Here is a 72,089-nt window from a genome sequence, read left to right on the forward strand (position 1 = left end):
CGCGCCTATATTTCCTTAAACGTTTAAATACCGGTTACAAGAAATCGGAACTTTATTCGGACTAAAAAGGACTAAAAAGGGGTTCATATATTATCTGAATTGATTTTACATTTATCGAATAGATCGTGTTAAATTTTTTAATCGAAAATGAACAATATGAAAGAGTACAACAATTTAATATTAATTATTAATATATATTAATATATATAAATTAATATATATATATTATATTATATATATTATTTATATATATATATATATATATATATATATTAGTATATTTATATATATTATTATATATATAAATATATATAATAGTATATTTATATATATTATTTATTATATATATTATTATTATAATATATATATTAATATATATTATTTAATAGTACAACAATTCATATTCGATAAATATGAAAGTAATTATGCCAGGAAACGAATAGAGGGCACAGGAATTGGTCACGCCACAGTAATCGGCTCCGCCGACCCTAATCTATCGATGTAAATCCAGAGGGCAGCCGCCTCGTTTGCGTAGCCGGGCAAAGTCCGTCGAGTTTTAAAATGATCGCGGAAGCGACGGCGATCGGTGGCAAAGCTGTCGTTCCGTCGTCGACGGTCCCTCTGCCGCAAAGAGAATTTCATCGTGGACGGTCGCGCGCGAGAGGCGGCGGGCAAAGCGGGAAACAAAACGAGCTCGCCGCGCAATCTGAGGCAGAGTGAAAAACTAATTATCTCAGTTTCGACGTTACAATACGCTTTACTCGTCCGTAACGCGCCGCGCCGAGAAACGAAGCCCCCGTAAACACACCTCCGCGATAATTTGAAGAGACCCGGGGTTACCGGGAAGGGAAATGCTCGGGGATAACGATGGTTTACATAAAACTGCCCCGTCCTGAAAGAGAGTTTATGACTCTCAATACGAAGCCCGTGTTGTTTGCCCGCGTACTCCCACCCCCGCCTCATCCCGCCATTCTCGCCGCTCTTTCTCTCTCTCGCTCTCTCTCTCTCTCTTTCTTTCTTCCTCTCTCTTCTTTGCTCTTCTCTCTTCGCCGCCGCGCCGCGCCTTTTTCCTTTTCCACCGGTTCGCCTCGCGTCGCAGGGAAAAGATCCGGACAAAGAAGAAGGGTGGGCTGCTCATTAGGTGGCGGAAACAACGGGCGAATAAAACAACGGCGACGAGAAACAACGCTCATCGCTCTCTTCTTCACGCGCGACTTCCTCCTACGTCATCTCGTTACGTGCGAACAGTCGAGTAACGGTCCCGCAAAGCGAACCCGGAGGAAAAAGACAGTCCTCCCTTTTTGCAAATACGGATCGCGAGCAGCCGGGTCCTTTAGAGCGGCTTCGCGACCCCTGCTCGTCCGCCACCCCCCTCGCCCCCGGCCGCTCCGTTTTCTTTCTATCTGGATTCGTCGACCGGCCAGACAAAGGGGAACCAGCGATCGTTACAGGGAACGCGGGTGGCCAAAAAGGAAAACGATGATCTTTGAAGTCCCACCGAACAGACCGAAAAAGTCCCGGCGTCTTGCGAAACGTCGTGCTCCTCCACGTTCTTCTAATGGTCGCGCCAAAATGGCTCCCTTTGTCGACTGCTCGCGATGGCAGCTGATAGACGTTTTCTTCTTTCTACAACCCTTTGCAGTCGCACGACGGTTCTCCGAAGGTATTTTTACGTTACTAACGCGTTCTGCGCCACGTCGGTCGCCCGAGCGAGTATCGTTAATCTTTGATTAGGTTTAGAAGTTCGTTTTGCGATGCGACAAATGAACGGTGAATTTCATGCGTTTATAGCAATACAAAGCGAATACGTTTAAAGAATTAAAAAATGCATCGATTCGAATCCGTTTAAATAACTACGAGAAGAAATAAATGCGTGCATGTGGCTCCTGGAGCTGACCAACGGCTCTAGCCGATAAGATTTAGATCCGCGAAAATATTCAATGTGTAAACACGTGTTCCTGTATTATACGATTAATGTAATCCACAATACAAATTTTGTACATACAAATTTCATGATCAAATAGTAACATCCCTTAAAATAAAACATCTCGGAAGAAACGTCTTCGTTTTGACATCGAAATACCTTGCGACACAGATACTCGATATTTCGAGCACATTAAATAAAAACTTGTACGCTATTGCAATTATCTATTCCAGAATCACGATAAATTGCACCTACTCGTTTTCGTCGCGAATGCCACAAAATCCTCGATCTAACTCGACCATCGTTTACGAATTCCAACGTTCCGTTCCGTCTGCTCTTTACGTAAGCAGAAAAATAAGCTGGAAATTTTTAAGTCGAGAGAGTCGCGGCCGCGAAAATAAGAGAAATATTCTTCCGGTTCCCAGCGTTCTGTAATATTGCTGCGCCCGGTTACATGAATGTAATATATAAACTAGCGGTTGTTACGTGATCGACATGTATCGCGGGCTGCGCCGTGTTCTGCAACGGGGAAAATGTGTGTATACCGGAATATGCGCAGTCGTATCTCGATTCTTGGCCTCACAATGTCGGAACAATTGAAACACGCGGCATTCCGGGTATACGCGACTGTTTTATTGCCCTCCGAGGGACTCGATATAAGCAACGCCGACTGTCAAACAACCCCCAGCTACAAGTTTCCGCGTCGCGTTTCCCTGCCGATACTTTTATTCGCAGTTCGTCGAACGACCCGCGAGAAGGTTGATTCGATTCTCTTACATGATTTTCAAATCAGCGGCACAGACGGTGTTCATCGTTCCATATTGATCCCGTCGATGTTACCATAAACGTTGGAATTAGTTCCAGTGACACGTTCTCGTCGGATGACGTTGAACGAAATCAGATATATCACGGCAGTAACTTAGCCGTCATTCTATCCCTAAGTCGCTAGAAGTGTTCTCGCTATTTGATCACTATTTATTCAGTATTTATTCATTGTTCATTCAGTATTTATTCAATATGTATTCAATATTTATTCAGTATTTATTCATTGTTCATTCAGTATTTATTCAATATTTATTCAATATTTATTCAGTATTTATTCAGCATTTATTCAGTATTTATTAAGTATTTATTCAGTATTTATTCAATATTTGTTCACTATTTAGTCACTATTTATTTACTATTTCTTCAGTGTTTATTCAATATTTATTCAATATTTATTCAGTATTTATTCAATATTTATTCAATATTTATTCAATATTTATTCAATATTTATTCAGTATTTATTCAATATTTATTCAATATTTATTCAATATTTATTCAGTATTCATTCAGTATTCATTCAGTATTCATTCAGTATTCATTCAGTATTTATTCAGTATTTATTCAATATTTATTCAATATTTATTCAATATTTATTCAGTATTTATTCAGTATTTATTCAGTATTTATTCAATATTTATTCAGTATTTATTCAGTATTTATTCAGTATTTATTCAACATTTATTCAACATTTATTCAATATTTGTTCACTATTCAAAGATCATTATTTGTTTTTTTTCACATAGTCGAATAGTCCCTGCGCGCAACAAGCAATTTAAAATAAATACTACATCTCAACTCGTACTTACATTTGTTTACTACTGTTTAGACGACCTCGTGCTCCCTTTAGAATCGAAGATCAACAGTTGAACGCTTCCTAAAAACTATTTCTTTGAAAATCACAGCGACTTCATCCCCCCCGAAAAATATTCTTTGGCACCGCCTTGTACAACGATGATTCCATGGAACATCATCGAGCGTCATCCCTGAGAAATCCCAGTGTTAAAAAAGCCTATTGGATCTCTCCGGTAAATACGATGTCAAGTGCTGCTCCTTCTCTTCTCGCACCTGCTCTCCGCGGAGATCCAACCGGGTTTGTAATTCTGCGGCGGGGTGGAGGTTTGTCACGCAGAATACGGGAACGCGGTCCCGCCACCCTGCCGAACCGGAAACCATTTGTCCAGGCACGGCCGCGTAGTGAGTAAACACGTGGACGAGGGTTTGGTTTCGCGTATGAGGTTACGAGGGTGCACGGAGATGGCGAGGCGGAGAACGAGGGCTCGGCGGCCCGGGGGAGGGAGGCCGTTGATTTTCGTTCTGGGTTGTAGGCGCAGAGACCGGGTGCAGAAATCGTGTGGGTTTCTATCCCCGCGGGCTATATCCCCGGAATCAGCTGCCAGATTATTCTATTACCGCGTATCAACATGGGCTTTGTTTGGTCTGAAAACACGGGCCCGCCACATTGTTTCAGCCAGATAAAGAATTTAACGTCGGGTAATTAAAAGGACCGGCCTCGGGGACAGGTCCGTCGCGGGGGCCGCTCCGGGACAGTACTCTCTCCTTACCTTTTTAAATCCGGACGGGAACGTCCGCCGGCTCGTCTTCTCGCCCCCAAATCCCTCCTCAGGGACATTTTCTGCCTCCGTTTAGGCCCGTCGACCTAACGCGCGTGCTTCGCATTCTAACCGCCGTTGGAGAACCGGCAGGACTGCTGAAAACAGGGCGCTTCTTAGACACCCTTTCCGGGTGACCACATTTTTACTTGCTACCAAAAAAAAGTATGAAAAAGAAAACGCTACCAAGACGGTTCAAAATGACTTGTTCGGCATTTCTTATAATTAGACCGCGATAATTTCTGCAAAATAAAGATTACCTGTGTCTCGATCGGGAAACATAGAAGCTAAGTGCTATCGTATTTCTTTCGTAAATATTTTCAGATAGTTGTAATCACTGTATCGACATTTTTAACGTCGTTTAAATTTTTTCACTATTTTATGCTTCTCAGTTCTCCCATAAATGCATAAAATCCGCAGTCTACTTATAATCATGACTAAATTTACGCACATTTTTTAAACATAATAAAACACGTATATCAGCGAACATTAATGACGCTTCTACCATAATTTTATCATAAACAATTTTCTAGTTGTTAACCCGTGTTTGTTCTCCATTCCGATTTTTATGAAATGGTCAATGAAATGCGAGATTTGCATGAAGAACCGGAATCTAATTATTACTAATTTTCAGTAAATTTTGCACGACTTTTTCTAAAATATGTAAATAATCAATTATTTACATTTAATTAATTATTTATACTTCTCTTATCTTTTTGTTGTAAGATTTTATACGGTATGCTTACATATACCAAGTAATCGGAATACGCTTTTTGTAAAGATGGCGAAAAATGAATATATCGAGAGTTTTCTGCAAATTCTGGTTTCAATACCGTTTCGTATAAAAGTAGTTCGAATAAAACGGAGCGATCGAAAATTTGTCTATTAGCCGAGGGTATTATTGGATGCATCGACCAGTCAGTGAAATAATAAATGGAGCACTAAAATCGATGGTCGCTCGCACAGAGTGCCGGTGAATGGAGAATCGAAATGGTCGATTGAAAATAGGGTACAAATTGGATATGGTAGTTTCGTTTCGGGCGAAATGGGCTTATGGTAATTTTGTTTTCTCACGACGAACGCTCCGCACATTACGCCCCGCGTGTGTACCGTTCGAAGTGTGGGGCGGTTTTCCAACCCTCTGTAATTTGTAACTGGATAAAGGGATGAACCTTAATCGCGGTATTAAAAAAAAAAAAGAAAAAAGAAAAACGAAAATTAGAATCATCGCTACGGTAACACGAAACACGTCTGCTTCCTCAGAAACGACCGATCGCTTGTTATTTTGTTTATAGTAGATTCTGTACGCCGTGGCACGAGCGTAATAAAAGTACATTAAATAATTAAAATTACATTGTAAATTATAAAAGTACATGATACAATGAAAAATACATTGTACAATAGTGTATCAACCGGAGAAAAATGGCAATTGGCGCGGTTCAATGTGTGCGTGGGATGAACAATGACGGGTAAGGTGTGAATAAAAATGAATTGAAATTGGTACCTCGAGTACAAACAGCTGGCATGAACGAAATTATTGGAAGAGGGTGTTTAACGCATTTTGTGCGGATCAGAGATCGAGACTTTGCTTAACACGTTGAATGCCACAGGGGTCACCGGTGACTGGCACTTAACCTGGCGGTGACCGGCGCGCCCAAATTGATAGGAATATATATAATTTAAAACAAATGTCAATATCTAAAATTTTGTATTATTACCATCGTCGATTCAAACAGTGACCCCTGTCGTAATTGACATGTCAAACATGGTTATACACTGTAACTTATCTATTGCAGATAATATTTCAACATTATATGTATCACATAAAAGAATATTCATCGTGGCGCCACGGACAATTTCTGTAAAACCGGCGTGGCATTCAACGTGTTAAACGTCTAGCGGGAGAAAACCAGTGAAGTTTGAAAACATTCACATTTTAGAGAATATTTAATATTTTTCGATTCCAACAGGTTCGATAACAAGTATCTAAACGAGGCTTTTTAGGATTTCGAAGAGGTCTCCTTCAAATATACATATAACTAAATTTATTAAAGTAAATTTTTAGAAAGGTATTAATACATATTCCGCGTACAATGCGTTAATGTAGCCAACAAGTAAAGCGCGGAATTGATCGCAAATTGTCATTTTTCAACGTTATCGAAGTTGGAATTAGAGGAGAATTAGAATCAAATTTGTATTCGCTCGAAGAATCGTTTCTGTAAAACGATCGATCGCTTGTTATTTTGTTTACAGTGAATTCTGGTCGTCGGACGTATGCGTGCGACGGGAGGGTGGGGGTTGTCGGAGTGCGCGGAACAATAATTAAAAGTACATTGGCAATCGAATTAAATTTCGAAAGGTTGTCGGCGTCGCGTCTGCGTAAACGTTTTGGTCAATTTAATTATCGAAGATTGAAATTTTAGAAATGTTCAGAGGCCGGCGTGGATTTCGTCGGCGGTGTTTTCGTGCGTGTAAATGATTGGGGGCGAGCGAAAAACGAGCGAATTATAACGATTTCAAAGAAAAATAAGATGAGCGTTTCGTGATCGTTCGTTGCGCGTTCGCGTATACAGGCGAAAATGATTAATAGATGTTTATGAGAAAAATGAATAGGTTGAATCAAAAAAATTGCGAAGACGAGTTGTTGGAAGAATTTGAGGATATCGTTACTAATTATGTACAACTTATTACAATTATAAAAAGAGAAAAAACATTTTCAACAGTTTAATTTATGTTTCTTTTATAATCGACACTGACAATCTTTATTTTGCTTTAAGATCCGCAGTCTAACGGATAAAAACGCCGCGGCGCGGCGGCGCGGTTAACAAATAAACGCGGAAATGATTTTCGACGATGGCCAACGGATTCCGCGCTCCCGTTAAATCAAACAGTTCCCGGCGCACTAATACATGTAATCACGATTTAAAACATAGTGCAAGTTTAATTCCCGATGAAAGTTGCATAACGTTACAGCGACCGCGTTCATTTACGGTTATTGTTGTATAATATATCGCGCGACCGGCGTAATGATTGTTTGACCGTCATTACACGTTAGATCGTGTCACGAATGGACATTGTGTTCGGCCGCTTTTCCAATATTCGGCCGAGTTACAATATTGTCGAATCATACGTAATCACACCGCCACCGATTGCTTGCAAATATTTGCGTTGCTACAACGCCGGCATAAATAACTCGGGGTCGCCCGCGAAATCGTTGCCTTACAGATCGCCGATGGAATTGCTTTTAATTCATAGAATCGATTTCACGGTAACACCGTCGCGATTCGAGCACCAATTGCTCGTGACTCGATTGTTTAACCCTTATTACGATTCGTGTCCTCTCTTTCAATTTTTCAGTCTGTTTATTCAATACGTCGCTTATTTAACTATCACCGAACTTTTGACGCTTCAAGATTCGATACCTTTTTTTAAATTTCCCGAAAACAATGACAAATGTTATATCGAATCGTTCCAGATTTCTCGAATACGATAGAGCTATCGTGCCGTCATCGGTTTCATACTGTTCCAGCATAATTTTTTTATCCGTTTCTGCGCCGACCCATCGAAACTGGATATTGCTATTCCTTCGGTTCGCACAGCTAGCCCTTTCACGTTCTTCCGCATATTGGAAAAGTGGGTTTTCACCGGAATCCATTTTCTGCGCGCAAAACGTTATTTTACACCGGCCGAAATATGTAACGGGAAGCATCGACGGCCAAAAACGAACGGCACCGTAATGTCTTACAAATTGATTTCATATAAATTCATAACGGTATTCGTTTCGCCAAAGTCCGCCCCGCGAAATGAACGCAACCAATTTATTTAATAATTAACCGTGAAAGAGCAACTTTATGATTTCATTAATTATATTCGATCGTAACATAAATAAGTCCCGTCCAGTTCCCGTGTTTTTACGTTTGTTAATAAAGTGCAGAATTACATCCAATCAATTGTATAATCTCCGGTTACAGGAGGCGCCTGATTAATCAGAATTCCGTGTGTGTTCGCGAGGCGATGTAAATTTTTCGAACGTGGTTGTACATCCGTGCTACGGTCGAAGTTCATAAATGGACTTCGGAATGTTTTCGCAGATGAAGGATCGATAAGCTGAATAAATTTCAAATAATTTCACGGGGGTTTTTCAATTCTTCGGATGTCGCGGTTTTGTTTCGTGCTTCGCTTATCTAATTCGCTTCGTTCGAAGTTTCTCCTGTTATTTCCGCGGTCGGAATTATGTACACATTTTGCAACTTCGTCGTTCCAATCGGTCGGTGTTAATCCTTTTGCGGACACGTTTTCGCAGACAAATAGTTCCAGAAAATACGACCAAAAAATTCTTCGATTTAACACGTTGAATGCCACGCCGGAAAATTTACAGAAATTGTCCGTGGCGCCACGATGAATTTTCTTTTATCTGATACATATGTTGAAATACTATCTTCAATAGATAAGTTACAGTGTATAACCATGTTTGACATGTTAATTGCGACAGGGGTCACTATTTGTATCGACGATGGTAATAATACAAAATTTTAGATATTGACATTTGTTTGAAATTATATATATTACTATCAATTTGGGCGCGCCGGTCACACTGTCCGACAAAATCAAACTGTTTTTCTGGGTTCCTATAGCCACTATGAAATTCTTGTAGAGCTTCGCTCTCTGAACAAGAATCCGAAAACCGAATTGCTCCATCACCCTCAGTTTTTTAAATAAACGAACTTTTGTAAAAACCCAAAATTTTCGACAAAAATGAGGTATCGCGTGAAAAGTACAAAGTTAGAAAGTTCTAATTAGCGTTAAAAGATAGAGGAGAGTTTCCCGAATATAGTGGCATGTAATTTATTAATTGTTTTTGGTCCTAAATAGCAATAAATTAATGTCAAAGTTTAAAAAAGTGTCGACGTGAGCAGTTTCTGCGCAATATTTTTGTATTTTTACGAAAAGTGTTTTGTTCGGCACGAAAACTCTACCCAGGATCGGATTCTGTAGACATTTCTGAAGAAGAAACGGCCCGATAGAAGTGTCAGAACGATGTACATTTCGAGTAGTTCGAGAAAATGTTCGTCGGCAACATGTACACGATATTTTGCCGCCATGTGCTTCGCTGCTCGCTTCTCTCTGTCCAACAGGGCCGAAGCTATGGGTAATCAACACCGATGGAGGGAAACTTTCTAACGTTTTTACTTTTCATGCAATACCTCATTTTTGTCGAAAATTTTGGGTTTTTACAAAAGTTCGTTTATTTAAAAAACTGAGGGTGATGGAGCAATTCGGTTTTCGGATTCCTGTTCAGGGAGTGAAGCTCTACAAGAATTTCATAGTGGCTATAGGAACCCAAAAATCGTGTCGAACAGTGTCACCGGTGGCCCCCATGACGTCACCGCCAAGTTAAGTGCCGGTCACCGGCGACCCCCGTGCCATTCAACGTGTTAAGGATCTACAGCAAGATACTGTGCTTCGATGAGCGAGCTACTTGCTTCCTATTCTTATTATTTAGTGTTCTATGTTCTTTATCGAATCGTTCGACATCTCGAAAAAAATGAAGAAAATAAAAATGCGAACAACCATGCAACAACAACAACAAATAATCGTGCAAATAGCTGATAAACGTCTGCAGAAATTATTGTATATCTGCAGCTGCGGCGGAAGTATTTGAAAGTCGGCGCTCGATAAACGCAACAATTATTTCGCAATAAACGCGAAAAACAATTATTTTGCAACAATCGAACGGAACCGGAGCCAGAATCGGCAGCAATTTCTTCGCTGGCGCATGGAACCCGGCGCGCCGACAATTTCCAATCTCTTGCGAATATAGGAACGGGCGAAACAAAACAAAAAACAGTGCGACGATTCATGAATGGTAACACCGTGGGCACTTTGAAAAAAATGCAGGCGCCCGATGGAACGCCGGTGTCGCGGCGGCAGCCGGTCCGCGGTGCGAACAGACAGAAATTGTCGGCGGGGAAATAACGAACCGTCAGTCGATTCGTCGCCGTCGAAACAATAACAATCGGCGTGTGTTCGACGATGCGGTAATTAAAATAAAATTAATTGGATTGGTCGTGTGCGCGTTCCCGTGCCGGGAACTTTCGAAGGAGATGGCTGCACAGCCGTAGGGGCGTTTTGTGCGTTATTGCATATAATGCACTGTTTATTCTGCATCCTCCCTCCACGACCGTCGGCCACCCTCGCACCACCGTCCCCCTTTCCCGCGTGCATGCGTGCACGTACCTACGTGCACCGCGTCAATCCGCTTCTTCTCTCCTTTTCCCTCTTTAGGAATCTTTCCGTGCCGGACGCGGACACGGACCCGGTGTCCGTTCGATTTAATGGATACGTTTTCCATTCCTGGGCCACGATTTTGCAATCACTGACTTCCCTGCGCCCGCCATTCTCGATCATGGCGGTCTAAGGTCCGTGAACGGACCTTTTCGAGCATTTTCATTTATTTATCCGTGACTGCAGAAATCTTTTCGCGTAAATACGATAACAAGTTTTTAACACGTTGAATGCCACGCCGGTTTTACAGAAATTGTCCGTGACGCCACGATGAATTTTCTTTTACGTGATACACATAATGTTGAAATATTATCTGCAATAGATAAGTTACAGTGTATAACCATGTTTGACGTGTTAATTGCGACAAGGGTCACTGTTTGAATCGACGATGGCAATAATACAAAATTTTAGATATTGATATTTGTTTTAAATTATATATATATTTCTATCAATTTGGGCGCGCCGGTCACCGGTGGCCCCCATGGCGTCACCGCCAAGTTAACCTTTTAGGCACGACGCGCCACTATAGAGGCTTTCGCGGATGTCATCTTTCAGAACGACACGCCACTATAGTGGCTTTCGCGGATGTCATCTCTCTGGACGACGCGCCACTATAGTGGCTTGCTCTAGGAGCTCACTCGCTCATCGTTTGAATCAAATAATCGTCTTCGTATGCATTGTTTCACACTTCTTTTGTCTTCACATCGATTTACAACAATCTACAGGGTGTCCCAAAAATGTCTCGCAATCCGGAAATGGCGGGTTCCTTGGATCATTTGAAGCAACTTCTTCCTTTACAAAAATTTTCTCCGAGGCACCGTTAATGAGTTATTAACGAAAAACAGTGACCAATAAGAATCGAGTACGGCTGACGCGAGGCGGCCCAGTCAACCAGCGCGCGAAGCCCAGTTCCGCTCATTGGCTTGGTCGCCTCGCGCCAGCTGAGCTGTGATTCGACCGCTCGACCGCTGGCGCCGTTGGCTCGGCCGGCTCGCGTCAACCGTACTCGATTCTTATTGGTCACTGTTTTTCGTTAATAACTCGTTAACGGTGCCTCGGAGAAAATTTTTGTAAAGGAAAAAGTTGCTTCGAATGGCCTAAGGAACCCGCCACTTTCGGATTGCGTGACATTTTTCGGACACCCCCTGTATATACAGTATCAGACTCTGTACAATACACGTCAGACTCTGCCGTCCAGAGAAATAGCCTCGCGTAGAATTCAGCCGTACCTAAAACGTTAAGGGCCGGTCACCGGTGACCCCCGTGGCATTCAACGTGTTAATAGCTTACTATTCTCGGTTTGGCTAATACCTAGAGTAGCGGAGCCGGTTACTATGGGGTAGCCAATTACCGTGCATTTTGTTTATTTTCGAGCATAATTAACTTTATATTTAACGAATAAGACATGTCGAATTATTTTATTTAAATTCAATCAATCGTTTATTCGTTAAAATTAAACGTGCAAAAGACGGAAGTTCTTGAAAAGCAACAAAAACTGTTTTAAATTGAAATAAGTGTGTTCGAAAATATGTTTCGAAAAATTGACGAAGATAGCTGCGAATGGTTGTGAACATCGTTAATTATACAGTTGCGAATATAGTCCGTAAATAGGGTTAATCTATTACCATTACTGTTATTATTGTTGTTATGTTGAATTATTGTGAAAAAATAGAAAGGGCATTTGGCCCGTCGACGCTAAATAAATAAACGAGTAAATAGATAAATTGATACTTGAATGCAAGTTGTATGTAGTAGTAACATTTAAGGAATTTAAAGACAAGCGTTTAGAACTAAAGCTGTGAAAAATGGCAATAAAAAAGAATTGAAATTGGTACCTCGAGTACAAACAGCTGACATCAACGAAATTAATAGGAAAGAAAATAGCCAATAAGCGAAGCGCGGAATTTTTCACAAATTGCCGTTCTTCTTTTGTTAGGCATTACAATTAAAATTAGAAGAGGCTTATACGATAAAATTTCAATAAAATTTGAATAAAATCTGGATAAAGTTTGAATAGAAATAAATGCTTCGATGACATTGGCGATGGCAAACGTGTACCGTTCACGAGCACGTTGCGCGAACAATTGTTTCTGCAATTTAAGCTGAAAGAAATGATTATTTCTATAAACACGGCCCGTGTCGAATTATTAACTATATTTCGACACCTGATACACGACGGTATATTCGCGAATATGCAGAAACCGGAATCGAATAAAAATTCGCTCGCCCCGCTGCACTGGAGAGTTCGTGGGGGACGAAATGAGAACATTATTGTCGAACCCCATTAATGTGGCGCGCGGTGCGAAAGAATCGACGGTGTTGTAAAAATCGATTGCGTCGTAAATAGACGAAATTCGCAGTGTTCGGCGATCGGTAGGCTTCGTGCGAAATCTGCACTTCTTGAAACAATACGAGTAAGCAGAATTTGAACTACAGTACGCTCCTTCTCATTTCTTAAAGAACAATTGTACAAACCTATTGTCCATAATTTCGTTCACTATTATATACGTATATATATATCTATTTCCGTACTTAATTTAAATACAAGGTAACTATTGAATCGAGGGTTAGAAAAATTGTCCTTCGTTTTTTCGTTATTCTGTTTTGCTCCTTTTTTTCCGTGTTACCGCATAATTTAATCTTTGATAGAAATTGACGCTGCGAAGTGAACCTTATTTGAAGTTTCCAAAGTTCAATAAAAATAAAGATAATAAGAAAAATACATGTAGCAGTATTAAAAATTTCCGATTTAGCTTTCGCGATATCGTGGCTTAAATATTCTTCTAAATTGCATTATTTTGTTGAGCCTATCAAAATTATATATGTATTTTACAGTTGAATTAATTCATAAAAATTTTTGAAATTGGATGTACTCATGTTATTCCCGTATGCATAAAATCCGCAGTGCAGTGATAATTTATTGGTTCGCGAAGCAGCAGCGGCCGTCTCACCCGGTAATAATTAATTTCGACGAGCTTTCGAGATTTAGCCGTTCCGCGGAACCGATCGATACGTATCTTTTCTCGATGGAGCCGCTTGGCTGGCTCATTAAAATTTCACAGACAGAGAAAGAAAGTGGGAGAGAGATGGAGAGAGAGAGAGAGAGAGAGAGAGAGAGAGAGAGAACGAGAGAGAGAGAGAGAGAGAGAGAGAGAACGAGAGAGAGAGAGAGAGACAGAGAGAGAGAGAGAGAGAGAACGAGAGAGAGAGAGAGACAGAGAGAGAGAGAGAGAGAGAGAGAGAGACAGAGTTGTCTTGATCTTTGATTTGCTTGGGAGAAACTTCACTCCACCGTGGAACCTTGCGGGGATCAGACCGATTTCAGCTTCAAATTCACTTTGACTTCGACCGGTGCTCCGATTCCCACGGGATACATCGAGCTGGCTGGTCTCGTACCACTTCTTCCCGTTTCCGCGGAAAAATCGAGGGAAACCTGTACCCGCTCCATTTTCGTTATCTCGCCGGATACACCTGTTACGGAACGACTGCACTTAAACTTCCCGGAAACCCGTTACTACGGCCGGGATCGTTTCCAGGGATAAATGTTTCGTTTTTGTTTAAAAACGTTCCAGGTTGTAACTTAAAGAGCGTAAGTCCGAGACAGTTCGATCGGTCTTCTGGAGAAAGCCATAGCTTCGTTACTTTTCCGGGTTTTTGCGAACTGAAGAATCGCTGAAACACAATCCAGAATGTACGTCGAGTATATCGTTTGCGACGAATTAGGATGATTTTTAGAATTTTTAATAAAATACGCGAATATATTGCAACTGGTTGATTGAATTATTTAGTTGATAAATAAGTATTATATAGTTAGTTGATATTATATAATTAATTAAGTTATAATATTATATATATTAATATTAGTTATAATATTATATAGTTAGCTATATTATATAGTTAACTGTTATGTATATTAGTTACATAGGTAGTTGCAGTTAGTTATATAATATTATATATGTTAATATTAGTTATAATATTATATAGTTAGCTATATTATATAGTTAACTGTTATGTATATTAGTTACATAGGTAGTTGCAGTTAGTTATATAATATCATATATGTTAATATTAGTTATAATATTATATAGTTAGCTATATTATATAGTTAACTGTTGTGTATATTAGTTACATAGGTAGTTGTAGTTAGTTATAATATTATATATATTAATATTAGTTATAATATTATATAGTTAACTATATTATACAGTTAACTGTTGTGTATATTAGTTATATAGGTAGTTGTAGTTAGTTATAGTTATATAGTTAATTATATTATATAATTGATTGTTAGTTATATTAGTTACATTACAGTTTAACAAATAATTATTTAGTTGTCATTGAAGAAATATTAAATGTTCTCATGGTAAGGAACCTTAGGTATTTTAGTTTACTTGAACGTGGCAACAACATTAAAAATACCGTGCACACCGCTTAACACATTTAAGACCGATGACGCAATGGTTGCGTCATTTGTTGTTTGTTCCCAGTGGCTGAAGACGCAGCATCTGTGTCATGGACTGCGAACGATAGGATTGCAAGGAAAACGATTATTTCGATAGTGACTTCGACTGTTAAAAGAAACTGAACAATCGTTGCCGACTATTGGAGTCTAAGCGGTATTAAAACCGACAAACGAAATATTCCACCGAATTGTTCTACAGCGAACGACGCTACTATTTTTTTAATAACAGGAACTTGGTACTCTGTCACCGACGTTAAAAGTAAGTTGAACATTTTGACGGACTGTAAAAAATAAAAAAACGATATTACAAATATAAAAGAACATCTTTTTGGTATACAAGATATATAATGTTTATAATATCTTTTTCTCGTCAGAAAATATAATATTTCTCCATTCTGCATCCAAGAACATATGATTTCGAGCGCAATACAATCTTGCGCATTTGTGGTGTTTCGTAAGGGGTGGTTTCACTGTTTTTTTCTTTTGTCCATTGCAGTCGCTTATCTTTTTGCAGTATCTGCCGCAACCGTCGTACAGTCACTGGAGAGTCTAAAGTTTTTTCTTTTACTTCGTTAGAACTTTTATTTCCAATTTTTATTTCGCGAAAAATTCGTGAACGATCACACCATGCCAGCTTATTATTATCACCACGGCATGGTTTTTGCCATGGTCTCCGTCAAGCTGTACAAAATTATAAATTGTCGAAGACAGAGTCCCATGTCATGATATAGTTCCATTTCTATTCGTTCTTCCGAACTTTGAACTTTTCCTCGTGGCATTCTAGTAGATGAGGAATTGTTTTCAATTATTTGCAAAATAAAATATTAAACGCTCCTAATACGTACTGATATTTTCTGAATTGCGGACGATGTTTTTGATGCCAATGATGCTATTATACTACCTCGGTATATATTCTTGAATCTGTGTTTACACACTCCGGAAATCCGGAGTTAAGTTAACTTTACCAGTGAAAATGTATACAGCGGATTAACTTTTTTCAGTAAATCGTAGTACAAATTTCGTCCACTGTACTCTTCGATGTCGGGCGATTCAAGGATCATCGAGCTTCGCTGTTAAATGTACAGTAATGTCTCCCTTACTGACGCACAGATTGTCCACTAAAATGGATAATTTGGGAAGAGGAGATACGATTATTCGAGCCTTGCGGCTCGTTTTTATAATTGCGGACAATTTATAACTATAAAAATAAACCGCAAGGCTCGAATAATCGTATCTCCTCTTCTCCCAATTTGTCCATTTTTGTGGTCAATCCGGGCGTCAATTAGAGAGACATTACTGTAATTGTGATTTCTCGTACGGCGCGATACGGCAGCAGGATTTGTTTATGCGGCATGCGTGAGGCTCCTAAATCCAATAATGATCCGAATATTACCATGCGACTAAGGTTTCATCCTATTTCCTCCGTGTATCGGCGTAATTTTATAAACACTTTGAAAATTTTGCGTCGGCGTGCGGCTTCCCGCGCTGAGATTGCTTGCCGTTTTAAGGTTTCGTCTACATCGCGGGAAAATAATTACAAAATCACAGAACGGAACACTTTAAATCTTTCTTCAGCCCCCTTGAGAAGTCGCATTTGTTCAGCTTCCGTGCCCGCTCTTCCGCTACGACGCCGTGCTCGCCCGTTCCGAAACGCGTTTCGAACGGTAAAATTCGCTGCATCGACGGCGAGCGTAAACCGCGTCGATACGGGAAACGAACGATTTCGTCAGCACATTTTCTTCGGCGTGTAAGAGATTATTCACGGTGCCCGCAAATATTTTTACCGGACATTATTCATCGACAGATCGCGGATTTTATGCATTTATGACGGAATCGAGTGTTCGCAATTTAAAATAGAAAAAGAAAAGATTAAAATCGTCAATGTCTTATTTTTAATGTATCAAAATGATTAAAGAAGGAATGAACTCGCTACTTAGTTTCTATTTCTTGCAGCTAATTCGGACATTTTGCATTTTATTATTTCAATAGAATCTTAACACTTAGCCAACCGAATGGGGAGATCTCCGCGTTTTAACACATTGCGGACGGCTCACGAGATATCTCGTTTTTAGCAAATTGAACGTTGCGGACGGGTCACGAGATATCTCGTTTTCATGTTTTTTTTATTTAATCGGCAACAAGCAACCAGCCGCAAATATTTCTGTTACGTAAGAACAGGTATTTATATATTATAACGTATATAATAATATATATTATATATTATAACGTTTTTATATTATAACGTATTTCTGTTACGAAGCCTCCCGCATTCCTAAGTAATTTTAGCGAAACAAATGAATCATTCCAAGCATGTAGAAATGATCAGTCATTATAGCCACTCTAAATCAATATTCAAATTTGTATAATAAATAATAGTTAAAATGTAAAAAATCTTATATAATAAACAGATATATAAACTATGTATATATAGTATTATTTAAGAATACTAAATGCAAATTAGAAATGTGCGTATCCGCTTCCTGTTACTTGCCAAGCATGTTTTTGGAGCGTTCGAAAATGTGCGGTCTTTGAGGGCGTGTTGAACGCGCAGAGCCCCGTCCGCAATGTGTTAAATTCAATCGACTGATGATAGAATGGATGATAGTGAAAAATGATAGAAAAAAGATGATCGGTGAAAAATTAAAAACGATTGCTTGATTTTATTAAGATTTGCAAGAGGTACGAACGCTGAAGAAGTAATTTATGCCATATAAGTTTGCTTCGTAATTTTTGTTGAATTGAATGAAATATTTTAATTTTATAAAAAATTTTTCAGATTTCTAGCGCGGTCGTGGAAGTGTTAATTTGCATTTTATTTCATTATTTCCACTTTCTTAAATCATCGAGGTAACGTTGATAACGTTTAAAATAGATATTGTCGTTGGACTGCGAATTTTATGTATTTATAATTGCAATTTAGTTACGATCGTGCAGTCCGATTATGATACATTCGATACAACATCGTCTCTATCTCGGCTCGAACAATTTTGGACTGTTTCGGCAGCGACAAAGAAGAAGAAGGAACTGTCTTCGATTCGTTCAATTGACGTAATGCTGCAAAACTGCTAGACCAATGTGCCAATTTCGCCGTTCGTCTTCATCTCGCATAGTCAAATTATACTTCATGTATATTTTTTTCTTCATATTTAAGTTTCTTTTTTTCTCTCTTAGTTTTAAGTTTTTGTATTTTATCCGTCCTTCCATTATTACTTTCTGGTGATTGTAATGAATAAATCAAGTACAAAATAGCACACACACATTTATACAATTTGAAAGTAATATTGTATTACTACGGACTCCGTTAGAATGATTAAGAAAAGAAATAAATGTCTATACAGTTTCTGTATTTTGTAATTAATATTAAACCTACCGCGGCCAAAATAACCGTTCTCTTATTTTGCAATTCTGCAAACTGTAGAGACTCTTTCATGAAAAATGCTTGAATAAATTACATTATTGGAGCAAGTTTTATAATAAAAACTTTACAAAATCTAAATAAATTCGATCTTATTACTCGTATGAAGCAATGTCCTCAATGTACTATTACTGCTTGGTAGGTTTAGTGTTAATGAAAATAATGTTTATTTTGCATAAGAATCATTGTCTGGTTACAAGTCTAAAGTGGAATGTCTAAATTACTAAAAGCTGGTGTAATGCAGGGCACTTCGTCCGTATCACAGCTTCCAATAACGTGAACAGTGCGCGAGTATTATCGCGCGGCTAGGGACGATCGAAATACAGTAAATTCTTCCTAATCGACGTTCAGATTGTACACAAAAATGAACGATTTAGGGGATACGATACGAGGAGATACGATTATTCGATATAACGTATAACATATTCGATGTAACAACTATAAAAAACGAGCCGCGAGGCTCGAATAATCGTATCTCCACTTCCCAAATTGCCGATTTTGCTGCACAATTTCGGCGCCAATTAGGGAGACATTACTGTATATAGTTTGGTTGAAAATCTAACTTATCAGATTGTTCGGAAAATTGGTCGAAAGTTTCATACAGTTCGTTTCAATGAATTAATTGCTTAGAACCAAACTATACAACATATTAGGTTGTTCGGAAAGATCACTTCAAATCTACGCAATGTGAAATGAAATTGGACCGTGGATTTTATGCTTTTCTGACAAAAATTATTTTTGACATATTACAATTATTAACCTTTAAATGCATATTGTTGCCAATTGTCTACATTCCAGTTCCACTTAATTTTATTCAAAAACCTGAATATGTGCGTTTCCGAACACACGTTGATAACAATAGACAATAGACCATGTGTGAAATAAAAGACTTGACATTACTTTTGGCGAGTAAGTTATATGTTTTTTGACATTTCAATGTGGTGGGTGATAACCTTCAATGTGTTACTTGCAGAGATATTTTCTTTTTTCGAGTTTAAAAATTGCTTTGTGTCACAACAAAAATCGCAATTGCTTTGCTGCATTTCATTTATAAATAATGTGAAAATTCCTATACTAATAGATTATATAAATACATGACCATTTGTTTACGTCTACAGTAATTTTAGTAATAAACGCATATTGTTGCCAAAAGTCTACATACAACTTTTTTTCAAAATAAATACTCAATATTATTACCTAGATTTTTTCATTTATTTTTTACGTAACCTATGACTACATTCCTATAAAAAACGATTTTTTAACATTCAGAACAAAAAATCATGCATTTAAGGGTTAATAGACGAAAGACATTTTCGTCCAGCTCATGCTGCAGGGCTCGGATAATCGTATCTCCTCTTCCCAAATTGCCCATTATCGTGCGCAATCTGAGCGTCAATTACGGAGAATTTATTGTACCGCGCGAAGTTATTTTTTAATCAGGTCAGACGATCGGCGAAAAAAGCAGCGCAGGGTTGTATCGCCGGCGAATTCAGACCGTGCCGTGGAATATTCAAATGTCACGCGCGGCTTATCGTTATCGGGTTACACCCGGAATTGGAAATTACGATCGAAATCATCGCCAATGGTATTTACCGCGTGACGAAAGTATTCCGGGAGCCGCGATGATCTAGTCGAATAATATTATCGACTAGACTCGTTCTCGTTAAATTGCAAAGTACGGAATTTCATTAACGCGAATGCAATGATCCGCTTCGAGCCGTTATTTCGTTGGAAATATGAATTATTTGGCAAATCCATGGTAAATGTGATCGCGTAAAATACATCGGGCTGAGCAAACATGGCCGACGACGAGCAGGAAGATATTACGACCGATGCCGATGACACTACCACCGATGCACCGGACACCGATGCTCCGGAACCTGACGCCGCGGAACCCGATTTTTCGGGTACCGATGCCGCGGACACGGATGAAGCAGACACCGATGCACCGAGCACCGTGAGTGCAGCGGCGAGCAAGACGAAATCGGAAGCCGCGGTCAGCACGGTTCCAAAGAAGAAGAAGGAGAAGAAGAAGAGAAAACCGTTTTCGATGGAGAAGTGCATGGAGAAAAGATGGAAATGCGATAACATGCCGAACTGGGAGATCTTCATGAACGCGTAAGAAAATGATGCGAATGGTGGCAAACAGAAATATTTGGCGATTCTCGTTCGACTCTGAGATATTCGCAAAAATATTTCCACGAAAGCAAATGAACATTTTGCTGTAATAAGCAAGTTTTGGTTTCTAATTTCCAATTATAATAGACTACTTGCTACTTACTCTTTCTACTGTGCAATTCAGAATACATACTAAGCAGTACACATTACATACATATTAAGCAACAAAAAAAACAAAAAGAAAAAAATATGATATGATGTAATAAATTTGTAGCGACTACGTTTTCTGCATATCTATGTATCCGGATTTGCAAAATAATCTCTTTATGGAGGTTAACACTGACCAATAAAAAAGAAAGGAACAGTGGAAAGACCAACGTCTCTGGGATAAGTATAAAAAATACATTGACGCTAAACCTACCGAGGTCTAAAAGCGACTAACAAGTGTCATATAAATGATATGTGATTGTGTCTATTTAAATTTTTCACAATTTCTGTATATCACTTTTGCAATACTTTTATAATACTTATAATATTTATGTGCGTGCACAAAGAAATATATTCAACAATTTATAATGGAAGCAGCTTTACGACATCAGTAATTATGAAATAAAAAATGTGAAACGGTGAAAATAAAAAATGTATACGTTTAGGCGTTGATGTTGTCTACATAATAAAATGGTTAAATAAACAAAATAATTATATATCGTTGTTTTAGATTCTTGGAAGATCAAGTGCAACAGGAGAGGGACGACATATTCAAGCACAGGAAACCGGCAACAATCAGCAAGTTTCCTCGGGTTCAATCGGAGGAAGACTTAGCGACCCCACACAAATGCTTGCCCCTTAACGCGTTCCAGTTTCAGGACAAACAGGACTTGCCGAATAAGATGGATCGCTCGAAAATGGTCCGAATATGGAAGAACATGCGAGCGAATCATCCGGTTCGTAAATATCTCCGACCAATTCAGTTAGTTCGATCGGAGAGACTTTGAAAAATAAGCCAACTAAAGTCGTCACATTATTTCTCTATTGTTCCCTAACAAATGGATTGCGGATTTTACGTATTTGTAATCAAATGAAGCATGTACAATTTAAAATGGTGAGGAGATTGAATGGAATTAAAAATTCCGAATCATTTTCGATCGATTGAAATGATCGAAGAAGAGAATAACACTATATGTGGTTTCTATTTCTTGCATTGAGTGGGTTAGAATGATAATGGCGCAAGTCACATTTTTCTCACTGTGAAAAAACAATAAGTGTTATTATATGTATAATATGTATATAAACAATACTATAAAATAACTATAAACAATACACGCGTTAGTAAACAATTAAGACAATCAGTTAAGATAGTTTAGTGCTAGGCTAATTTATAGTAATTTTATCATTTATTTTACTTATCTTTTGAATATATTGACATGTGTAGATTACATTTTAATACTGAACCTACCAAGCCGGCCAAAATGACCAGTCTCACATTTTGTATTTCAAAATTGCTAGAATTATAAAGTCTCTACCATAAGAAATTATCGAATAAATTTCTTAATCCAGGTATATTTGTTCTAATAAAAATTCTGGAACGTCTAAATAAATTCAGTCTTATTCTTACAGAGCAACACACAAACTTCGCTTTTAGTGCTCGGTAGGTTTAGTATCAATACACAAATCACAAAACAGGAGTTACGCCATTCTGATTCTAACCCATTCGATCGATGCGGATCATGTTTATTTTGCACGAAGATCCGCGGTCTAAAAATCAATGTCTCGAGAAATACAGCGAAAGATCGATTTATAACTGGCAAAGCATTCGAACCTTTCAGGTGCACATATCGAAGTCAGACGTGAACGTGCACACAGAAGTGAAGAAGACGGACAGTGGTAAATGGCCGGGCCTATGGCCGTGCACTAAACGGAACCTGGTGGCCGAGATGAGGGAACGTCGCAGACAAGAACGGAAGCGGAGGAAAGACTTGTTTCCGTGCGAACCCGACGACGAGAAGGATGGCTTCGACGATACCGGCAACGACTATTCCGATCGCAAGGAATTAGGCCACGCGAGGATACCGCCGGTTTGTCCAACGCCCGTCAAAGAGCTGCAGGTCGATCGTGCTGCCGGCGAAAATCCGGGATTAGTCGATGGCGATTATATCGTTTTCGAGTTACCGTCCAAGGGGAAGATCGCCAGGATCTATGCCGATGTTTGCATACACGGGCTGGTTGGCATGCATTTGCCCGAACTGGGCCTGTTTCGGCAGCGTCGGAAAACGTGGAAGTTCTGTTTTTACCAGGCCATCGTCGCCCTTCTGGCTAAGACCCAGCTTAGGTACCGTTTCGTCGTTTCAATCCTTTGCACACACTCGAGGTTATTTCAACTTTAACCCTTAGCGCTCCGTTGGCTCCGCTATGGAGACATACGTCATTTGTTCCGTAAATCCGAAGGCTCTGCTGCGGAGCCCAATATTTTTAGCATGATTACACCGAAGATGCTATGTTTTTGTCGACGTTGGCAATTGTTATTTGTAGTGAAAACGTGCTTAGCGCGTGTACCATTACGATTAAAACATTTTTTGCCCATTTTTATGCTTAGCAACTTAAAATGAATAAAATCAAACGCTTTCGCAAGGACGCGTAATCTTTTCCGCTCAAAATAAGACTTCCTTCATCTCGGGCGCTTTGCCCCAAAAATGTGCCGGAGTTGCTGGTAGTGATATTTTTCAGAAAAATGCTGTTCAACTTTATTTTAGAACATCCGAAGAATATTCATTAATTTTTAATTTAATTTAATTATCAATTGAGCCGATTCCAGCGAAGATTAACGATAAAAAATTCCGGCAAACTCGCGCAAAAGATATTTTTGTTTCAATAATTCCGTATCCAAACAGAATTCAACAGACGATTCGCAATGCTAATTTTATAATGAATCGCGCCCAAGAACCCGAGGGATATATTTATTTAAGAATTGTGAAGAATATCGTTAATAGTAAATTTACCCATTTCGATGAGGATGCATTTGCTGCTTGGAAATTTCGGTCACAATTCACGATGTCGATGCACTGACTGCGCACAATGTTAAGTAGATACCATTACGATTAAAACACTTTTTGCCCATTTTTATGCTTAGCAACTTAAAATGAATAAAATCAAACGCTTTCGCAAGGACGTGTAATCTTTTCCGCTCAAAATAAGACTTCCTTCATCTCGGGCGCTTTGCCCAAAAAATGTGCCGGAGTTGCTGGTAGTGATATTTTTCAGAAAAACGCTGTTCAACTTTATTTTAGAACGTCCGAAGAATATTTACTAATTTTTAATTTAATTTAATTATCAATTGAGCCGATTCCAGCGAAGATTAACGATAAAAAAATTCCGGCAAACTCGCGCAAAAGATATTTTTGTTTCAATAATTCTGTATCCAAACAGAATTCAACAGACGATTCGCAATGCTAATTTTATAATGAATCGCGCCCAAGAACCCGAGGGATATATTTATTTAAGAATTGTGAAGAATATCGTTAATAGTAAATTTACCCATTTCGATGAGGATGTCAAGGTTAAGTAGATACCATTACGATTAAAACACCTTTTGCCCATTTTTATACTTAACAACATAAAATGAATAAATCGCAAGGACGCGTAATCTTTTCCGCTCGAAATAAGACTTCCTTTATCTCGGGCGCTTTGCTCCAAAAATGTGCCGGAGTTGCTGGTAGGTAGTACTCGAGAAACGCGTGGAGCGCTAAGGGTTAAAACTGAACTATTCTCACCGACGTACAGTATTTTGTTCTTGTTATTTGTCATTCGATTACCCGAATTCAATGTTTAAACAGTAAGCCGTGTAAATTGAAAGTTGTTCGCTTTTTATCTTCTTCTCGTCCTCTTACAATCAAGTCACCTAAGGTCACACTTAGGTCGCTCATCGGTCCACGTTCATCGAACACCTAGAACAATGCGAGCTTACGCGTTGGCCTTAACACCCCGCCCCTCGTTCTCAGATACAAATACGCGTGGAGCGCCAATATCGACTACATCTACGACCACGCGTGGATGTTGTACACGCACATGGGCATGACGAACGTGAACGCGAAACACCGGCTGGACGACATCGTCGTGTACAATTACAAGTACAGCATCGAGATCGAACTGGTCCGCGAGCTGAACGACGTGCCGGTGATAACCGGCGTCGGGTTCGACTACGAGGAGCCGAACTTGGCGAGGAAGCGAAAGCTGGAGCGGAAGAACCTGATGAACGTTCAGCTGGAGCTGGGCGCGGAGAAGATGACGGACGATCAACGGACGCCGGTCCACAAAGGCTTGAAGAAGCTCGAGGATTGGTTCGATAAGCTGAAGATACGGTACCGGAATTGCATCTACCGAACCTCGCGGTTCTGCGTGGCCTTCTGGAAGGACAACCTGTTCTGGTATCTGTACAATCCGTATCGTTGCGACCAGTACGGATTTTGGAACGACAACGGGTTCGCCTGCATCGTGAAGTTCTGCACGAGGGAGTCTCTCAGGTAGTGTCGAGGCTGATACCGCGTCGATACCCATCGATACTTGTCGATACCAGTTGATCTTTCGCTGTATTTTTCGAGACGTTGATATTTAGGCCGCGGATCTTCGTGCGAAATAAACACGATCCGCATCGATCGAATGGGTTAGAATCACGATGGCGTAACTCCTTTTTTGTGATTTGTGTATTGATACTAAACCTACCGAGCACTGAAAGCGAAGATTGTGTGTTGCTCTGTAAGAATAAGACTGAATTTATTTAGACGTTCCAGAATTTTTATTAGAACAAATATACCTGGATTAAGAAATTTATTCAATAATTTCCTATGGTAGAGTCTTTATAATTCTAGCAATTTTGAAATACAAAATGTGAGACTGGTCATTTTGACCGGCTTGGTAGGTTTAGTATTAAAATGTAATCTACACATGTCAATATATTCAAAAGATAAGTAAAATAAATGATAAAATTACTATAAATTAGCCTAGCTCTAAACAATCTTAACTGATTGTCTTAATTGTTTACTAACGCGTGTATTGTTTATAGTTATTTTATAGTATTGTTTATATACATGTTATATATATAATAACACTTATTGTTTTTTCACAGTGAGAAAAATGTGACTTGCGCCATTATCATTCTAACCCACTCAATGCAAGAAATGGAAACCACATAGAGTGTTATTCTCTTCTTCGATCATTTCAATCGATCGAAAATGATTCGGAATTTTTAATTCCATTCAATCTCCTCACCATTTTCAATTGTACATGCTTCATTTGATTACAAATACGTAAAATCCGCAATCCACTGGTCCCTAACCAATGGAACAATAGAACAATGGAATAATAGAGAAATAATGTGACGACTTTAGTTTGCTTATTTTTCAAAGTCTCTCCGATCGAACTGACTGGATTGGTGGGAGAGTTGACAGATTTCGATCCAATACTGAATTGTATAAAAAAGAAAAAACGGTACAAACAGAATCGATACAGTAATTTCTCCCAGAAATGTTCGGAGGTCGGAACTGAAACCGATCTGAGAATACTATATCGCGATTCGTCGGGTCTCGCTGCTCGTTTCTGTGAAAACTTGGAGCAAAAATGCAACGGCCAGCGCGCCGGTGTACATTAATACGAGTACATGGTAACGCTAGAATAAAAATGATGACCGAACTTTTTTACTTCCAATTTCTTGCCACGATTCGGAAGCAATTCGGTGGCCACGTGTCACGATTCGACGGTCACGTATTTAGTACAGTAAATTCTCCCTAATTCGCGCTCAGATTGTGCACGAAAATGGACAACTTAGGAAGAGGAGACACGATTATTCGAGTCTTGCGTCTCAATTTTTATAGCCACCGGTTGTCAACAACTACATACATGAAACGAGTCGCAAGGCTCGAATAATCGTATCTCCTCTTCCCAAATTGTCCATCTTTGCGTACAAGCTGAACATCGATTAGGGAGAATTTACTGTACTAGGTACGTGACCGTCGAATCGTGACACGTGGCCACCGAATCGCCTCCGAATCGTGGCAAGAAATTAGAAGTAAAAAGTTAGGTCACCATTTTTATTCTAGCATTACCGTGTACTCGTATTAATGTACACCGGCGCGCTGGCCGCTGCATTTTTGCTCCGAGTTTCTACAAAAACGAACCGATATGGATCGATATGGAATCGATCGAATATCATCGATAACATCGGTGTCGATTCCATCGCTATTCTCAGGCGGCACTTGATGATACTGACGCTGAGGGCCTACGTCTACGAGGTCCCGAAGTCCACCATGCAGAAGCACAAAGAGGCGACTGCCAAGACGGAGCCGGTGTTGCTCGCGGAGGACGCACCGGCGATCGCCGAACCCGAAGAGGGCCCGCCGTGGGAGGAGGAGTGCTACACGGTGCAGATATTCCAGGTGACGCATCTCTGCTGCCAGATCCACAACCTGAGGCTGCTCCAGCGAATGGCTCCGAAGCCGGCGCAACGGCTGGTGAAGATGAAGACGATCGACGACTGTCCCTTCGATCCTCTGGACACGAGAGACGCCTGCATGATCGAGCAGGAGGAGGGCGACATCAGAGACGCGATCGAGAAGCCCACTTGGCTGAAGCTGTACAAGATCACCTGGGCCAAGTGCACGCCGGTCGCCCAGAAGAAGAAGAGCAAGGACACCGGCAACGGGAAGATGCGATGGCACCAGTACGTCGTCGAGGAGTCGAACAAGCTGTTCTCCCTCTGGGGAGAGCTGCACATCACCGACGGGATGTTCGACAGGGAGAATCGCGGCATGCAGACCTACGCTTGCTACGTGGTATGCGCCGGCATGACCAGAATCATGGCTCCCGAATATTGGAGCTCGAAGACCCTCGACGTGATCGCGATGTGCGGCGACCGCTACTACACGCACAGCAAGCTCGAGGCCCAGTTCAAGGCTACCAAGAACGAGTACAGCCACGTGAACTGCTGGAACAGGTACCTGACCAGCCATTTCACCATCGGCGAGACCATGTTCGAGGCGAACGTGTTGCCAGCCATCTGCGGCAGGCTCTACTCCAAGTCGTGCAGGTACGTGAAAAAAGAGCGAGATCGCTAAGAGCGAAGTCGGAACGAACGGAACTGCGAAAGTTCGATTCAGAGGGTTAAGAGAAAACCGAGAGAACATCGACGGTACGGTGGAGTGGGTGATCCTACGTGGAAAAACGAACCGAAAATAAAAAATAAAATTTTGTCGGTCGAGCGTTTCGTTACCGAGATAATCGACTTCGAATATTCGGCGAGTACGCGTTCGACAACGAAGCCACGAATGAAAAAATGTTAATTCTTATTTTCGATTTGTCTTCTTTATGTGGAATCACCCTCTCCTCGGTTGTACCATCGATGCTGGGACACCCTGTATATCTGCTTATTATATGCCTAATATATGTTATGCAGGTTGTCCCAAAAATGTCTCGCAATCCGAAAGTGGCGGGTTTCTCAGTTCGTTTGGAGCAACTTTTTCCTTTACAAAAAGTTTCTCCGAGGCACCGTTAACGAGTTATTAACGAAAAACAGTGACCAATAAGAATCGAGTACGGCTGACGCGAGGTGGCCGAGCCAACGGCGTCAGCGGTCGAGCGGTCGAATCCCAGCTCAGCTGACGCGAGGCGGCCGAGCCAACTTCGTGCGCTGATTGACTGGGCCGCCTCGCGCCAGCCGTACTCGATTCTTATTGGTCACTGTTTTTCGTTGATAACTCGTTACCTCGGAGAAAATTTTTGTAAAGGAAGAAGTTGCTTCAAATGATCCGAGGAACCCGCCATTTCCGGATTGCGAGACATTTTTGGGACACCCTGTAAATCAATTCTTTACCGTGCCGTAATCGATTCACAGATACCTCTGGCAGACGCTCGAGCAGATGTTCCTCAAATACAAATTCGGCATCCTGACTTGCGAGAGCTCTTGTCTCGGCATCTTCAAGTTCTGCGGCTCTTACTACGTTTGCGACGTGAATTCCGTCGGCCCACCGTTGTTCTCTTACGGAGAGGGCGCCGTGTACTTGCTCCGGGCTACGTATTTCTACAAGTTCATCACCGTGCTGGTGCTCACCGTCGGATCGCCCGAGTGCAGCCAGTTCGCCGTCAATCCCATCGAGATACTGAAGGTGATCGAGGTCGGCCCGACCACGCTGCCGATCGGCAGGCCGGAGAAGAAGAGGGACAAGAGGATCGCCAAGATCGAGTGTCCCTTCGACGAAGAGAAGAAGAAGCAGATGAGAAAGTGGAAGACCCGAAGACAGGAGACTGCGAAGACCATCGATAAGATGTGCTGCAAGGGGGGTGCTGACTGAGTCGTCGCCGGTGTCGCAAATTTTACAATCGGCTCGCTGGAATCTTTTGTGTCGGTGGACTGCGGATTTTTTGCTTTTACGGCGAAGATCACCGGGTGAAACGCGAGACCGTAAAATTGGCAGAAGAACTTCGGTATTTCCGTCGATTGTTTCCGATTTGTCGAGATTATTGCCGCGTTGTTAGTCCGCATAAAGATCCGTGCAGCCTCCTCGATGTTTCGCAAATTTTGAATCTCTTGTAACTGTGAATTATTGTAAGCACGAAGCACGGTAGAATCTCGATTATCCGGACCAGTCTTGGAGACTTAAATGTTCGGATAATGGAACAATTACTGACATTTTTATCGTGCTGTATAATTACTGGACTCGTAGATTTTATGCATTTATTATAACACTGTTACATTTATATCGGTAATGAATCTAGCAATTTGATTATATTATTTGTAACTCGTTAAAATTATTCAAGACGATGCATAAATCGATGCACAAAAGTTTTATTTTACACAAAGATCCGCATAAAGATCCTGCATCTTAGATCGAACTGTTTGTTACTTGGAACGCATCGGAATAATTAACAAGTCAAACATTGGTGATCCGGATAATCGAGTTTCTACCGTATTCCCCGTTGTCCAAATATGTTTATCAGTACATATCATATATTATATCAGTCTAAGGCAACCCGTATGCAAAATGATTCACCGTAGAAGCGAATAAAATTATAATCTAGCATTTTAAGTAAGCAACTATTTCAATATTCGAACAGTCGTGTCACTCTACTTGGTCCGGATAATCGAGGTCCTTTGTTGAATTTTCACAGAAACATCGAGTTTCCAGTTACGAAGATAAGACAGCATGGTTTAAGGGCTGTTCGCACTTTCGGCAGCTACGAAACGGTAGAAAAACAACGATCTTCTTATTGAAGGACTTTATTAGGAAGAGTTGTGTAATATTCCATGTACGGAAGTTCCCCGGTTAATCGAGCTTTGTGCCGACAGTCGGAGAAAATGCATGTAACAGAGGGAGAACTGCCATTTAATGCATTATTCTCCAGTTTCACGAAAAATGTGCACATTAAACGTTTCGCGAAAAAATCGTAAAAGGCGCGTCCCTTCCCGAAGGACGTTCACAATTATACCTGTCGCAAGCGATGCCGAACAGCGGCCGTCCATAACTGTGCCGTGTGCGTTTCAATTAAACTACGAAATATTTATGTTTTTATAGCGCATATCAAATATTCGACTGCGACCTATAGCGCAGAGAATAAAGCTCGACTATTCCTTGAAAACCTTTTTACGGAAACGCGAAATTGCGCCAAGTTCCGCGCGGACTGTTTATTAAAAAAAAAAAGGTTTAATGGTTTCCGACTGAAAAACAATTTAATCAATTGTATAGTCAATTTTCGGCGTTGCGACGGCGATTGTATTTCCATGTAATAAAACACGACTGACTTTTGCTGAAAAAATAAGGTAGTTTCCAACGTGTTAACGAAATTGCAAGTTTTTGTTTTTCATTTGGAAACGTCAAGAGGGTGGCCCGTGCTATCGCAATTTATCTCGCAACCATCTTTTCAACGAGATTTCGGTGAGATCGATCGCATCTTAAGTAGACAAATTTTGAAATGCTCTTCGAGATATGTAATTCTCGATGTAGAAAGATTCATGTTCGTTTATTAAAGTAACGATCAGACATTTATTCCGATTCTGGACGAATGCTATCGTATTATTTGCCGCAAGTAATAACAAATATATCGAATAAATCATTCATAAATGTATCTTTACAACGCGAATAAACATAAATTAATCCTTTGCACCCACGTGTCGCCGATACTAAATCGTTAAATCGTTGATGCTGCAAGGTGATCGAATAAAATACATAAATGAAAACAGAAAATCTTTTATTTATTAGTTCTTATAAAATTTCACAGCAGCATAATGATTTCGATATCAATCTAATCTTTGGTATATTATAATAACGTATAATAATATACATAGTAATAAATAATGAAGACGAGTAAAACATATCGATATATAAATATCGGAGAAAGCTTCGGAGCGCAAAGGGTTAAAAAATGAGCGCGACCCGTCGTTTCTGCGGGTTCCCTAAACCCAGCGTTAAACAGAGTCTTGCAGTATTTGAGAAAAACTATTCGCGAAGGTGACGTTTTTTCGGTCCCTTAACCGAGCGGAACGTTCTACTAAGTGAAAAGTTTTGGAAAAAATGTGTTCGCGAATCCCCCCGGCTGATCGAAAACTCCGAGGAAGAGGTCCGACGAGCAAACAGTTTGAAATAGGGTCCGGCTGCCGCGGCGAAAGTTGGCGACTTTGAATAATTGAGGGGAAAAAACGCGCTCTCTCTTTCTCTCCTTCTTGGAAATAAAAGAAGCCGCGTTTAAGTCGATCGTATTTAGGTCTCAGTGCAGCGACGGCGGCGCGGAATCTATTAAACTTGCACACCGCCGAGAACACCGTCTTAGTTGCTAGTTCGCCTTCGGGATTTATGTACTTACCAGAACTTGCGCCGGAAACTCGGCGAACTTGCGGTGTCCATGAGTTACCGGTACTCAAGCCAGGCGCTCTTTCACCCCTATCGCACAATACTAATAATATAATCGTCGAGGCACGTGGAACTAAGTTCCGGCCACCGCGACGCCAGTCTGCCGAGGGATTTTAATCACTGATCCATTCTGCAACGAGATTACATTCGGTGTACCGGGTGGCCCGAGAGCCGTGCCGCGGGACTTTTTCAGCTCAAATATTTGCCGGGAACCGCTCGCAAGAAATCATTTCTTCCCGGTGATTAGTGCACATATTGGCACGGCGGGCAACTTTCAAATCGCTTTCGATTCTTTTTTTCTTTTTTTTTTTTATAGCTTCGATCTATAATAACGTCGTGTCCGATCAATCAGCGGATCGCGGATTTGATGCATTTGTGAGAAAAATGAGTGGATCAAATTTGAGACGGCGATACCATTGTATTATCATTCAACGGATTAAAATGATTAAGAAAAGAGACAAATGTTCATCGAGCTCCTGCATCTTGCAGTCAATGTAGAGAATGTTTATTTGCCATAAATAATAGGTTTTTTATGAATTTATGAGAAAAATAAATGTACTTGGGAGACGGTTGAAAGATTAAAAAAACATTCAACGACATCGATACGTTACGTTTAACGTCGATGTGAAAATTATTAAGATAAGAATGAAACTTTTTAAGTTACTCCTACCTTTCTGTAACAGATGCAGACAATTTTTATTTCGCGGAGATCCGTAGTCTACGCACAAAGATCCGCAGTCCACTGATTAGCAATCATGATTTCGATCGGTGTGTGTTCGAATTTTTCACTATTTAATTGAAATTAACGGGTCCTGCGAGGCCTTTAGGTCTTGTTCGAGGGAGCTTCTATAATTTCAAGTACATCGAGACTTGAGAAAAGGATACGTTTGCAAAAGATCAAAACGTTCTATCAATTCCTTTAACACATTCAGTGTGCCCACAATCGACCACTAAAATACCTACAAAATCAAAGAAATTTAATTAATCGAACCGAAACTAGAAAGTGAAAATTTATCATAGTGGATGATATTAGAACTCCTTCGCATCCGAAACATTCTAGTCAAATTCAGTTTGCTCGAATATATTACAATGAAAATGAATTTTCAATTGGTCAAAAATTAGTGTCACCCATATTTGACCGACGTGGCGCTGAACGTGTTAAAAAAGAAAAAATCATATATAGCGAAGACTCTAGATAAGATTATCCCTATAAACTGAAATAAGGTTCCATTTCTCGGTTAAGAAGATACAACAGCAAAAATGCTGTAAAATACGACCATGCGATAAATCTATATTTTCTTTATCTTACCAAAGATCGTCAATAAATTATAGTTATCTAAGCTGTGAAAGAAATGATACAAGGAAAATGATAACACTCTACGCGAACCAATAGATCAACCGATTGGATCATCAAGATCTAACGTAAAGATTGGAATACACAATTGGAAGAGGTTCATTGTTTCTGCTATCAGACGCATCGACAATACAGTAATGTCTCCCTAATTGACGCTCAGATTGGACACAAAAGTGGACAATTTGGGAAGAGGAGATAATATTTAACCTTGACATAACCTTGACAATTGAGCCGTTTATTTTGAAAGCGGCATAAGTCACTTTGTTTTTAAGTCGATATATTTAAGGGTTTGCGTTTTGACACGTTTCAAAATATGGATGCTAACTTTCGCGAAGATTTACTTGTATTTGTTATCTCAGGATACTGATATTTCTCTCAGTATAAATAATTTCGTATAAACATTAAAAAATCACCACTTTTCATTACGGTAAAGTGACTTATGCCACTTTCAAAATAAACGGCTCAATTGGTAACTATAAGAACGAATTGCAAGTTACTTCTCTTCCGAAATTGTCCATTTTTCTGTGCAATCTGAGCGACAATTAGGGAGACATATTACTGTAATTCGTGCACGTTGTTTAACCCCTTAACCTACGATTTAGATTCGAAGATGTTGGGCCGAAATTGTATACAAGCTCGCGCAGCGTTCGGGACGTTCGCACGACTTGTGTAACACGCCAATCCGGGCAATTGTAAAGTTCCGTTACATGTACCAGAATGCTTTGAAATATATCATACCGTTACAGATTACTAATTTTGTATTTTGGAGTTTTGTATAAATAAATATTTTGTAATACTTGTGTCTACCACAATTATTGCATCAGACTGTAATTGCGTATCAAATATTCCACGTAATATTTACATCTGGCCCGATCACCGTACGCGGGCTATGCCCGTAATATTTACTTCTGGCCCGATCATCGTACGCGGGCTATGCCCGTCATTGTAGGTCAAGGGGTTGATCTGTACGTACGAAATATTTCTACGATAATTCCGCCGTAGGCAGAAATACATTAGAACCGCATTTTTGTTTCAATAATTTATTTCACTGTCTATTTATACACATCGAACGTAAGCTATATGTACAAACGTATTTACACCCTAGTTTTCCATATTTACATGTCTGTGCCGTAAAAAGGGTGGAAACCTCCTCTTCGGATCCTCCGGACAGCCAGTGAAAAAAAAAGAATCTAACATCTACGTTCCGATTACGCTACTTCGAGGTCTGAACTGTCGGTGTCCTGTTCCGGTTGCTGTTGCTGTTGTTGTTGTTGCTGCCTGCTCAGTAGCATGTGGTCCGCGACCTTGACGGTGTTCACCGGCACGCTGTCGTCGGCACGCTGACGTTGCTCCAACTGCAGCTTCCGCATGTGTTCCTGCTCCTCTCGCTTCTGTTTACGCCATTTTGCGCGGCGGTTCTTGAACCAAACCTGAAATTGGAAAGAGTCGATCGTGAAGGGGGCCTGCCCGCTTAAAACCACCCACCCCTCGTTCTCGCTCAACGATAGGAAAACGATTTAGCCACGAATTAATGTAACATCTATAACAATACGATAAATTATTTGGAGTCGTATCGAAATTGTTATCTAAAAGAAAATGATCGAACTTCTTTTACATGCAGCCTCAGCGATTAAATATCGTAAATTCTCCCTGATTTTCCTACAGCTTGTAAACAAAAATGGACAATTTTGGAAGAGTTGATGCGATTATTCGAGCCTTGCATCTTGTTTTTATAATTGTTGACAATCGGAAACTATAAAAATGAGTCACACGAGGCTCGAACGATCGTATCTCTTCTTCCCAAATTGTCCATTTTTGCTTACAAGCTGAAGGAAAATTCGGGAGAATTTACTGTAGTCTATAAACCCCTTGCATCCTATGACAACGTGTCAGACTTGCGACGTAGATTTCATACATAACCTACTGGATATGAATTTTATATTATAAAAAATTAAAATTATATTATATGTATATAATCGAAATCAAATTTGATTCCTCGGACATTTTTATACATTTCTTCTAAATCGAAATAAATTAATAAATTTGATTCTTCGGTTATTAACATTCGGGGATAAATGTAGATGCAGACATATAAAAAAAACAATAACTGTATCGTTCTTTTAGGAAAATTATTCCGAATGAAGCAGCGTTGATTAGCACAGCTGCGAAAGAAATCATAGTGCAAAGGGGTTGATAGGATTCCATTGAGTAAAGTGTTAAGAAGAAAATGTACAAACGACAAAAAAAAACGAAGTTAATTCGATACAAAACGATTTGTGAAAGAAATTTGTGCAAAGATCCGCGAACTAGTGTATTTTTAGAATTTTATGGAAACATTGGTGATCTTCGTTCGGTTATGATTGTAATTTTTGAAAATAATCCGATTAATAATTAACGACTACAACTCGTTAGTTATCATAAATTATTACAGATTGGTCATCGCTCGTCAGTTATTATAACTGATTCGTAAGAATTTTGAATTCGTAACAATAATTTATAAATGATTATATGTAACTAACTAATTATAATCGTTATTCGATCGGATTACTTTTTGCCCAACTCCGCTAGAAGTGCCTAAAAATTAGCAGCCTAAAATATTCTCCGAAAAGCTGCCTTGAATCGTGAAAACAAACGGACTCTGCTTCGCATTTTTCAATCCTAGATTAATTTGCGAAAATCGTTGAAGAGTTGAGCACAGCCACGAATAAGAAATCTTCTCTTTCAACGAAGTGTTTTCAACGACATCTTGTCGTTTGGTATTGGAACCGACGCACGTCCGTGTACGAGTTTCTCGTTATTGCATCGCAAAATGATCAAGAGACCTCTATTTCTGTCAGAACGGACACGGCGCTTAATTGATAAGCCCGTTTTACCTGCGCGCTCTCGTATTCATCGCGCGGGGTCTCGTAACAAGGCGGAAGGGAGCCAGCGAAGATCAAACGGCTTCATCCCACATTCGAAATCATCATTCGTTCCTCACGCTTGTCCGACTCGATTTAAACGAACGCTGAAAATCAATACCTCCGTTGTTACCTTCGGCGTTTCGGATATTCCGCTGATCTCCCGTCTAATTACTTAAGAGTCCCCGCTCGCGCTTCTAAACCTTCCATTTCCTATCATTGAAATTGCAAATAGCATCGCCAATTCCTAATAAATTGGGACCTAATGTATTACGCCTCGACAATTCTGTGGCTGCAAGGAAGAACGCGGCAAATCATCGTGTTCTAACTTCCGAGATATTATCGCTCGAAGTTTCGATCACCATTGCTAATTCAGTTGTGTTTCAAAATGCATAATTTTTCTCGGTCTATAGAATCTGTTTTCACGATTCTCCAATAAATGCGGAAGTCCTATATGCTACAATTCGATTAACGTATCAACACAAATTTTTTTGAAATTCCCACTTCCTAATAGCCACAGATTTATGAGATCACCATTGAAATTTGATCTGCTAATGCGAATTTCTAAATCGAGCCTCGGCAAGTACAATTTGTCTTCTCGATATTGCTGCAACGATCTTTCGATTCATTTTATCGTCAGATCCCACCCCCTCTCCCTCCCCAACCCCGTGACATGCTTCTGTTAAATGTTTTTAATATTCCATGTTGACATTTACATATTGCCCGCTTCCCGGAGCTACCGCCGTTCTCCCAGAATTCCGTTCGAACCGTTTGTTTTCTTTCTCCGTTTTTCCTTTTCTCTGCAAACACTCTGCGATCCCAGTAATCGGTTATGGTCACTCAGTTCGAACCAGCTGGCAATCGATTAATTGAGATCGAATTACATGAGACTCGTCTAGCAAGCAAATTATACCGTGAAAATAGAAAAATGAAAGAAAATAGGAATAATAGGAATATTGTAGTTACTTCGATGTTAACAACAATCTAGGCGAATACAAAACCGGAAATGTCAATACAGTAATTTCAACTGTTAATGCAACGATACAGTGTAAACACAATTCGCGTGTTAATTATTATATCGAGCACCGCAATTAAACGAAATTTATTATAGTATATTATATTTAACCTGTTGGTTAAATGGCCTATGGCTAAATTGTTCGTATAATTTTATGCTTTCGCGGTGAGAAAAACGTTGTTCGTATTATTAATTATTTGTGAATTAATTATTTGTCATTTATTTGTCAATAAATTTTTAGTAAAAAGATCATCGAATACAAGAGTGTTTCACATTAACATAATAAATTTGTACGATCAGTTTACGCGTGCGTTCGTTAATGAAATGAATTTACATTCGTCATGAAAGTAAATATCTTTACGTTAGTCAATGTAAAATGTTCATTACGATAATGAATTTTTCACGTAACGCGTGAATTAGTTTATTGAAAACACGAAAATGATCATCAATTTTTTGACGAGCAAACGTAACGGAACAATTTCGTTGGAAACATGAATTAACGAACCGTTTATCAGTTCAACGTTTGCAACGCGATTGCCTTAACGAAAAAACTTTCATGCGGTCCATTCGATATATTAATCGAAATACATTAATACGATGTATGATAATTATGATGTCATGATAATTATCAAAATATCGTCGTATTATCAAATGTCCACGTACACATGAATATTTAACGTATTCTCTCGTACCAGGTCAGGCATGTTTTAAAATTGTTGCATCGCTTTACGAAAATTGATATAACATATAAAATATCAGACAGTTAAATTAAATTATAAGATATGTCGTTTCATACAAAAAAGATTTTATTTGGATTCAATTACATGAAATAAATTTTACCATTGGATTTTTTATTTTCAAGAAAACACGTACACCAGAAAGCTGACCCATTTTTTTTTAAAAGAAGAAATATATTCTAATGTTCTAATTAATTGTTTTTAGAATTTAAAAGAAGAAATACAAAATAAAGAGAATATATAGGTGTTTCTAAAAAAAAAAGAAACACCGAAACAATACATATATGTATTACGTTTCTTTCAATTTTTAAAGCACGTTAAAACACGTGAAAAATCATAATCGACAAAAAAAAGGGATTCTTATTTCAGAAAAGAAAAAAAAGAAGAAAAATTTGTACTATTAAGTTTTTTTTATCAAGTTTCGATTATTTCTAGTTCCCCGGCGTTTCACGAGCGGTCAAGAAAATGACTATTTTTAGTCATCCGAACGATAACGTGTTAACGGCAACACTAACGAATATAATTTCGTGTAGACCGGCGACCTGGGACATTTCCTTTAATCGTGTCCGAACGTTTGTTCTATCCGAACACCTGTCGTCCGTGTTTCTGGCATTCTATCGATGCAATCACGGGGGATAGAGTCCGCAAACAGTCGTCGTGCTTCTTTCCAAACACGCGGACGAAGTGCTTTAGGCCCGAGAGAGCCCGTTTCCTTTCCCGGCCTTTTCCTTCGTTTCCCGGTCTCTCTCCTCCGGCCCCGTCTGGAAAAGTCGCCTTTCTACTAATTCTGTACAAACACCGAAACTCTTGCTCTCGCCGCGGCAGGTGTACGGCAGGTATATGTTGTTTCAAAGTCTTTAAAGGCTCTCGGGACCCGGAGATTTTTTCCTTTGCCGGGGCCGACCACGCGGGTGGTCCGCGATAAGTGTGAATGACTTTGGGATTGCTCGATTGTTTGGGCAAATTACACGCCGCCGACGCCGCCGCCGAACGACGCGAGTTTATATCGCGCCGACCATATTAGTGTTTGCCCCGGGATCACGATCACGTTGTGCAAACGGAACTCGTTATCGAGGCGAACGAAACAATTCAGCCGTCTCAGACTGTATGTATAATATACGTCGTTCATTGCGGTTGTTCATTAACACGTTGAATGCTACGACGGTTTTACAGATATTTATATCATTTTTCTCATAAATATCTATTAATCATTTTCGCCTGTATACGCGAACGCGCAACGAGCGATCACGAAACGCTCATCTTATTTTTCTTTGAAATCGTTATAATTCGCTCGTTTTTCGCTCGCCCCCAATCATTTACACGCACGAAAACACCGCCGACGAAACCCACGCCGGCCTCTGAACATTTCTAAAATTTCAATCTTCGATAATTAAATTGACCAAAACGTTTACGCGGACGCGACGCCGACAACCTTTCGAAATTTAATTCGATTGCCAATGTACTTTTAATTATTGTTCCGCGCGCTCCGACAACCCCCACCCTCTCGTCGCACGCATACGTCCGACGATCAGAATTCACTGTAAACAAAATAACAAGCGATCGATCGTTTTACAGAAACGATTCTTCGAGCGAATACAAATTTGATTCTAATTCTCCTGTAATTCTAACTTCGATAACGTTGAAAAATGACAATTTGCGATCAATTCCGCGCTTTACTTGTTGGCTACATTAACGCATTGTACGCGGAATATGTATTAATACCTTTCTAAAAATTTACTTTAATAAATTTAGTTATATGTATATTTGAAGGAGACCCCTTCGAAATCCTAAAAATCCTCGTTTAGATACCTGTTATCGAACCTGTTAGAATTGAAAAATATTAAATATTCTTTAAAAAGTGAATGTTTTCAAACTTCACTGGTTTTCTCTCGCTAGACGTTTAACACGTTGAATGCCACGCCGGTTTTACAGAAATTGTCCGTGGCGCCACGATGAATTTTCTTTCATGTGATACATATAATGTTGAAATATTATCTGCAATAGATAAGTTACAGTGTATAACCATGTTTGACGTGTCAATTACGACAGGGGTCACTGTTCGAATCGACGATGGTAATAATACAAAATTTTAGATATTGACATTTGTTTGAAATTATATATATTTTTATCAATTTGGGCGCGCCGGTCACCGGTGGCCCCCATGACGTCACCGCCAAGTTAAATGCCGGTCACCGGTGACCCCCGTGGCATTCAATGTGTTAAATTACAGTGGCCGAAATAATGCCAGAGAAACGCGCAACACGTAATACGGCACAACGTGCCATACAAACAAATACAACTGTACATTGTGCTGGATAAGTCAGAATTTTCTTGGGACATTTCGAGTTCAACAGAAATTTTCAATGTTTAAACAATGTTCGTATTATATTCTCTCTATCTCTTACTTATTTGCCAACGTTCCAGCGTGAACGTAACAAAAAATATCATCGCCTTGCCACCTCATTGCTATTAGAAGTTCTTTGATTTTTACACAACCTCGTCAGTTTACCCTATTTTGTGCAGCAAAGGATATTCGAGGTCGCAAAAAACATTGTAAGAGCAACTAAATATTAGATTTCCTTTATTATTGAATTTATTTCTAATTGCATTTATGGCAATATTTTAAATGCAGATGCAATAATATTAAGCGATAGTATTCATTTCAAAATTTGTCCACAAAATTTCCAAATTTTTCTGATGTCAATGTAATAACTGTATTAAGAAAAATTGTATTATTTAAATAATTATGTGATTCGCTACATACATTGGAACTAATCGTGCTAATAACGAAGCACAGAAATGTTACGTAAAACACGCTTTTATACGTCGCAAAAGTAAGATGAATCTATCATTATTTCGGCCAATGTATGAGCCAGAGAGTGAGCATTATTCGAATCGTTTCGAATCAATATTTATAAAAATTAAATTGTACATCATTTTCTAAGTGTAATGCTAATGTTCCGAAGAAGAATAGCAACGATCTCTGATTTTTTATGGAACATAATTTTAACATGTCCAGAAATCGTTGCTCCAATTCAATACCGAGACATGTCTAAACAATGAAGTTTAATCATTTGGTTTTCGAAAATCATGAAATATTATGCTCACTAAATTTTGTACCAATGTATATCGAGAAAAATAACATAACTAATAAATAAATATGGTAAACAAAATTATACATTTAAATTATTTAGTATCGCATTATCCAGATACATACTATTTCGTATGAAATAGTAGTAGAACATCTCCAAATCACGTTTCTTTTTTAACACTAAACCTACCGCGGTCAAAGTGACCGCTTTCTTATTTTGCAATTCTGCAAAGTTCCGAGACTCTTTCGTCGAAAACGCTTGAACAAGTTATATTATTGGAGCAAGTTTTATAATAATAACTCTACAAATTCTAAGTAAATTCGGTCTTCTCACTTTTGTGAAGCAGTACCTGCCAGTTAGTATTACTGCTTGGTAGATTTAGTGTTAAATGTTTTCTCGCGGCATTGAAGTAGAACAGCGACATGCTCGCAGTTCGCACAGTCGCGGTAATTACAATTTATGCAAGAGATCGCAGTTCACGGACGCACTGTCGCATTACCTGATTACAGAAGCACGACATCCGCTCGATATGTCTAACGATTTCACAGTGCTTCGCAATAAATTATCTGCGACGATTGAATCGCAAGACAGCCGTGAATTAAAGTGTCAACAAGTTAATTCTCTTTCCAGAAATTGCTCCGACCATTCGGTGGACCATTTTTCGAAGACCACCCGGTACAATCGACAAGAAATTCACGATGGAGTCCTCGATCCACAAAAGGGCATCTGCTGCCGAAACGAATAGGAGAAACTGAAACTGAGCATCGTACTCCTGGCAATCCCTTTAAACGGGACTAGGACACTGCTTCAGAAAAGGATCTTTCCGGCGATCCAGTCTCAATGACACCGCCCTAAGTCTATCCGAGCATTCTTGCGGCAACCACGCCGCAAACTCGAAGTAGTCTCTCGAAGCTTCTGTTCGTGGATTTAGGCTCCTCGAGGAGACGAACAAAAGTCTTCTGACTGCAATTACCAGAGATCTTCATGCGAAATAAAGCTGTTCTTTGCCCTTTGTAACGAGCGCAAGTCGAATCTTCTATTCTATAGTACTTTTAGACAGTTTGATTTGCTTAAGTTTTGTTTAATATTTCGTCCGTTTCAGAGTTCGCCGTTATTCGAATCGTTTCGAATGAATATCTATCTGAGATAATTGTCCGGACGAATTACTTTTGGTCGAATATTTGATTCGAATAATTTAATATTCGTCATTAATTATTCTATCTATTTGTTCGAATGATTCGGAAAACTTCATTATTCGAATAATTCGAAAAAGTAATATTTATATAAGAATTCATAAGAACATAAAACGCTTTATATTCTATCATTCTTCTTATTATTTATCTTATTTCTTGTCGTTATTATTATTATTTTCCATACGAATTCCTGCACAAATAAATTCCTATTCGAATAAAATCCGATTCGAACGAATACTTGTTCGAATAATATTTCATTCGGATTAATTTGTATCTACATAAATTGTCATTCGATCGAATGTTTATTCGACAGCGTCGAATACAATTTTCTTCGTTAAGTCTTTATCTTTTATCCGTAATCCGAATGAAATTTTGTCCAAACTCCGGTCCATTCTAAATGTCTTCTATCCACCGTGCAAACATCGTACGACCGCTTTTATCGTAAACGCATAAAATTCGTACGTCGAGCGTTTTCTTTTCAACGACGATTTTCATCGCGAGTTCGGTGAAGCGCTGTTTCCAACGAGGTTGGTACAACGCGCGACCGAATTGTACATGTACATTACACCGGCAGATACGTGAAACGCAACAACAACAACGTAGCAAACGCGAATAAAAACCGCAACGTCGCCGTCTTTTTTTCCGGCGTAGACAAAACCGCGAAGAACATAAATTGTCTATTAATACCTTGTTTGGCGAATTTAATTTTTCTCGGGGGTACGAATCTCCGTAAATATATTCCCTGTCTATGTATGAAAAATGAATTCCAGAAGCTGTTTTGTAGCTGCCGCGTGGAATCGCGCGGTTGATAAAGAAAATACGAAAAACATTTTCTGCGTTTCATCGGGGGAATAAAAACGGTGCGATAAGAACTCGCTGGAATAACGCTGGAAACAACTCGGACAGAGTGGTTCGAATTATACGTGTCAGCTACTTTTCCCATTCCACGATTGTTCTCGGCCGTCGTACGTCAAAATCAACCTTGAAATCGGAAAGAAATGGCACGATTTCGCGTTACGACGAGTATACTCGTCAAAGACTGGTTAACCGGTTAGCTGTGTTCGGCGAGTATACTCGTCACGGAGAAATGGCAATATTTTGTGACACGACGAGTATACTCGTCGTGCGTAAGAAGTAGCGACCGTTGGTTATTTAAATTGTAATTTTAAGGAAAACAAAATCATATTCTCAAATTTCAAGATGTTCAGAATATTTTTAGGCCAATCCCGCACGAAGTTGTTTACATTGTTATAAAAATAAAATTAGAAAAGAATCACGATATTGGTGTTCGACGTGCAAAGTGCCATTATATATTGTTCCTTGCTTTGCTAAGTACCACTCTCTCTACAGCAGCAATTTGAATTTTTATCTTTTATAAGTATTCTATTATCCCTGGGTTTTTTGTTTATCATGTATATGGTATATGTTAACGTCGAGCGAATAAGTAAATATTAGTAATAAAATTATTAATTTTATCAAATAAAACCGTCTTTTCGACTCGATATTTCAACAGCGACACTTACATCGTGTTCGACGAGTATACTCGTCGCCGCTCGATTCTCGCGACACATATAGGTGCGCGCTCTGAAATCGAGGCGCCACAGTTAAAACTGGTTAATTCTGTTTCTCGGTGAAATTCGAGCAGTCGAGATATTTCACGTTCACCGAGGTTTTCTTCGGTAAACACACGGTTCCGTCTCGGCGCGGCGGCCGCGCTCGGCTCGATCGCGTCGCGTTATTCTGACATTACAAACATGTCCGGCGGGTTAATCGGCGGCGTACGCAAAAACGAGTTGCCTCGATTAAACGTGAAGTAGCTCGTGACGAATTAATGATTACACGCGGCCGCGGACCTTTACACCGTTAAACGACCGTGCCACGAGTTCTACGGGAACCGGGGCGTCGTCGCACGTGCGCGATGTTAATGCATGCGTGCCACCCGATCATATGTATAGTCGAAGCAAACACATTACCGGGGAAAAGCTTTTAATCTAGCATGCAACTCGTTGGCCCAAGTCGAGCGACGCTCGATAAATACTGGCCACAAATAATTTTAATGACCCTCATGAAAGAATTATGACAACCGGGCACGGTCAGCCTCTCCGCTCGGACGCTCCGCGCGAACGGTGAAAACACGCGTTTTGTCATCGGCACGGAGTCTATGGCCGAGTATATCCGAATGGTCAATGTTTGACGACCGGAAACCTAATATTCTTCCAGGCTCGAGTAATTTGTCAAGTTTAGGCTACCGGTGAGAAGCCGGCTCCGTGAAATTCTTCGAATGGTCTCCATAGTAACGAATAAGTTACGATCGGCGGTGGTTATCGGCGAATCGAATTCTATTCGAATTATTTTGAAACGTGATATAACAACTGTTCGCGAGACCTTGGAGTCGCCACTCGACTACAGACGGTTAATAAGCATGGTAACACTCTTTGTTTCTAACAATGAAGAAAATGCGGCTTACACCGCTATGATACCGACCCGCTCGTTTATAGGAAATTCATTCGATATTTCATTGGACATATTCGCTGCCCGAATTCTTCAATACCAAGATACGTCTAAATAACGAAGTTTAAAGATAGACGCATTCGAAGCTTTATTTTCGGAATGATAATTCCCGATAATAATTTGGTCTTCGAGAACAATGAAATATTACTTTCGTTAAATTTTGTACTAACGTATATTGAAAAAAATAAAATGAAATAGATATACGCGTGAATAAATATGATAGAAAAAAACGAATCTGTATAAATGTAAATCCTTTAATACCTGAACATTTCTCCAGATACACGCGAGAAACGTAGAAATGAAACTTATTCGGATAATACTACATTTGGTATGAAATAGTAGAATATCGGCAAATGTATATTGAAAAAGATAAAATAAAATAAATATACACGTAAATAAATATAATAAAAAAACGAATCCGTACAAATGTAAATCCTTTAATACCTGAACATTTCTCCAGATACACGCGAGAAACGTAGAAATGAAACTATTTCGGATAATACTACATTTGATACGAGATAGTAGGATATCTGCAAATTACGTTATTAGAACTGCGACATATTACGATAAATCTCGTGAAAAATTTGAATAAATCTGTTACTTTTACGAGGTAAAATAATAATAATAACCTAGACCTAGTGCAGAAGAAGATATTGGAATCTCGTAATACGAAACGTCGAATTTCTTGTTAGTCGGATATATCGATCGATCATCCTCGTCTTTCAGGAAATGATCGGCCGCAAGAGAAATTGTGTTTGCCGAGGCCACGAAACAGACCGAAACGGTTTCTAAAGTAGGAAAAAGTAATCTCGGCTCTTATGTATGATCTCTCTCCTTCGACCTTACCTCGATCCTCTCCTCTTTGAGATCGACCTGCTGCGCAAGCTGCTCCCTCAGGATCACGTCCGGATAGTGAGTCTTATCGAAGGTGGCTTCCAGTTGCTCCAATTGTTCCTCGGTGAATATTGTTCTATGGCGACGTTTCCTCTTCGCCATGGGCCCGACGGCGGCCGCGTTCGGATTTATTTGATAAGGATGAGCCGCGTGGTAGAAAGCCGGCTGTCCGTGCAGCGAAACGCCGGCGGCCGCCATTGCTGCCACGTATCCGCCGGAATACAAGCTCGGATACGCGGCGGCTGAACAAATAACAGAAATGTTAATAACATCGGATCAGAATCCTCCTTTGCTTAGCATCGCTTTCGGTAAAAAGAAAACTATCCCCCGACTAAATCCACTTTACCCGCTTTTTGAACACCGCGCTAGGTGTCGGGCTCGTTAAAAATGAACGAGCTGTTCACACCCTCGCCACCGTCATTCAATCCCGCGTGCTTATGCGCGCGAATTAGCCGGCATCCGTGACTATTTACTCCCGTTTCGCTTCTTCCGCGTTTCGTTGGCGGAGATCGTGGATTTTACGCGTTCGCGACGAAGACGGATCTCGGCGGAGCGCGGAGACTGTTTTAATTCTGCAGATCGCTACGCCTATTTTGGACTTACCGATTTTCATTTAATTTTTCTCTGTGCCATAATCAACGTAGACAATTCTTATTTTACTTTCGTTTTAGTAAAATCTGTGAAAATACTTTCAAGCGATATCGTTCTTTTTTCTTTTTGAGGCAAAATTCGATTATTTCGAGCGAGAAGGCTGAATCGTCGTCGCAGGAACCATCGAAAAGGAAAGAGAGGCGAAAGAGTAGAGCGTGAATTTATTTATTGTAATTGAAAACTGTTTCTGTTTTTTTTCTTTTCAATTTAGCGTTCGAGGTGTCGTCAACTCTCTTAGAACGTGAAAGACCGCAAGAAGTTTTTATATAAGTTCGTATATAAATTAAATTGAAAATCCAAGCACGGTCCGCGTCTGGAAGATCAGACTGGAAGAACTGTTCGAGTTGTTTCGAGCACCGTTCGAGGAGAAAACTGGAACGAAGCGGGAATATCGGTCGACGGGATGTCGAAATTGTAATATCGTTTAGCATGTTGCGACGCCGTTGCGAATAAGGGGGGCGAAAAACACGAGCCGGCCTCGCGGGGGATATTTTGGTTTAAAATCTCGAAGAAAGCTGCTTAGACGCGACGTCGCCGCGTAAAAATGCGCGAAGGGCGTGTTTGTGCTTTCAACCGGGTCTCGCTCGGTCTCTTTCCCGCGGGCTTGCATATTTTCCCGTTCCTCGTTTTTCATCTTCCTTGCGCGGGATTGCAAGGAGCTAAATCGTTCGCGCGTGATGGAAACGGATTGTGGATTTCTGGCCCGCACATCCCCAATCTGCGCCCGTGTGCACCGTCTCTTTCTCCCTCCCTCCTTTCTCCTTCGCTCTGCTCTCTCCATCGCGCGAGTGGAATACTTAAAGCCCTCGGGGGCATAAAGGAAATTTCGTTGCCAGAACGCGTCGGGCCCTCCGAGGATTTATGCCGTCTTTCATTTTTCCGCTACGAGGCCTCGAAGGACTCGAAACCGCCGCGCACGAAAATTGTCACCGTCGTCGTCGTCGTCGTCGTCGTCGCGAGTCGCGGCCAGCCGATGTTTCGTTCGAGAATGTGCGCGACAAAGCCGCGGAAGTCGCTTTTCTCCGTTTTACTCCGTTCCGCTAATCGCTTTGTTCGCCAAACGGGAAACGAGACGTTCTCTCGCTACGGCGAACCTCTGCGTTTCGATAGAAAATCTATCGTCTTCGCCGATTCTGTTCAATTTCGTTCTTATTTGTTCGACGATTTCAAATTCATTCTTTCGAAATTTCACGTTAATTTACACGTCAGCATACGATCGCGAAGAAGCGGAATTTTGAAGGAATTAATAGACTTGGACTAAGAGCCGGTACCGAAGATCGGGATTACGATGATTAAAATATTAAGATGAGTTCTCGAGCGTTCGCACGCGACGATTAAACTGCGAATTTTTCTGTGCAATCTGCGCCTGCCGCGCGATTAACTAAACGTCTTCCTTTTGGTTTATTTAAACACGTTCTTATTTAAAAGTTCAATTATTATTTGCTTCAATTATCGGCTACCGTTTCAAATTCGATCCACTCGTCTCTTTGTAAACGAATGCGTAAGACCCGCCGGCTTTATACCCATAAGTACGCTTCGCGGGTGAAAATCTGCCGCAATTGTGTTGTAATTTCATGCACTTGTTTGAATGTTATTAATATTATGAATATTATAAATATTATTAATATTAAAAGCGAGACACGACCGATCGTATCGAAGAGCGACGCAGAAACGAATGGAAAATAAAGAAAGATTTCTAAGGTAACTATTGGGTCGGCCAATAAGTCGTTGCATTTTTTCCCCATCTTTCCCCAGACGGCAATACAACGATAAAACGCAATGATTCATCAGCCAATCGATATTTTTAACAAATGTATGCAGATTTTAGGCTTCCTATGTTTACTCTTGCGATACAAACGTGATCGAAAAGAGAGTAGAACCAGCTTCCTATAGACTCTCATCGTTTCAATATTCTATTAAGAAAGTAAAGTATCGCCAGACAAATTTGCTAAACTATTTTCGAATTACATATGAAAGTTCCTCCATGCTTCGTTCGCTTCTGTAAGCCATTAGACTGCGGATTTGATGCGTTCATGGCAAAAGTGTGACGGTGAAACGTCGAATCGGGGAAAAGATCGAATGAAACTAAGAACGTTGACGTATTAACACTTCCACGACCGCGCTAGAGAGCTCAAAAATTTTCATAAAATTAAAATATTTCATTCTATTGAACAAAAATTACGAAGCAAACTTATATGGCATCGATTACTTCATTCATTTGCATTCGTACTTCATGCAAATCTTAATAAAATCAAGCAATCAGTTTTAATTTCTCATTAATCATCCATTCGGTCGTGTCAATCGACTGAATTTAAAACGGGAAGATCTGCCCATTCGGTTGGCCAAGTGTTAATTTCAACTTATTAAAATGATTTAAAAAAGAGAAAGGATATCATACTCGGCTCATTTGTCTTGCAATCGCTGCAGACGATTTTCTTCATATTCTCTTGAGATTATTTTCCATTTTAAAACGCGTTCTCTTGCATTTTAATAAAATACACAATTTCCAAAGAATATCAACGGTTATATCCTTAACCGGTTAGCTGTATACAACGAGTATACCAATTCGTCGCAACGAAGAAACGGCAACATTTTGTATCGCGGCGAGCATACTCGTCGAGAACGGTCGACTTGGAGAAGAGACAGAAAAAACGAGAGAAAAGATAGGAAAGAGACGGGTCTCTTTATCTAGAAAGAAAAGTAGATCCGGCAAAGGATCCGGTAACTTACCGAAAAGATCGGCGGACGTGAAGGCCAAATGATGTATCTGCTGCTGCAGAGGGTGCATAGCGGCGGTGGTCCTGGAAGCCATAGCCTCCGGGTTCTGTATGATGGGTCCCAGTCCGGCGGTGTTGCCGGGCGTCATGTTGCCGATGGGCCTGGGTGCCAGGATGTTCTCGATGGTGAAGGCGGACGTGGGCGAGGACATGGTGGCCGACGAGCTGGGCCTGGTGACCTCGCGCTGCCTGAACCGCATCTCCTCCGAGATCAAGGAACCCCTGGAGACCATTTTCTCGCAGTCGACATCGTGCCTCCTCCCGGCGACGCGGTTCTGCTCGTCGGCGTTCTTCAGCTTCTGCTGCAGGCTTTCCGGGGAATAATTGTACAGATAACGATGCCCGTAACCGGAAATACCGGGACCATCTTGGAGAGGACTCGACGGCTCCGTCATCGGAGAACGCGATCTGGGCGAGTCGCTCGCATAGGTGCTCTCTACCATGTTACGCGCCGAACCTACTATTGTCAACGTTGAACCGCCACTCGGACACTTCGAGCCTCCTCGACGAAACTCTCCGTCCGGGTTTCGAACTGTCTTCCAGCCGTCCGAGATCAGTGCCGACGCAAAGGCATCGTATCTAGCCAGTCGACGACAGCCTCCGTCGCTGAGAGGACTCCGATCAGTGTCAACAACGGTCACGCGTCGGCTCCTTTCCGAAATGTCACATATCAACGCGCACAGGGGGTCGTCTCCGGGCCACGAAGATTGCTACGAACTCTTCGCCGATCCTCCGAGGCTCATCGCGATCCTTCACGGCGCACTAGTATATCTCTGTTCCAGGGTGCTGCCGAGCTCCTTTGTCTCTGTCGAGCACTCGGAATCGTATCACTGGCTCACAACTGTCGTCGACGACATCGGGACATGGACGATCGTCGTCGAACGACAACTACAGAAGCAACGAAAGGGGAGAGAGAGAGAAGAGAGAGAGAGAGAGAGCAGTCTTCGTTCGTGCCACGAAGAAGACTAGGACGAGGGTGAATCCGCGCGAAGAGCTGTCCAGTCATGCAGTGACATCGATCAGATAAACGATATCCGACGACTGGTTCTCTCGGCTCTCTGTTCTCGGATCTCTGCTCTCGGCTCCGTGTACGCGTTGACCTCTCTCGGGGGTGCGCTTAGATTTGCCGACATCTACGCACGGGGAGCCACCCCCGTGTCAGTGACAGAGCAACAGAGAGACACCCTCGAACATAACCGAGCGAACTTTCGTGGACACGTCGGGGAGGAGGCGTGGCCCGTTTTGGCCCCGTCCACTTTCCCCCACAGACCGGCCGGTCGGCGGCATCCCCTACGCGAGGCGAGGATGCCTGGAAGTGGTGGGGGCACAGGGATGGCTCGTGGATCGAGAGGGAGCGACTCGACGATGGTTTCCAGGAGGATGCTGGCGTAGGTGCAATCTCTTGATGACAGCGATGGACTCGGCGCCGGGAGGGAGGCAGGCTCGACGAAAGACAGAGGGGGTGGGGGGTTGGAACGCAGAAACACGACCGACGGGATACCCTTCCAACCCCGTCCGCGCGAAGGCTGCCAAAGCCGGGACACGCCGGGGATGGCGAGCAGCGACGTACCCGGACCGGAAACGGTGGGAGCGAAACGTATTTACAACGGATAATCACGATGTGTCTCGCGTATTACAGAGCTTCCCGAGTTTGCCTTGCGTATCGTATTCACAAATTAATCATGCTTCCGGAAGTGTTTGGTTTTGGAACCGTCGCGATCGAACCGACCGGTATTGTTTCTGAAAATAATTTCTCGTTTTCCCTCTTGCTGCTCTCTCTTTTTTTCCTCTCCCTTCCTTTCTCTCCCTCTCTCTCTCTCTCTCTTTCTCTTTCTCTTTCTCTCTATCCACGATCCGCCAGGATTATCGTAGTCGACATACTCGGCTTTTCTCTCTTTCGTACCGGATTCGATTCGCGAAGGAAGCCTTTCGCCGATCAGCTGGATACAGTAAATTCTCTCCAACTTTCCTTCAGCTTGTAAACAAAAATGGAGAATTTGGGAAGAGGAGATACGATCGTTCGAGCCTCGTGTGATTCGTTTTTATAGTTTCCGATTGTCAGAATTATAAAAACGAGATGCAAGGCTCGAATAATCGTATCTTCTCTTTCCAAATTGTCAATTTTTGTTTACAAGCTGAAGGAAAGTTGGAGAGAATTTTCCGATTGTCAGAATTATAAAAACGAGATGCAAGGCTCGAATAATCGTATCTCCTCTTCCCAAATTGTCAATCTTTGTTTACAAGTTGAAGGAAAGTTGGAGAGAATTTTCCGATTGTCAGAATTATAAAAACGAGATGCGAGGCTCGAATAATCGTATCTCCTCTTCCCAAATTGTCAATCTTTGTTTACAAGCTGAAGGAAAGTTGGAGAGAATTTTCCGATTGTCAGAATTATAAAAACGAGATGCGAGGCTCGAATAATCGTATCTCCTCTTTCCAAATTGTCAATTTTTGTTTACAAGCTGAAGGAAAGTTGGAGAGAATTTTCCGATTGTCAGAATTATAAAAACGACATGCGAGGCTCGAATAATCGTATCTCCTCTTCCCAAATTGTCAATCTTTGTTTACAAGCTGAAGAAAAATCAGAGAGAATTTGCTGTTCACGGAAACGAGATCCGATATTTTTGAATAGGAAAACTAAGTTTAAACGCGCACGGATTCGCGAATCGAACCCGCCGGTTTGCAACCGTTCGCTGAGATTCCTGGAACTGTTCTTCTAAATGTATACCCGACCTACGCGAATTTCCGGAACACACGTGGATTTGTTTCGCGCGAATAAAAACCAACGTGTAATGTTCTACGTTACTTACTTGTTTAGTTGGTTGCTAAACACGAGGAACGTTTAAAAAAACATGTAAACCGGTGTAATTTTATGCGATGCCTAGTTCGGCATTCTTCGCAATGAAGAAGAACGATTGAACAGAATGAAAATGATTAATTAATTATTTTCACTGGAAATGTGCAACGTTCAAAAAAATATATATAAAATGACGCCTGACTTCGCGTAGAATAAAAAACAGAATAAAAAACAAGTTTGAACAATATGTAAAGAACATTAGACGTGAATTTTAAAACGAGACTTTCTTTTAAAACAAAAGTTCTCCCTTTTGAATCCGCAATTACGTAAACCTTCGATTTCATCTTGTTTCTCAATCCATTTCATTTTGGATGATATTTCTGCGTCTAATTTGGCAAATTATCCGCGGCCGAATAGGATGTCTCTCGCGAATTAAACGCGCAGATTCCCTGTGATAATAGCGAAACACCGAGACACGATTGCCGGTTTAACGCTACGGAACCGGGAGCACAAAATTCTGTAACGTTGTTCCGGCCAGGCAAGCGCGGTGGCGCGTTATGAATATTCATAACCGTGTTTAATCAAAGTAGGGCTAAACCAGAGTAATTCGGCTAATCGAGAAGGCACTAATCGCTTCATTGATTGTGGCGCTGCTGCATTAAAACATCGCCGTGTCGGGGGGCATTTGGAATTCGAACGCTGGATTATCGACTGGATATTACTGGCTATTCGACTGCGCTTTTTCCATGGCTTTTTCCCCACTGCTTTGTCGGCGATGTGTGGACTCGAGTAAAACATCGAATAGATTTTTTACGCAATTTTAGATGCGTCGTCGAGTTCGGCACCGTGTACACCGCGAACGAACATTTTAGCGAGGACTACGGTAATGTCTCCCTAACCGACGCTCAGATTGTACAGAAAAATTGGACAATTTGAGAAGAGGAGATACGATTATTCGAGCCTTGTAGCTCGTTTTTTTTATAGTTGTTAACCCTTTGCGCTCGAGTGGTGACTCCGAGGCACCGCTAAAAAATGTTTATATCGCATTCCAAAATAATTCTTACGTCGAGAAAATTTAGATTTGAAAAATTGTCAAAAATATAACTGTTGTATAAGTCGCAAGGCTCAATTTCACACGCATAAAATGCGCTCTGTCGTATAAAATAGCGTAGGTCAGAAAAATCATTATAGATTTACAGTTAAAATGGCTTCGAGTGCAAAGTGTTAACAATTTGTAACTATAAAAACGAGCCGCGAGGCTCGAATAATCGTATCTGCTCGTTCTAAATTATCCATTTTTGTGGACAATCTGAGCGTCAATTAGAGAGACATTATACTGTATTTCGAAAAGCTTCCACTTTATCACCGGCGCTGGTTTAATAAATAAAAGAAATCGCAGATCTTTACAACTTTTACGGTTGTAACTGGTTAAAGTTACTTTTATAATTGTCAGATTATTTTTATAATTCCAAGATTAATGTCCTTACCACGTTCAGTGCCCGTCGCTTCCGTTCCTGCATCATCCGATTTTGGCGAATTTTTCGGCATGACTGACACGAATCTATCGAACGTATTCTTTAAATTTTCATTGACCCATTCGCATCATTGGCGTTTGCATACGTTTAGTTTATTTGGATTGAAACAACCTCGTCGAGAGAAAAAGACTGAAAAGCGTTGCATCGGGTTGTTCATCGATCGCAAACAAAAAAAGAGAAACAATTTATCAGCATGATAACTGCGAACTAGCTTGACTCGTTGATCGTTTTGAATAATACTGTACAAAACAATTGATAACGTCATTGTGTTGCGTCCTTATTTTGCGATGCACAATCGAGTTGAAAGCACAGAATGCAAGAAACAACAATTGTTTTTCTTTGCCCAAGTGGAATTCGAAAGTGCTGTACGGTAGAATTTAATATATTGGGTTGGCAACTAAGTAATTGCCGATTTGTTCAATGAAATAAAAAATTTTTTTTACTTGGAATGAAGTTTAATCTGTAATGTATTTTCCATTTTGTTCGATGACCTTTTGCCATCTCTCTGACAACATGAAAATTCCACGCTCGTAGAAAGTCTGATCCTTTTCGGCCAAAAACTGAGTTAAGTGAGATTTTACAGCGTCATCGTCATTAAAAGTTTTACCACGAAGGGAGTTGTCCAGGGATCGAAATAAGTGGTAATCCGATGGCGCGAGATCAGGGCTATATGGTGGGTGTAACATCAATTCCCAAGCAATATCCATCAATTTTTGCCGAGTGGACAAAGACGTGTGCGGCCTAGCATTGTCCTGCTGGAAAATGACACCTTTACGATTGACCAATTCTGCTCGCTTTTCCTTGACCGCTGCATTCAATTTGTCCAGTTGCTAACATTCATGGACAATAAAAAATAACATAATAATAATAATAATAATAATAATAATAATTTTATAATATAACATTTACGGATATCATAAAAATGGGAGTGAGAGACATCTATAACTGAAATCGGCAATTACTTAGTTGCCAACCCAATAGTTATCTCAAAAAGATCGTCGCTAATAACCGGACTGCGGATTTTATGCATTTATAATAGAAATATGATTTACATTTTCTACAATTAACGCGAACAATTTTTATATTCCATAAAGATCCACTGTCTACTAATAACTACACTTGCTGATCTTTGTGCGAAATAAAAATCATAGACATCGCGTTACATCGATAGTAAGAAACAGACAGAAACGAAATAAAAATGAACTGTTTCTTCCAACAATTCTGTTGACTCGAAGATAATTCAACGATATCATCGAATTCGCCTTTAACCGTTTGGCTGCTGACGTATTTTTTCGTACATATGCCAAAACTGCGGCACTGATTGCGCGTGTACGGGGAAAAAATGTAGAACACTTTTCATACAATAAACTCACTTGTATCGCTTTGCAACAACAACAATTAAAAAACACCACTTATTTACATAAATTTGTTTTCATTAATTTTGTGAATAAAATTGGTAATAAGCATAAATTCTAGTGATTTAGAGCAGCGTTATTACGCTCTCCGCAGTCTTGGCATAAAAAAAAAACCGGAGCGCTATCGCGCTCTTCGCATTTTTGCCACAACATAACAAGAGCGCGATGGCGATCCTCGGCGGTCGAACGGTTAGACACATAGGAATAAAAAAGAAAACCTTGAATATCTTTCTAAGGTAAAAAGAGGGTTTTCTGGGTTAAGCTGCGAAGCCTCGCGAGGGTAGATCGGTTCCGGGATCGGCAAATTAGCGGCCTAGGCGCAGGGTGTTTATCGCGACGAGCTAATGCCGATCACAGGACACAAGCCCGGTATAGTAATCGCGTACGTCAGCGTCGCGAAATCCCGGCTCCAGCGTGTCCCCTTCCCCTGTGGGGCTAGGCCCGTTGATCCGGCAGATCTGTTCAATTATTTAAATCCCGCCCAACGCGTCCGTATTAATAACATAAAACCGTTGTAATGTGCATTGACTGTCGTCGCGATTGTTGTCGAGCCGTGGCCGGGGGGACGGGTGGGGAGGATCGTGATGCGATACGCGGAGAACCGAGCGTGAAGAAGCTTCTCCGTTGGGGCGCGCACGTACCCGGGGCATTGTGCGCCGATCGAGTCCCCTCGGTCTCCACCCCGGCCTCCCCTCGGGCCCTGTGCACGCTCCGATCCTCGAATCGAAATCTGTGCCAACCTTAATCCTAATCCGTACGTTAATCGTGGCCCGATCCGGCGAACCGAATCCCATGGCCTCGCGTGCGTTGTCCGCGCACAGCACCGGTTTACGGCCGCGATCGTTGGATCCTCGAGGAGGCAGCCAATCGGCGCACGGTCCCCGACCCGACGCCATCCCGAACGCGGATGTTCCTCCGAAGATGGGACCCGCTCTCTCTTCCCTTTGTCCGGCCGACTCGTCGAATTTCATTATCGCCGCTGCAACAGACGCTACGATTCCCCGGCCCCCACCAGCCGCTTTTTTCGCCTCGTCCGATTCGTATGCTAATCGGCTGGTACACGGATCGCTTCGAAACGATCGCGAGCCCTCTTCTCCGTGCACCAGTTCACGGCGACTTTCACGTTTCTACGAATGCAGAACGAGAATCGGCGAGCACCGGCCTTGGACGGAGGTGAGAAAAGTAGGTCGAATGAATTTAATGGCTATTGTCGGACGCGAAATGGACTGCATGGGAATTTGACCGGGTTTAGGATGAGCTGGATAGATAGAACCGAGGGTGCGGATGGCTCTCCGGGTGTAACGTTCCTTCGGCGGTTTCGGTGTGATCCGATTTTTCGGAGACGCTTCTAATGCCAGCGAGACGACGCTCGAGTTCCTCCGGACGATCGGACCGCGGATCTTGGTGCAAAATATTAATTTTCTATGGTTGTTGCAAGCAACCGGAGCTATTTTGAAAGTTCCTTTTTCGTTCGATAATTTCAGCGATTCGTAAGAAATGTATCGATGGATTTGATGTCTATTGATCTTCGTTGTATTTAATATTTTATTTGTTCGTTTCATTCGAAATTGGCGGTGCAGCGATGATAGACCCCGATGTGTTTTAATACTATATTGGGTCGTCCGGAAAGTTGTCTCGTTTTTCATAAAAATTTCATCTTGTTAAAAAAGCACTTGATTCAGTATTTTTCCAAATGTAAGACAATAAGATTTCAAAGCTACCAGGAAAATCTCGGAAAGTTTGCTTTTACTCGTAACATTAAAAAACTCGTCTTTCATTTTCTCGCGGAAGAACGAAACAACTTTCCGAACGACCCAATACTTGGCCTCGGGATAAAAATTGTTATTTAAATGCTGAGTTTCTGACGATTAGTTAAGGCTAGGTTTAGGAACCTTTTAATTTACGTTATTACGGTTGCAAAGATATATACATTGACAAGGACATTTAGTTGCTTCTGACAGATATTATAATAGAAATCGCTACAAATCCCGATGGATATATTAACGTTACTTTTGTAAAGAGAAACAAAGTATCCGATTTTAGTAACTACGTAAACCTGGTGTTAAAATCTTTACATATTTTGACATCGTCTAAACAAGAAGCGTTGTGTATAAAGCAGAAGTACCTCGGAAAGTGTGTTAAAAAAGAATTGCTCAATTAAATTATGAACACGCGTTAAATATATATACGGATATAATATAAATTAGAAGAAGGAATGATAATGCGTACCTCAAAAGTTAATACGTTAAAAAGAATTGCTAAATTAAATAATAAACGATCCAAAGCACACTCGGACACATTGTTGTTACAAGTCGATTGAACAACTTTAGAGGTACGACACCGAGTACCCTTTCAATTTTCCGTATGTTGCAGAGCTTAACGGAACATGCTGTTGCGAAACATAATTTTTTCAGTCTGGACAGATGATTCTGCCCCGTGTTTCTGGCACAGAAGACCGACGCCGGTCCGATGGCTGCCTATGCAAGCCGGGATTATCCATCTCGCTGAATTATCGATTCTTTTCAGCCGGACGAAACTTTGTGGGAATCTCGGGCTGCAGCAATCAATCGCTTTCGTCGATATCCACATTTCGTATGATTAATGTTTATGCAATTTCAATTGCTCGAGTTTACGGAGAGTTTCGAATTTTCAAGTACCTATGAGCATCGTTGCATCGAAGTTTCGAACGTTTGGAAGTTCCAAGCATTTGGATATTCGACGTTCGAACGCTCGAATCTTCAAGCCAGCAAACTCTTTTCGAATCAGCGTATTTATTCGTCGTTCGCGCATAGCGAATAAAAAATGTATTCTTAATACGTTGAATGCCACCGGGGTCACCGGTGACCGGCGCGCCCAAATTGATAGGAATATTATTTTAAAAGTGGCATAAGTCACTTCACCGTAACGAAAAGTGGTGATTTTTTAATGTTTATACGAAATTATTTATACTGAGAAAAATATCAGTATGCTGAGATAACAAATACAAGTAAATCTTCTCGAAAGTAAGCATCTATATTTTTAAACGTGTTAAAACGCAAACCCTTAAATATATTTAAAACAAATGTGGACAAATTTTGAAATGAATACTATCGCTTAATATTATTGCATCTGTATTTAAAATATTGCCATAAATGCAATTAGAAATAAATTCCATAATAAAGGAAATCTAATATTTAGTTGCTCTTACATTGTTTTTTGCGACCTCGAATATCCTTTGCTGCACAAAATAGGGTAAACTGACGAGGTTGTGTAAAAATCAAAGAACTTCTAATAGCAATGAGGTGGCAAGGCGATGATATTTTTTGTTACGTTCACCCTGAAACGTTGGCAAATAAGTAAGAGATAGAGAGAATATAATACGAACATTGTTTAAACATTGAAAATTTCTGTTGAACTCGAAATGTCCCAAGAAAATTCTGACTTATCCAGCACAATGTACAGTTGTATTTGTTTGTATGGCACGTTGTGCCGTATTACGTGTTGCGCGTTTCTCTGGCATTATTTCGGCCACTGTAATTTAACACATTGAATGCCACGGGGGTCACCGGTGACCGGCATTTAACTTGGCGGTGACGTCATGGGGGCCACCGGTGACCGGCGCGCCCAAATTGATAAAAATATATATAATTTCAAACAAATGTCAATATCTAAAATTTTGTATTATTACCATCGTCGATTCGAACAGTGACCCCTGTCGCAATTAACATGTCAAACATGGTTATACACTGTAACTTATCTATTGCAGATAATATTTCAACATTATATGTATCACATGAAAGAAAATTCATCGTGACGCCACGGACAATTTCTGTAAAACCGGCGTGGCATTCAACGTGTTAAACGTCTAGCGAGAGAAAATCAGTGAAGTTTGAAAACATTCACTTTTTAAAGAATATTTAATATTTTTCAATTCTAACAGGTTCGATAACAGGTATCTAAACGAGGATTTTTAGGATTTCGAAGGGGTCTCCTTCAAATATACATATAAAAATTGTATCATTATTCGAATAAACTCTTTTCGAACGAAATATGTTAGGTCTACCGGAAAGTTCTGTCCGATAGTGTCACTTCAAGTTTCAATCCATATGCACATGTTGATTTGAGACATATATGACTATCTCTCTTTATCATTGCATTTACACACGTGTACTCTCCTAAATAAACTGAAACAAAGATGTCTCGTGTCATTATTAAGTGAGGCGCGATCGTGAAAACATGGCTACCGATGATAATGCCAGACCACATGCTGCTTTGGCGTTTCGTCAGAAAATCGCAGAGCTAGACTGGGAAATTTTGTCACATCCACCATACTACCCAGACCTAGCATCCTCCGATTATCACTTGTTTCTCTCTTTGCAAAACTTTTTACAGGAAAAAAATTTCAAAACTGAAGCTGATATCAACCAAGCACTAATTGAGTTCTTCGCCTCTAAAAATAAATCATTTTTTAAAAATGGCATTTACTAGTTGCCATCACGCTGGCAAGAAGTCATAAGTAACGATGAAAAGTATATTCTACAATAAATATTATTAAATGTATGAAAATTGTGTTATATTTCAATTCAAAAACGAACAGAACTTTCCGGTAGACCTAATAGTTAGGGTACTGTGGGATGACCAATCGCTGTGCCTTTGCTTTATTTTCAAGCACGATTAACTTTATATTTAACCGAGTGAGACACGTTAAATATCTTCGTTCGAAAACAAAGAAAATAAAGTTATACGAACATTTAATACGCCTCGTCCGATGAATATAAAAGTAATCATGTCGGAAAACGAATGAAAGTCACCGCAATTGGTCACTTCGCGGTGTAACTGGTCCCACCGCATCCTCTTTGCAACGAACTTCGTGCATCGCACGAAGTTTGCCGAACTCTGGTTACAGAACAGCCAAGAAAAGCAAACAGATACGCGTTTCATACTCGACGCGCGGGTATCGCCCCATTGTCATGAAAATCCTTGGCCGAAAGGATCGTCGAATCGTGTTGAGATATCCTAATACGGCGACGGTCTTCGTTTTTTTTTTTTGTTACCTAGGAGAAAGGGTAGATCAAAGACGACGGGTCGGTCGGCCGCCATTTTTCGGTTTAAAAAGTTCTCGCGGCGGGAGTTCGCTACCACGCGAAGGATCACAATTTCCACGGTAATCGTCGCGGCTGGATCCAGCCGGCGCTAATGCGTCGACAATACAGATGTTTTCACGTCTAAGCGGCGTGCTAAGTGGATGGCCCTCCCTTAGGAGCCAGGCGAGTCCTAACCGAGGGGGGTGCCGACTCGTACCTGACCGCGTACACTCGTTAGGCCGAGTTACACTTGACTGGACGCCTTCTTGCCTCTTAGGTGGGGAAATAATCGACCAGATAGAAAACTACCAGCAGCAAAAAGCCAATGGAAAGAAATTGAGCCTGCGAATTATCCCTGGACAGGCCTCGTCCACCGGGTAAAACCGGTACGCCGTGCCAGCGTGTACCACGGTGCCCCATAGAATCTCTTCCGGTCGATGTCTCCGCAGAATCCGAGAAGATCCGGCCGAGAAAGATCGAGCTTAGGAGGGGGCCACGTGAAATACCCGGCCGGGCCGCGATTATCCCGCGCGCGGAATCTCAAGAAGGCGAGCACTCGCCGCAGGTGCAAATTCTGATCGTTAGCGCGGCCGGGTTAACCCTTTCGCGCCGAGCGCCGCATATATGCGGCATCGAAATGAAGCGTATACAGAAGACGCGGATGCGTAATTTGTAGCAAGAATGATAAAAGAACGGATTCGCGGTGCGAGTGCAAAGATTGCGATGTTGGCCTTTGTATAGATCCTTGCTTTCAAATATATCGCAAAGAATTATATTGTTAGTTTTTACATATTATTATCTTTGAATCATTTTCGTCTCGTTATTAATTATATTAAACGTTTAATCGTTAGGCTTTGTAATTATATAAATACCTATGTTACCTATAATTTTGTACGTCTTTTTAAATTAAAAATGTAAATATACTTGTTACATCGGAGCAACGATCGTTTTATTCGGCACAGTTATTATTTAAGACTTGGAACAACATATATGCAGAAACCACGCGCACTGTGCACATTTCTGGAGCGAGTTTCCGTTCGGTGACGGTACTTCGGCGGATGGGGCTGCCGTAGCGAAAGGGTTAATGAAATTCTCTCGGATCGGTCCACCGTGATATAGCCGCCTTTGCCTTGGATCGCTTTTCTTTAAGGAGATTTGCCAACGTGAGATATCGAGGTGTCTTTGAATCGGTGATCGTACGAATTAGTAATCCGGTTTTTTACGAAGTGTGTATATGTAATAGAGCTGGACGCGTTTAATTCGAATAATTAATACAATTTTATTCGAAGAATTTATTTGAGAAATTTAGTCGAAATATTATCCGATATTATATGTATTTATTGAACGTTCCAAATACGCAAGATTTATGTCAATATCGATGAAGGAGAATGTGCGAAATCCTTGTTTCACGATAGTCTCCCCGTAATTATCAGACACACGTTAGCCTCGTAATAATTCGTCGACGACGTGCGACATCTTAACGGATAATGATCGATTTTTGTTGAATTTTCCTGCATGCATCGGGGAAAAATGCTTAAACAATTCACTTAACCTCCCCAGCCACTTTAAATCGTTCGCATAACATTGTTAATATTTCGGAGCTCGGCGCAGCATTATTTCGACGATAAATTAATAAACAATATGGTCTGGTTCTTTCATTGTGCCTATAAATGTAATTTTGGCATGTAATAAACTTTACGCCAACGTTGTAGAAATTTCATGAATATAATTTGTCATTTAACAATCAATTAGAACGGAAATTGTTACTTCGTGGAATAATTTATTAATTATTTTTATGTTGATTTCCAGTTGAATGGAAGTATGTTTCTGCTATTATAGACTTCGCGATAATTTCGTAATATTCGGTCTCAAATAAAAGCGATTAATTTGCTACGAGAGAAAGCAATGAAATTGCAACATTCCTTAACCTTATTTTCTCATTTTTCTAATTGCAATATCTATTTTCGTTATTCCAACGATCTCATACCGTATCCTTGTTTTATATAACTCTTTTATATTATTCTCTTTTATTTTCTTCGTTTTCACAGTATTTAAATATCTCGATCACTTAATTTATCTCCTATCGTATCTTATTTCTTTTATCGTATCATCTCCTTCCCGTTTCCTTTGCTTCTATTCGATATGCGACTTGTGCGACATATTGCCGTACTATCTACACTATCTAGGTGAATTTAAGTAAATAATAACAAAACTATAAAATTTGCATCGCTTGTATTAAAAAATATATGCTCAACCTACAAAATTACTATTAGTTATACATTAAAATTCATTTGAATTCGTATCACCCTCGTATAATCGATCGAAACAACTCTTAACCCGAGAAAGATAACCTACGTCGCAGAGGCGCCTGCGAAGACTGTTGATTTTTGTTAATTTTTCATAGAGGTCTAGTGATTTAAGTTTAAAATTACTTAAAATATAAAAAAATATAATATAAATGCATTTTATTTTTACGATAATGCCAAACCTTTAAAATGACTAGATTAACTTAAATAAATATCCATTGTTAGTATAAAATTGACGCCTTAGAAAAGCATGCGCCTCTGAAGCGTATGTTACGTACGTTGTCATATGGTTATCTTTCTAGGGTTAATAAAGATTAATTAAACTATAAAACTGTATTTATTTCCACTCGATTTTAAATGTAATCTGTATAAATATATAAAAAGTTCCTAATTACGATAAATAAATTCATACCAAATAAATAAATATTATTACTATTATTATTATTGAAAACTTAATCAACAATACCAGAACCTGTAGATGCGCATCGTAGCACCATCCCCAGCCGCCATGTTTAAACAGAAAGGGCCGACGCTGTAGGCCTCAAATCAAACAATGCCCGATTATTCCTTTATCCTCGTGGTCATTTTGATTTTACAAGCGTTTCCCGCGATGCAAGGCAGAAAGAACGCCTGTCTTGACCCACGGAAACCAAATATTTACATCCCATAACCGACTGGGCTAATCCTCGTGGAAACCCGCCACGAGGCTGCGGACTTCCTCGGTTAGATTATGATTTTTTTTTTTCCGCCGCGGCGTATTCGGCGTCTTTTGACTAACAGTCACCGCCGTGAGCATACGATTTGCCGAGGTAGGAACAATATTTACGGGTATAGGTTAAGAGGAAGCACGGGTTCCGCCATGAATAGCCGGACCTTCGGGAGGAAAACGTCGCGCGACTATTCACCCCGTAAAATATTTGCGGTGGCTCGCTAATGTTCACACTTTTTCCCGATCCCTTTCATTCGTTCCACGCCGTTTTTCTTTAATCCTTTCCAAATGTAAAGTTTTATCGGTGTTTGCCCTCCCACCCCGTTCGTCACCTCGAAGAAGAGGTAAGTTCGTCGATCGCGTGTTTACAAAAAGGATTCGCAAGATTTTTCTCTGAATTATTTCTGAATTTTCGTTTGAAAATCGATTCGATTGGATACATGGACCGAGGATTTCCATTTTGGTGAAAACTTCTTCGGTTCAAGGGGAAGTTCGAGGCGAAAAAAAAGGTATCTTTCATGGCACTTTACTGTTAACACTAAACCTACCAAGCAGTAATAGTACCTGGAGTGCATTGCTTCATACGAGTGAGAAGATCGAATTTATTTTGGTTTTGTTAAGTTTTTATTATAAAACTTGCTCCAATAATGTAATTTATTCGAGCATTCTTCATGAAAGAGCCTCTACAGTTTGCAGAATTGCAAAATAAGAGAACGGTTATTTTGATCGCGGTAGGTTTAGTGTTGAACGACTGACAAATTTTTCACAATTTTTATAATACTGCGTGCCCGCATGAAGAAATATATTGAAAAATGTACGTCGTACAAAGAATTACATAACAATGCTAATTTATGTTACAATACATTAGTTACGTTAAAAATAATTTTAGTATGTCATACTAAGAACATTATAATAAAAATTGTGCTTTGTATCGTTAGCGGCGCTGTTATTTTCTTTTTACAGCTAATTTTCAAAATCTTTATTCATCACAATTTTGAGGTGAATCGACTTGCACACTCGCTCGAAAAGCAGGTCCACTGATTTTTCAAAAAAAAGATGTTTATAAAGGACAAGTTTCTATTCAGGCAGTTGACCGGCTTTGACGAAGTATAAAAGAAAAATGGGTGAAAGTTATGAGAGGATCTTTTACCTATTGTTCCGGTCAAATGTCTGAATAAAAACTTGACCTTTATAAACATCTTTTTTTTGAAAAAATCAGTGGACCTGCTTTTCGAACGAGTGTGCAAGTCGATTCACCATAAAATTGAGATGAATAAGGATTTTGCAAACTGGCTGTAAGAAAGTAACAACGCCGCTGATGATGCAAAGCACAATTTTTATTATAATGTTCTTAATATGACATACTAAAATCATTTTTAACGTAACTAATGTAGTGTAACATAAATTAGCAATATTATGTAATTATTTGTACGACTTACATTTTTCAATATATTTCTTCATTCGGGCACACAGTATTATAAAAATTGTGAAAAATTTGTTAGTCGTTTAACAGGAAAGTGCCATGAAAGATACCTTTTTTTTCGCCTTGAACTTCCCCTTAAACCGAAGAAGTTTTCACCAAAATGGAAATCCTCGGTCCATCTATCGAATTATATATATATATTAAAAATTGTGCTTTGCATCATTAGTGGCAAAGCACAATTAATACAATATACACCAGGTATATATTTACCATATATTGGGTTGGCAACTAAGTAATTGCCGATTTCAGTTATAGATGTCTCTCACTCCCATTTTTATGATATCCGTAAATGTTATATTATAAAATTATTATTATTATTATTATTATTATGTTATTTTTTATTATCCGTGAATATTAGCAACTGGACAAATTGAATGCAGCGGTCAAGGAAAAGCGACCAGAATTGGTCAATCGTAAAGGTGTCATTTTCCAGCAGGACAATGCTAGGCCGCACACGTCTTTGTCCACTCGGCAAAAATTGATGGATATTGCTTGGGAATTGATGTTACACCCACCATATAGCCCTGATCTCGCGCCATCGGATTACCACTTATTTCGATCCCTGGACAACTCCCTTCGTGGTAAAACTTTTAATGATGATGACGCTGTAAAATCTCACTTAACTCAGTTTTTGGCCGAAAAGGATCAGACTTTCTACGAGCGTGGAATTTTTAAGTTGTCAGAGAGTTGGCAAAAGGTCATCGAACAAAATGGAAAATACATTACAGATCAAACTTCATTCCAAGTAAAAAAAAATTTTTATTTCATTGAACAAATCAGCAATTAGTGGCCAACCCAATATATGAACCAGAAAGTTTGGCAATTCGCGAGAAATCGTCGCGCCGAAAGACGGAATTGTCTTTTCGTCGTCGCGGTGTTTTCGCACGCGCCGCCACGCAATTATTTATCGCGGCAGACGCGCGTTTCGCGAGGATGCAGGACGATCGCGAATTTATTGGCTCGTACGTTAATTACTTTAATTATTACACTGATGTCAAAGGCTGATCAGAGTTACAAAGGAAGTTTATTCGACGCGGAACTATGTTTCCATCGCCCCGAGTCACTGATCGCCAATTAATTTTCCATAATTGGACGGTCATGCCGGCACGATACACGCCTTGACGCTCGTATCGGGCGCACACGCGTGCACACGTACCCACGCTTTCGGCTCTAGCGATGGAATCGAGTGAACATCCAACATGGACGAGCCATCGACGATCTTCGTTCCCTATATATTGTCGGAAAGACCACTTTTGCAATTGTCGCTGATACGACGTTTTCAATTAACTTTGTCGAACAGAGATATCTTTTAGTCGACCAAGCTAACACATCGATATTTAATAGTATTTAAAATAGTATTTAAAATAGTATTTTTAAAATTTAATAATATAAAAAACATATCGAGTTTAATCTTAACTCGAACTACTCGTTTAATTTAAACGATTGTTAAAAAAGGTTATTTTAATATGAAATTAATCGTAGCGGCAATCTCTATAATTTCATTGAAACTATTCAGCGCAATATTGTCCACGAAATTCCACCTTACGCATGAAATATACCTGATAATTGTTACGTGTAATACATTGTTGTGCAACTGAATTTCAAGATCGTATGCATATACTCGTGTAAATACAAACACGCGTTCATAGGCTAAATCGGTTGTACGACAACGTGAGAGCTGTATTATCGGGCACAGTTTATGTATAGGGTGAAATTTTGTTAACAACGTTGCACTTGGTCCCATTGCTGTCGCGTTCGATGGATCCCATACGGGGGAACGCGCTTCGAAAATGTATCGGCGTCGACCGGCGCGGCCGCCGCGCCGTCGTATTTTCACCGCGGAACCAATTAACAGTTTTCACCTATTCCTTTTTACTGGCCGGCTCGAACTGGAAAAACAAAACGCCTGCCAGCCCCCGGTGTGTTCGTGCGCGCGTGTGTTCGCGTCCCGCGCCACGGGAAGAGGGAAAGGGTAACGAGCGCGACGCTCTGGGCCCGGGTACGCGACGAGGGGTGTGCAGACGGTCGACGAAGGACACGGACGAATGGAAAAAAAAGAGAGAGAGAGAGCGGGCACGCTGATGGCCTAATACCGGAGGAAAAATCAACTTCGATCTTGTCGAATATGTATCGTGACACGGCCGCTTTGTGGCGTTCCTCTTTCATCGGCCGGCTTGTGTTCTACGCATTCATTGTGCCGAGGCACCGCTTTTTGCAGAGACAAAATGGAGACCCGGGTCGTTTCCCTTCCGTTCCATGGAGAACACGTTCGACGTGCTGCACGGCTTCTTAACCTTTTAGGTACGGCTGAATTCTGCGCGAGGTTATTTCTCTGGTCGGCAGAGTCTGACGTGTACTGTATATACAGATCCGAAAGTGGCGGGTTGCTCAGGCCATTTGAAGCAACTTTTTCCTTTAAAAAAATTTTCTCCGAGGCACCGTTAACGAGTTATTAACGAGAAACAGTGGCCAATGAGAGGCGAGCTCAGCTGGCGCGAGGCGGCCGAGCCAACGGCGCCAGCGGTCGAGCGGTCGAGTCTCAGTTCTGCTGATTGGCTCGGTCGCCTCGCGCCAGCTGAGCTCGCCTCACATTGGTCACTGTTTTTCGTTAATAACTCGTTAACGGTGCCTCGGAGAACATTTTTGTAAAGGAAGAAGTTGCTACAAATGATCCGAGGAACCCGCCATTTCCGGATTGCGAGACATTTTTTGGACACCCTGTAGACTGTTGTAAATCGATGTGAAGCCAAAGGAGTGCGAAACAGTGCATATGAAGACGATTATTTGGTTCAAACGATGAGCGAGTGAGCTACTATAGTGGCGCGTCGTGCCTAAAAAGTTAACACTATGCCGGTAGCACCACGCTGGTGCCATGCAAAAACTATCTGTTGTACGCCGGTGGTACCACTTTGGTGCCATTTGAAAAAACTGAAATAACATTTGAACTATACTTCTTGGGTGTTAAAAGGCAGCAAACTGACTATAGCATTGTGCTTATTTAACTAAGAATTAAGTACGAAAATTCTTGGACGACTTATCTTAATTTTAGGAATTTATATAACCGCCATCTTCGAAATTTTTTTTAAAATCTAAAATTTCCAAGCTATTATGCCGGCGTCAAACAAAAGAATCATATCTAAGATCTGCGGACGGTATAATGTTAAGAGCTTTTTCGGCAGATTTTGCCGCGTTTCGTTGATTCCGGCTCGAAACCGAGCCGAGCGCTGTTATTTCGTGACCGATTTATTGTCTAAATCGGAGCTCGGAATTAACGGCACAGCAACGTTCGCGTTGCGAGTGCCACGCCTCCTGGCTCTCGTCGCGCGTCTCCCTAATCCGTGGTCGCCTAAATGCTGCACACGCGCGCACAAACGCATAAAGCAATACGAAACCATGATTAGAAATTAAAAAAATTAGTTTCCACATTTTATCGATTCTAAAAATTTAGAGTTTTGATTCGATTATGAAAATTACAGATGAATTTTTATTTTGTAACGTTCGATATCTGTAATTTGATAATGTTTTTAGTATGCGGATTTTATGGATTTATGATTTCGATGAAAATCGAGTAGTTTCACGACTTTTCGCTGAAACAATTGAAGAAATGTCAATGTATTATTTTTAATCTACTAAAATGATTTTTAAAAAATGAACATGCCGCGTAGTTCATGTTTCTTGTAAACGATGCAGATGATTCTTATTGTCTGCGATTTTTCGAAATTTTAATGGTTTCCGAAAATTGACGCGAACAAAATTTCGAGTAAATCCTACGAATCCTCCTTTACGACTGCAAACGCGAACGCCTGGATTTCAGTGTGATGAAAATTCAGTGAATAAAATCGTGAGAGAAATGTTGTGTTAAACGCTGGGTCTTAATGAGCAGACCGCGGATTTTGTATATTTATGAGAATAACGAGAAACCGTAGAACTAAAAAAATCGAAGGATATATATAAAAAGGATACATATGTATACCCTACATAGATCGGTGTAACTTCGAAGTAACTTCGAAGTCGCATACTAAAACATATTTTTAGCACCAGATTTACGGAGTACCAGCAAAGCAACTGTTTCATGTTAGCTTACAAAAGCAACAATAATTTAACATTTATTCCGATTTTGAACGAGTGCTATTGCAATATTTACTACAAGTAACACGCATATATATTAAATAAATGACGCACAAATGTATCGTTACAATCTGAATAATCGTGAATGAAAAAATTAGCGATTTTCACTGGTTCCTTAAAGTTAGCGTTAAACCTAAATCCATTTTTAACCACAATGCGGCAAGAGGAAAGTTCTTCCAAAAATTTTGAAATTGTCGTCGAATTATATCCGACGTTATGATATTCTCTGGTTTCAAGCTGTACAAATCTTTGTACGTCGCATAAAAATTCGAATCGTAACAGGTTAACACTAAACCTACCGCGGTCAAAGTGACCGCTTTCTTATTTTGCAATTCTGCAAAGTTCCGAGACTCTTTCGTGGAAAACGCTTGAATAAGTTATATTATTGGAGCAAGTTTTATAATAAAAACTTTAGAAATTCTAAATAACATCTTCTCACTTTTGTGAAGCAGTACATGCCAGTTAGTATTGGGTAGGCAACTAAGTAATTGACGATTTGTTCAATGAAATAAAAATTTTTGTCTACTTGGAATGAAGTTTAATCTGTAATGTATTTTCCATTTTGTTCGATGACCTTTTGCCATCTCTCTGACAACTTGAAAATTCCACGCTCGTAGAAAGTCTGATCCTTTTCGGCCAAAAACTGAGTTAAGTGAGATTTTACAGCGTTATCGTCATTAAAAGTTTTACCACGAAGGGAGTTGTCCAGGGATCGAAATAAGTGGTAATCCGATGGCGCGAGATCAGGGCTATATGGTAGGTGTAACATCGATTCCCAACCAATATCCATCAATTTTTGCCGAGTGGACAAAGACGTGTGCGGCCTAGCATTATCCTGCTGGAAAATGACACCTTTACGATCGACCAATTCTGCTCGCTTTTCCTTGACCGCTGCATTCAATTTGTCCAGTTGCTAACATTCATGGACAATAAAAAATAACATAATAATAATAATAATAATAATAATTTTATAATATAACATTTACGGATATCATAAAAATGGGAGTGAGACATCTATAACTGAAATCGGCAATTACTTAGTTGCCAACCCAATATTACTGCTTGGTAGGTTTAGTGTTAAAATTACTAAAAAAGAAAACAAATTACAAGATATTTCATATTACTTGCAATAAAGTCGCAGACAATTGTTTTTCTTTTTTTTCGCGTATAGATCCACGGTCCGTTAACGAATCGAGCAAAAGATCGATGTAACATGGGAAATAGCCATGAAACACACACAATATGATACTTTTATTTCCTTCCGCGCCATACTATGTTTTCCGATTCGACCGCTGGCGACGCATGGTAATGGCCTGAAAAATCGATTTGAATCTCGCGATGGTCGAGGCGGGGGGCTTTTAAAGCTACTTCGCCGCGGATTTCGCTAAGTGATACCAATAACCCGATGGGACAACAAGCCGGGCCGTTCAGAATTCGGCGGAGGATAAACGAAGGGCCACCAATCCCGGGGGATGTTATCTAATCCCGGCGGATTTGTTGATTCTACGACTTGTGCTTGGCAAAGCGCAATGTGGTTTCCATGTAGTGTTGGATTACCCTTATTTTTTGCAGGCCTAAAGGCCCTCCCGAAAAACTTCACCGTGGCGAATCAACATTCTCCGGGCCTCCGTATCAACCACCTTCGAATCCCCTCCTGTTCCATCAGCATTTTCTACTTAATCACGTCCATTAAATAGAGGAAGCAGTTCTGGATAAGAGTATAATAAATTCTCGCTAATTGACGCTCGGATTCCGCCGAAAAATGGACGATTTGGGAAGAGGAGATACGATCATTCGTGCCTTGCGCCTCGATTTTATAATTGTTGACAAATTGTTGTCAACTATAAAAACGAGCTACAAGGCTCGAATAATCGCATCTTTCCTTCCCAAATTGTCCATTTTTGTTTACAAGCTGAAGGAAAATTAGGGAGAATACCTTCGGGTATGTAGGAGCTATGTAGGGATACATACCTCCTATTTATAAATAAATTTTTCTATGCGTGTCCGTTGCTTTCCTTTCACCCACAATCGCAATTATAAAATATATTTCATCATATAATATTATATATTTTCATTCTCAACTATATTTTATAATGTCGTAAAAAGAAAGATACCGAAAACATGCGTAACCCGATGAATCTAACCAAAAAACCAGCGAAAAATCGTCTCATCTCGATACATAAATGAAGAAATTTTGTTTCGGTTGAACTATGACCCGACTTCGGGTCCGTTAAAGCGATCGCGTTCAAGAAAAGTGTTCACCTTTTTTTCGAAATAGTAAGGTCATTTACTTTTTTTCCTTTTTTTTACGTTTACCAACGTTGGAACTACGGTAGAACCTCGATTATCCTGGTCCTGCAGTATCAGAATTCTGTATTGTGGACATGACAAACGTCTCACATTTAATCAACTCGGTCTAAAGTAACCCCGTACGCAAAATGATTTACTGTACAGGGTGTCCCAAAAATGTCTCGCAATCTGAAAGTGGTGGGTTTCTCGGATCATTTGAAGCAACTTTTTCCTTTACAAAAATTTTCTCCGAGGCACCGTTAACGAGTTATTAACGGAAAACAGTGACCAATAAGAATCGAGTATGGCTGACGCGAGGTGGCCGAGCCAACGGCGCCAGCGGTCGAGCGGTCGAATCCCAGCTCAGCTAGCGCGAGGCGACCGAGCCAATGAGCGGAACTGGCCGCCGCGCGCCAGCCGAGCTCGCCTCTTATTGGTCAGTGTTTTTCGTTAATAACTCGTAAACGAAGCCTCGGAGAAAATTTTCGCAAAGGAAAAAGTTGCTTCAAATGACCTCAGGAACCTCCCATTTTCGGATTACGAGACATTTTCGGGACACCCTGTAGAAGCGAATAAAACCGAATAGCTGCTCTATTATACGAATATTAAAGTAATTCACAGCTTAGTACGGATAATCGAGATTTTACTACCATACAACGACATTGTAATTATTTATAAAAGTTGTAAGTAGATCGTTCAGTTATTTATGTAGATTTTAGCAAGTTCTGGTAAATGCGCGAGTAAGCAATCTGTTCCGAATTTCTATGCTATAGAAGAGCTAAAAACAAAATCGAATATCAAGAAATTTAATGTTTCAATCTTTCAAAATTAGTTTTATACTATTTCAAGCACAGATAGTGGAGTCTGTTGTTGCGGACCGACCAATTGCCGTGCCCCTTGGATTATTTTCGGGCACAATTAACGTTACATTTATCGAATAAGGCATATTACATCTATTTTTATATAAAAACAAAGAAACTAAAAGAACACGAAAATTTAATACGTGTCCTGTTATACATTAACCCCTTAATGCACAGTTTTTTTGAAAAAGGCCGGCCAAAAAAAATCAATTTTTTTTAATGTAAAAAAACACAATTTAGAACGTTGTCTTGGCAAGAAAATTACAAAAATACAAAAATAATCAATATTTTTATTGCAATTTTGGATTTTGATAAATTATTATTATTATTATATTTTATTTTACATTATATTGTAGTAAAATATATATTGAAAAATGAGCGAATCAGAATCTGAATATGAATACGCTGTCGGAAAGCGGCTCACAAGGAAGAGATAAGTCGTAAGTGATAAGTAGAAAAAGGATATATTTCATACTTGAATAAGTAAGTGTTATAGCTTACAATCCCATGTAAATGATAAATATCAATAAAACGATTGTTTTTCTTTGCTTTCACATTGTTATTTTCAATTCTCGATTGCATTCGAGTGTAAAAAATTATCACAACATAAAGTACAACACCGCTCGAATTATCTCGAGTGTGCCCAGTTTGGCCAGTTTAGCGCGCTCGAGTTAGCTCGAGCGTGCACGTTAAGGGGTCAAGGGATCGACTGACAAATAAAGTGAAATATGTATCGAACGAAACCCGAACTTATTTACGATTCGGCGTTGGTCTCCGGGCGTTCGTGAACAATCTGAAAGAATCGTAATGCGATAAATTCATCGATCGCAAAAGTTCCGCGATCGGAATAAA

At 40.2% G+C, this 72,089-nt stretch overlaps 2 protein-coding genes across 2 annotated transcripts; one reads left to right on the top strand and one right to left on the bottom strand.

Annotated features, from left to right (window-relative positions):
• Nucleotides 1–20,030: 20,030 nt before the first annotated feature.
• LOC117218419 (uncharacterized) lies at nucleotides 20,031–30,780 on the top strand. The gene is made up of 6 exons (XM_033466771.2): nucleotides 20,031–20,639; nucleotides 21,358–21,583; nucleotides 22,466–22,968; nucleotides 24,635–25,156; nucleotides 26,878–27,714; nucleotides 28,519–30,780. Exons 1-6 carry the CDS (start codon nucleotides 20,320–20,322, stop codon nucleotides 28,973–28,975), a joined length of 2,865 nt encoding a protein of 954 aa, XP_033322662.1. The 5' UTR covers nucleotides 20,031–20,319; the 3' UTR covers nucleotides 28,976–30,780.
• A 2,676-nt stretch (nucleotides 30,781–33,456) lies between these two features.
• Gsc (goosecoid homeobox) lies at nucleotides 33,457–49,741 on the bottom strand. The gene is made up of 3 exons (XM_033466798.2): nucleotides 48,606–49,741; nucleotides 45,177–45,466; nucleotides 33,457–34,312 (listed from the first exon to the last, which is right to left on the bottom strand). Exons 1-3 carry the CDS (start codon nucleotides 49,093–49,095, stop codon nucleotides 34,091–34,093), a joined length of 1,002 nt encoding a protein of 333 aa, XP_033322689.1. The 5' UTR covers nucleotides 49,096–49,741; the 3' UTR covers nucleotides 33,457–34,090.
• Nucleotides 49,742–72,089: the final 22,348 nt, after the last annotated feature.

The sequence above is a fragment of the Megalopta genalis genome, chromosome 4 (genome assembly GCF_051020955.1).
Source record: "Megalopta genalis isolate 19385.01 chromosome 4, iyMegGena1_principal, whole genome shotgun sequence".
NCBI classification, from domain to species: domain Eukaryota; kingdom Metazoa; phylum Arthropoda; class Insecta; order Hymenoptera; family Halictidae; genus Megalopta; species Megalopta genalis.

Excerpts from the sequence above, each read along its gene's own strand:
- Gsc (XM_033466798.2), bottom strand. The coding sequence starts at position 49,095 with ATGGTAGAGAGCACCTATGCGAGCGACTCGCCCAGATCGCGTTCTCCG. Across the intron at positions 45,467-48,605 it reads CACGTCCGCCGATCTTTTCG|CCGCCGCGTATCCGAGCTTG; the intron begins GTAAGTTACCGG and ends TTATTTGTTCAG. Across the intron at positions 34,313-45,176 it reads TCAAAGAGGAGAGGATCGAG|GTTTGGTTCAAGAACCGCCG; the intron begins GTAAGGTCGAAG and ends TTCCAATTTCAG.
- LOC117218419 (XM_033466771.2), top strand. The coding sequence starts at position 20,320 with ATGGCCGACGACGAGCAGGAAGATATTACGACCGATGCCGATGACACT. Across the intron at positions 25,157-26,877 it reads TGCACGAGGGAGTCTCTCAG|GCGGCACTTGATGATACTGA; the intron begins GTAGTGTCGAGG and ends CGCTATTCTCAG. Across the intron at positions 27,715-28,518 it reads CTCTACTCCAAGTCGTGCAG|ATACCTCTGGCAGACGCTCG; the intron begins GTACGTGAAAAA and ends ATCGATTCACAG.